Consider the following 72,089-nt stretch of genomic DNA (forward strand, 5'->3'; position numbering starts at 1 on the left):
TGTACTCAGCAAAGTGCAGTGTCCTAAAACAGATATTGAATTAATAAAAATGGAGAACATTCCTTACGCTAATGCAATAGGCTCAACAATGTATGTTATGTTTAGTACCAGACCAAACCTAGCCTTTTCTATTTCTTTACTAAGTAGATACATATCTAATCCTAGAATTGAGCATTGGGTTGCTCTGAAATGGCTTTCAAGATGCCTAAATAGTTTTGTGCATGTTGGTTTGGATTATTGCAAAAGAAATACTATACTTGATCTAGTTGGGTATGTAGATTCTGATTTTGCAGGTGACAAAGATACTAGAAAATCTACAATAGTATACTATTTTACTCTTGGTAGGAATTGTGTGAGCTGGAAGTCACAACTACAACCCTTGGTTGCTTTATCCACAACGGAGCCTGAATATGTGGCTATAACTAATGTGTTTAAGGAAGCAATTTGGCTGCAAGGTATTCTAAAAGAGGCCAACCTATTGGAAGGGTTTGTGACTATATATTCTGAAAGTCAAAACACCATCCACCTATGTAAAAATCTAGTGTATCACATGAGGACTAGACACGTGGATGTGAGGTTCCATTTTATGAGAGATCTCATTTCTAGAGGCCAATTGAACCTGCGAAAGATCCTAATCGAGGAGAATCCAGCTAATAGGGGGACTAAGGTGGTGACTGCCACTAAGTTCAAGCATTGCTTGGACTTACTTCACATCAGGTAAGGTAATGGAGCTAAGAAGGAACATTAAAGATGCTTGCTGCACTAATGGGATACTTATCAAAAGGGGTGTGTTGGCTTCAAGGTGGAGATTGTTAAAGTATGAAACCATTAAATAGTGTTGCATGACTTAATCCCATACATTGCCATTTTAGGTGCTATTCTTTTTAAATCCGAGCCATTTGGTCAACATATAAAGCTGAACATTCTATTGGTTTGTAAACAGATTTTTGCTCTCTTCTTTAGGTAATATTTGCTCTTTGTTGGGGTTTTTATTAAGCACTCAATTTGAGTAATTTTTGGGTGATTTGGTGAATTGTGGTGTTAAGGTTGTGTTTCCTTTTGGTTAAGAGGAGTAGGTTAGATTTCTCTTAGGATTTATAAGGATTACTGTGAGTAGGTGTTTGTCATAGCGATTGAGAGTGATTTGAGAGTTCTTGTGAGTTTGTAATCTGTAAAAACATTCTTGATACATAATGCAGCAGGCCTAAGTGTTCTACAGCTCAACGTGGACGTAACTTATTCAAATATTGGACAAGTGAACCACGGTAATTGTTTGTGTCTTCTATTCTTCTTTGATCTTGTGTTCATGATTGAATTTGTAGTAGATTTACAGTGTGATTTGGTCCCAAATCGCAACAATTACAATCAATAACATAACAATTTTTAAAGTTGCAAAGCATGTTCGTGATAAAATATAAGATCACAAGTGGAATATCCAAAGTTTTGATCTCAATTTTACAACTCCAAGTTCTTGAGAGTCTCTAACCCTCCAAATATATTTTTAACAAAACCACTAAATTTCTAGTGATAAATATGCCTATGAGCAATAAACAAACAAATTATCAAAAAGGATTAAAATTTCATTCAAAATAACTTCATATTTTCATTTTCAAAGCAGTAGAATTCAACTAAAATAAGCTATGTGATTATATCATCCTAAATTAACCAAAGTTTTAACTTAGCTCAAGTACTAACAAATCACAAAAATACCTAATTTCAAAAGCTCCCCCACGAATCAAAAAGCAAAACAAACACTTAAAAAAGAATCCATTTGCCATTAAGCAAAGTTAACAACTAAATCAGTGCGGGAGTCAGATTCTTAGCTACAAGCTGTGTAATAAGCCCAACAATTTCCGCTCTAATTTCACTAGTCGCTGCGAATTTAGTGTTTTTAGGTTTTTTTTTTATAGCCTTTTAGTTAATTTCTCATTTGTTTTCTTTGTTTTGATGTTAGTTTTTGTTAAGTTTAAGATGTGAATGGTCAGCTATTGATTTGAAGAATTTTTATGATTTTTAGGCTTTAATTGAGTAGATTGGAATGAAATTGGGATTCAAAGCTTAAAGAAATTGAGATTAGCTGACAATTTTAAAGGCTATGGCCATGCCTTGGTGGTTCACCACGACCATGGTGGTGGAATGAGGATAAAATATTAAGGACATGAAGCACCATGGCCTAGGCCATGTTGTGTCATTTGAAACAGCTACTGGCAAGTGCACTAGTCTCAAGTAATACAGTGTAACAAAGTACAGGTTATCGTACCCAAGGGATTACATAAACAAGTACTGAAATGTTAATTAGCCTTACCTTTATCTAGATAATCAAAACTTAGAATGTTGATCTTTAAAACTAAAAATATTAAAAGCTAAAATATTAGAAACGAACAATTGCAAGAAAACTAAACTTAAGAATTCAATGAGAGAAAACGGCTAAGACTTCAACCTCATCTATAACTTCTTTGCACCCCTCAATTTACTATGGTCAATGAATTTATTTAATTAATGTGACAACGAGATTTCCTAGGTTAACCAATATTCTTTCTCAAGCAATAATAATTCTACTTCTATCTCACAACCTAGGTATCTTTATGTAGATTTAATGAAACAGACGAGCATTAAACTTTATGAAATCCTCTAGCTTTCAGCACAAGTTAATCTTGCCTATGACTATTTCATGTATCAATTCATATATCTCTATATCCAATTAATCCATGGCCTATATTACTAGAGCATTCATGTAATATCTCCTCTCGGTCTCAATCATACAAAACAATTATATCGGAAATTGATCAGGTTCTTAATAGCATTAAGCACATAATATATGTTATAAAAAAGATATTGTTATAAAATAATCAACTATTATATTAGTAACCACAACTAATGAATCTTTTTAGTATAAAACAATAGAATTAACTGTCAATAAAATAAAAAGACAATACAATAAAATTAAAAATACCAACAAATTGATCACGTGTAGGAAATCCTTCAGAATGATAGGATGAGATCTGGAGAATACAACCTTAGGAAGAATGCCAAGGCCTGTGTAACACACAATTTCCTTAAAACAGATTCACCTCCTTCACTAGGGTGCACAAGGATTTGAGCAGCGTCTGTTTCCCAAGATACAAAGACAGATGAATAGCAAGAGAAGCACCACTCTTCTATTCTAACAAACTGAATAAAGCCTTAACTCCAACAAAAGAAAACCTTAAAAACTAGAAAGAAAATAAGAGATTGAAAGAGCTCTCAAATTTTTTATTTTTTTTTTTTTGGTGTGTTTCAAATGAGAGGAAGAACATCTTTTTATACTACTCAAGGTGGGACAAAACATTAAATTCCACCATTATTTTCCACCTTTTCACTTTCCAATTCTTAAAACTTCCTCCATTAATCCACTAACCTTTCACCTTTCAAATTCTAAACTTACACCACCACTTTCATTCCATTTATTTCATTCAATTTTATAAAATATTCCAACAATCCCCCACATGAATGAAATTTGACAGATCTAGACACAAGTTGCAGTGTTGGAGTTTAAACAGTTGGACTTGCATAGGATAGGTAGGTGTTACCCTTTGAACCTTCCCTTGTGAAAGTATGTTTACTTTACTAACTGATTAGTAGACATGATGTCCTTGAACTAATTTGTCACTTATGTAAATGATGACATAGTTCACACAAGAATTCTCCCTGACATTATTCAGTTCGTTTTGGCCATGAACATACCCCTGGTTCTACGAGAAGTTCTTAAGAATTGAGCCCTATACAATTCCCTTTAGAAGCAGCCCTACTTCTTTCTCACATAGGTGATTTCTTTAAGAGTAACCCACATTACTCTGTTCTGAAACCCAAAGCATAAGAATCATTAAAAGCTTTCACTTAACCTTATTCCTTACAGGCATCACTGTTTCATTTAATCATGGGAATGGACTGGGAGTACCTCTCACAGTGATCTATCTAAGTCTTTATAATTAAGTTGTCTTTTTGAACCTAAATCTTGGGATCCAGTCAATTAGGTTGAGTTTCCATTATATCGACTTATTTCATGGGCTTTAGTCCCATTCCTCTCGATGATTTTTCAACTACCTCTCTATTAACCTTTTGGTTAGTGGATCCGCTAAATTATCTTTTGATTTCACATAATGAATAAAGATAATTCCTGTTGAGAGTAGTTTTCTAATGGTATTATGTCGACGACATATATGTCTAGACTTACCATTATACATATTGCTCTGTGCCCTTCCAATTGCAGATTGATTATCACAATGAATACAGATTGCTGGCACAAGCTTTGGCCACTTTGGAATATCCTCTAAGAATTGGCGTAACCATTCAGCCCCTTCACCACACTTATCCAGAGCAATAAATTCAAATTCCATAGTGGATCTGGCTATAACAGTTTGTTTAGAGGATTTCCATGATATAGCTGCACCTCCTAGTGTGAACACATATCCACTAGTAGATTTTGAGTCTTTCATATTAGATACCCAGTTTGCATCATTGTATCCTTGTAGCACATTTGGATATCTAGTATAGTGCAGCCATAACTACGAGTATACCGTAAATACCTAAGTATTCTTATCATTGCTTTCCAATGATCAGCTCTAGGATTACTCGTGTATCTACTCAGTTTACTAACTATGTAAGCTATGTCTAGTCTAGTACAACTCATTAAGTACATCAAACTTCCTATAATTCTTGAGCACTCTACTTGAGAAATACTTATCCTTTATTTTTCGATAGATGTTGGCTAGTATCTAAAGGTGTTCTAGCCAAGCTAGAATCATCTTTCTTAAATTTTCCAAGATTTTTATCCATATAATGCGATTGACTTAAAATAAGCCCTTCTGAAGTTCTTGAAATTTTAATTCCCAATATTACATCAGCCAAACCCATATCTTTCATGTCAAATCTTGAATTCAACATATCTTTGGTAGATTTGATCATCTTATCATTACTACCAACAATGAGCATGTCATCAATGTAAAGACATAAAATGACATAACCATCATTCGTTTCTTTGACGTAGATGCATTTGTCACATTCATTGATTTTGAAGCCACTAGCCATCATAGCACTATCAAATTTTACATGCCATTGTTTTGGTTCTTACTTTAATCCATATAAAGACTTGACCAGTTTACAAACTTTCTTTTCTTGCACTGAGGCAGAAAAACCCTTGGGTTGTTCCATATAGATTTCTTCTTCCAAATCTCCATTAAGAAAAGCTGTTTTTACATCCATTTGGTGTACTTCTAGATTTTGCAGAGATATAATCGCGAGTATCATCCTAATGGAATTTATTCTCATCATAGGAGAATACGTATCAAAGTAATATAGGCCTTCTTTTTGGTTGTATCCCTTAATTACAAGTCTAGCCTTGTACTTGTCAATTGAACCATCTGCTTTCTTTTTCCTCTTGAAAATCCATTTCGATCTTAGAGGTTTACATCCCAGAGGAAGATCCACTAGTTCCCATGTATGATTTTGCAGGATGGAGGCAATTTCATTCTTAATAGCCTCTTTCCAAAAAGTTCCTTTTGAAGATCTCACAACTTCTTCAAATGTTTGAGGTTCATCTTCTAACAGATAAGTTAGAAAATCTGGACCAAAAGATTTTATTGTCCTTGCTTTTTTGCTATGTCTAGGTCCATTTTCAACCATAGTCTCATATGTTCATTTAGATGAACTTGATCCTTCTTTGGATCTACTTGGAAATACATGTTCTAAGAAAGATGCATTTCTAGATTCCATTATCGTGTTCTCGTGTATGTTTGGGATTTTGGACTCATGCACAAGAAATCAATAAGCACTACTATTATGTGCATAGCCAATGAATATGAAATCAACTGTTTTTGGACCTATTTTCACCTTCTTTGGTGTCAGTACTACTACTTTTGTAAGACACCCACACTCACAAGTATTTATAGGAAGGTTTCCTTCCTTTCCATAATTCATAAGGGGTTTTGTCTTCCTTTTTTTGGGGTATCTTATTTAAAAGATAATTAGCTGACAACACAGCTTCCCCCCACATTTTTTAAGACAACCCAGAACTTATTAGCATTGCATTGATCATTTCTTTCAAAGTACGATTCTTTCACTCAACAATTCCATTTGACTGAGGTGAATAAGGTGTTGTGGTTTCGTGTATAATTTCTTGTTGTGCACATAAATCACGGAACGGTGATTTATACTCACCACCTTGGTCACTTTGTAACACCTTTATATTTTTATTGAGTTGATTCTCAGCTTCATTCTTATAAAGAATAAACTTATCAATAGCTTCGTCCTTGCTTTTTAGCAAATACACATAACAGTATCCTGTGCTATCATCAACAAAAGTAATAAAATACTTATTGCCACCCCTTGTTTGTACAAACTTTAGGTCACAAATATCACTGTGAACTAAATCAAGAGGATTTGTGATTATTTCAATACTATTAAATGACGACCTTGTCAATTTTGCCTCAACACAAGTTTCACACTTATGTTTGGAAAATAGGTATGTGATTTAAGTTAATTAATTTATGCAAAGTATTATAATTAACATGTCCTAGTCTACCATACCACACATAGGAAGACTCAAGCAAATAAGCATAAGAAATTCTCTTATTAATGCTATTAGGTTTTACAACACAAACATTAAACTTAAACAACCTATCACTCACATAACCCTTTCCAACATACATTCTATTCTTTGACAAAACTACTTTGTCTGACTCAAGAACTATACGGAAACCATGCTTGTTCAGCAAAGAACCAGACATCAGGTTCTTACGGATTTCTGGCACATACAAAACATTGTTCAAAGTTAGTTCTTTCCTAGATGTCATCTTTAAGACCACCCTTCCTTGGCCTTCAATCTCTAAAGTAACTGAATTTCCCATGTACAACTTTTCCCTATTCTCATTTGGTTCAAAGGAATTAAATAGTCCTTTGTCTGAGCAGATATGCCGAGTAGCTCGAGTGTCAAGCCACCATTCTCTTGTATTAAACCCAACCAGATTCACTTCTAAAACCACTACAGAGAGACTTATGTCAGCGACATCCTGAGTAATATTCTCTATAACATTTGCCTCTTTGATTCGGTTTCTTCTTGGCAATCTACAATCGGAAGCTTTGTGACCAATCTTGTCACAATTAAAACACTTACCTTGTAACTTTTTTGGCTTCTTAGAGATGCCTCCTTTTGGCCCCAACTTGGCCTTTTTCCCTATGTTCTTGGAATTAGAACTCTAACAATGCTCCATAACATTCGCTTTTGTTGCTGCAGGAGTAAACCCTCTATTTTCAGAACTTTTGTTGTCTTCTTCAATCCAAAGTCTAACAATGAGTTCTTCAAGGTTCATCTCCTTTCGCTTGTGCTTAAGATAGTTCTTGAAATCTTTCCATGCGGGAGGTAGCTTCTCAATAATGGTAGCTACTTGGAAAGTTTTACTTAGCACCATCCCTTTAAAATGAATTTTGTGTAAAATCAACTGGATCTCTTGCACTTGACTGATAACAGCTCTTGAGTCCACCATTTTATAATCGAGGAATGGTCCTACCACAAACTTTTTGGACTCAGCATCCTCAGTTTTATATTTACGGTCTAAAGACTCCCATAATTCTTTGGCCGCTTTCTTCGAAGCGTACACATTGTACAATGAATCTGTCAGATAATTCATGACATAATTTCGGCACAAAAATTCAAAATGTTTCCAAGCATCAATAGCACTGATAACTTGAACATCGTGCTCATCTTCTTTGAGCGTAGGAGCATCCTCAGTCATGAATCTCACAAGATTCAAGGTGATCAAATAGAAAAACATCTTTTGTTGCCACCTCTTGAAATGCATTCCATCGAATTTTTCTTGTTTTTTCGCATGGTTGGAATAGAGGCTGGTGCCATATGAGTTGGTGTGGGAGCCACAACTTGGTTCGACACATTATCAGGGTTTGATTCAGATGTCATTTTCTTAAAAATCCAAACCAAAAAATTATATGTGAATTTTTGAACAGTAGTCAAAAGATAATTCTCAGGAAACACTGGAGCGGTCACAAATGGTCTCTCTTAAAATCAAGTCTCCTTAGACAAAATTTTTCTAAATCGTACTGTTCAAATTTCACCACGACACTTTTACTGCACAAGGACTGCAACCTTTGGGAATATCAAAACACAATGTTTTTAACAAAATAAACTACGATTACTAATAAAGTCAAATATGTTTTAAGATTGTTATAAAAAAAATATTTTTATAAAATAATCAACCATTATTTTAGTAACCGCCAATAATGAATCTTTTTAATATAAAACAATAGAATTAACTGTCAATAAAATAAAAAGACAATACAATAAAATTAACAATACCAACAACTTGATCATGTGTAGGAAATCCTTCAGAATGATAGGATGAGATCTGGAGAACACAACCTTAGGAAGAATGCCGAGGCCTGTGTAACACATAGTTTCCTTAAAACAGATTCACCTTCTTCACTGGAGTGCACAAGGATTTGAGCAGCGTCTGTTTCCCAGGATACAAAGACAGATGAATAGCAAGAGAAGCACCACTCTTCCACTCTTCTATTCTAACGAACTAAATAAAGCCTTAACTCCAACAAAAGAAAACCTTAAAAACTAGAAAGAAAATAAGAGATTGAAAGAGCTCTCAAATTTTTTTTTTTTTTTTTTTTTTTGGTGTGTTTCAAATGAGAGGAAGAACACCTTTTTATACTACTCATGGTGGGACAAAACATTGAATTCCACCATTATTTTCCACCTTTTCACTTTCTAGTTCTTAAAACTTCCTCCATTAATCCACTAACCTTTCACCTTTCAAATTCTCAACTTATACCATTGCTTTCATTCCATTTATTTCATTCAATTTAATAAAATATTCCAACAATATAAGCTCATCATTAGAAAAATAATTCAATAACCATAGAGCAAAAGATTGATCACAGATCCATAAATAGACTAACCTTAGTATTAGCCTGAGAAAATTAGTTCATAATAAAATAAATAAGAGCAAAATTAAAGAAATAAATCATATTGAAAAAGTAAAAACAAACTATGTGATGAATTTTGTTTTTGATTCTCCTTTTTTCTCTATCACACAATAATCTCTCTCCAAAAATAGGCAAAATTTGGCATCCAACAAATAATCTCAATCACACTTAAATACCTAAAAGAGTCCTAAGCAAACAAGAAAGAAAAACTAAAAAAAAAAAAAAAACCCTAAAAGTGTCCGACACGGCCCTGGCCATGTCAAATGTACATCACCACGGCCTAAGCCATGGTGCTTCCTATGCTCGATATTTTATCCTCATTCCACCACCATGGCCATGGTGAACCACCAAGGCATGGCCATTGCCTTCAAAATTGCCAGCTAATCTCAATTTTTTTAAGTTTTGAATCTCAATTTCATTCCAATGCTCCAATCTACTCAATTAAAGCCTGAAAATTAAAAAAATTCTCCAAATCAATAGCTGACCATTCACATCCTAAACTTAACAAAAACTAACATCAAAACAAAGAAAACAAATGAGAAATTAACTAAAAGGCTATAAAAAAAAAAAAAACAAAACAAAACAAAACAAACCTAAAAACACTAAATTTATGCAACTTATCATCGTCAACCCACGATCGGTCCCGTAGAACGAATCTTCTAAAGCCTTCTTCAAGTTATCAATCTTCGTCACTTCTTTGGGATTCTCTCCTCTACCACAACCATGGCAACACCTTCTTCCTCCTTATCGGGACCCCACTCATCATCATCCACGGCCCTAGTTGCCAGTCGCCAACCCTAACCGTTTAAGCTTCAGTTATAGAGAACAATGAGAAAAGACAAATGTCTTTTCCTTCTCCCTTTTTTCCAAGTCAACTTTAGTGGAACACTTGGCAACCATTCAGGTGAAGTTACACTGATCGAGATTTCAATTTTCAAATTTTGATTTTTGCGGCTTTATTTAAGTTGACCATACTACCCTTCTCCAGAATTGATTTCTCTAATGGAACATAATGGTGGACGGGAAAGTATCGTTTTAAAAACTTGACGTGTGAAAAAGTGTTGTTCCACCAAACCTTAGGTGGGAAAATGTCCTCCCAATAAATAATTAAAATATTCATCTTGTTTAGTATGTTTTTTATGTATTTAATTACTGAAAATATATATAATTATTTAGTCAAACCATTTTCAAGATTAAATTTTGAGCACCGCCCGTTTTGAAATTGGATACTAGCCGGTTTACTCATTAATGATCCGAAGTAATAAAACTTGAGTTAAAAACACTATTAACACGTTAATAGGTGATGTACAAATTTGCCAGGTAAAATTCTAAATTCCATTAACAATAAGTGACATCTATTTCTAAATTTTGTATTAATACAAATAAAAGACGGCTATATAGCATTACTCTCTTAAGAATAGAATCTAGAATATAAAAAAGGTATATATTAATCATATTACTAGTCAGTATTCTTATCTCATTTCTAAATTATTTCTTTCTTATTAATTTATATTATTTATAATTATTAAATTGAATATATTTTTTAATACAAGAAATTAAAGATTTCACAATCTCATCCGTCATAATTTTGTTTGTGTTTTCTCGAATGTAATCTTTAAGTTTAATTTTTCTTAATTAATCTTTAGCATGATCCTTTATATAATTAATTGGAAAAACATCGCTATTAACCCATAATTAGCCTCTCATAATTCAGTTGATAAGTCACCTAGAAATTGATATTAATTTGAATTCAAATATCAGTAAGAATCAATGCATTTTGAATTAAAATTTTGAAACTTTCAAGTGATTGAGTTCAAGAGTCAAACTATAATCTAATTTGGATTAAAAATGTTGTATGTGGTTTTTCTGCCAAGCTCGGGTCAACGCGAGGATATATCTCGACCCAAAATGAGCTCGGCAACAATGATTGATCGACCCAACATAAGCTCGTCGAGCCGAAGCTCGACTCAGCACAAGCTAGTCGCGGATAGTTCAAGAAATCATTCAATCAACTTCTAGATTATTTCAGAGCCCAGATATTACAGGAATGACTAGATCAACCGCGATCATTGCACAATCACAGCGCCTAATCGCGAAAATATTTGAATTGCGATTTAGACCAATTGTAATCTCCTTAATTTCGCTATTTTCTTTATGCAAATCTTGTTTATAAACCCCCTCAAACGATGAGGAAAGGGTTACAAATTTCACATAGGAACTGTATTGTAAGCTTTCATAATAAATACAAAAACAGTGGATATAAGCTTCAGAGTTAACCTCGCTGAACCACTTTGAAACTCTCATTGTCTTTACTTTATTGCATTCTTTTTACATACATTGCTGATTATTCTTAATCACACACACATCAGTTCTGATCCTAGTAAGGTCGATCAGATCTCACTAGTTGGTACAGATTTCTGTATCAACAAAAAAAAAAAAAAAAAATTAAAAATAGCTATAGCAATAATCTAATTAAAAATTACCAATAAATTGAATTCGAATATCAGAAAGAATCCATGCATTTGAATTAAAAAGATGAAAGTATCATAATTTAATTTGAATTTAAAATAAATAAAATAAAAAATTAACAGCTATAGCAATAATCTAATTAATCTAGTAAGAGTCACCAATTTAATATTTTAGTTATTTGAATCCAAAATTTTTTATTCAAACTAAATATATTACAAGATCTCGTTCTAAATAATAAACTCCATTAAATATTTAGAAAAAAAATATATTTAAACTTCTAAGGGCATCTCCAACCCACGCCAAAATGGTGCAAAAAACACCAAATTGGCGTGGGTTGGTAATCCAACCCACGCCAAACACTGCACCATTTTGGCGTAGTGCTACAGTGCTGCGCCAAATTACTGCGCCAAATTTGGCGCAGCACTGTAGCACAAATAAAAAATATATTTTTTTTTTAATTTTGATTTTTTTTTTTTAATTTTGTTAAGTTAATATGAGTATTAAATTTTACACCAAAAATCACACCAAATTTAAGTATTTGTATTTAATTTAATTTGATTATTATTTATAATAATGATATAATTTAAAAAATGATGAAAAATTAAAAATAGAACTTTATTTAATGCAAATATTAAACTACAATAACTCAAAATAAAAATTAACACTAATTTAAAAACACTAAAATTAAAAGAAAATACAACATAAACTAAAATAACAATTTTTTTTGTATCATTTTATATTAGATGTAATGTTTTTCTATAATGTTTTTCTATATTAAATGTAATGTTTATTTGATTAAATAAATGCTTAATTCTATTAAATTAGTATAATTTTCAAAATAATTATTATTTAATAAAAATATCATTCCCAATATTTAATTAATATATACAAAAATAATGAGTGAAATAGATTAATTGTTGATTATTACAATAAAAGAAAAAAAAGAATATTCTAAAGAATATTCTAAGGAATATTCTTTTTGATGCAATATTTGGTGTTGTGGGTTGGAGATAGAATAGTGTTTTACACCAAATTTTGCACCAATTTGGTGCAATTTTGCACCAAATTTTGCACCAATTTGGTGCAATTTTGCACCAAATTAGTGCAATGGGTTGGAGATGGTCTAAATGTACTTTGATTGTTGTCGTTGTACTTTTCTAATACTCTAGCCTTTACAATAAAGCACTCCTCCTTAGTTCAATACTTCTGCACAAGAGTTTTAAGAAAGTGTATCATAAGATTATTAATTTATTCTTTTTGGTTGAAGTTATTAGAATTTGATTTGCTTCTTGTTTTTTGTTGTGCGAGAATGTGCAGACAGCTTGGAGCAAGCAATAGTTTGGAGTAACTGTAGCTCGAAGTGACTTGTAAGACGACGATCAGATGGAAGCAAGTTGCAATCAGAAGTAAAGTGAGCTACTCAGTAGTTGTCTTTTGAGCTGTGGATGGGCCTCATCCCCTTAGCCAAGCATTATCCCTTAAAATCAAGGAGAAGATCACGGGATTAACTCCCCACAATCAGCATTATCACTACACAAAAAATCATGGGCAAAACATAAGCCATTATCCAAAAAATTACTCTTGTAACAATGATCAACCTAATAGTATTCAAACCCCCTCAAAATCATTGTAAAAGGGTTAGCAATTTTAGAGTTAGAACTTATTATTGTAATGGCAAATACAAGCAAAAAATTCTAAGGGTCTGCTCGGGAGTTTTTTTTTCACTGGTTTTGGGGGGTTTTTAATTAAACTGGTTTTGAGGTGTTTAAAAACCTCTACTTGCTAGATTTTTAATAGGCTGGTTTTGAAGGGTTTAAAAACCCCCCAAAACCAGTGTAGTGTATTTTGGAGGGGTTTATAATACACCCCAAATCGGGGTGTTTTCACTGGTTTAAAACTTTTATCCCCAAAAAACCCCTTTCCACTCCCTTTTACAAATCTGTCGCTACTGTAGATTCTCTCTAGCACACAAATCTCTCAAATCTGTCATTGTTGTTCACTTCTCTCTAGCACACAATTCTCTTGTTGCTGCACACGAATGGTTTTAATTTGCTGCACACAAAGCCCTTTGCTGCACACAAAGCCCTTTGCTGCACACAACTCGTTTGGGTTTGTATTAGATTATCCCCACTTTCAGCAAATTAGGCGTCAACCAAGAGAATAATTACACGAGATAAGGTGATTTCCCATCTAGGTTCTTGCTTATTTTATGGATTTGTCAATGTATTTGCATGATTGATCATTCGTCACTTTTGCTTCTGTTGGTATTTTCTTGTATGAATTACTGCTTGGTAGGAAGAAATCCCAAAACCTGTTGATCTGTCATTCTTAAATCAAACAACCCAAAAGCGTATAATAGATATTCTCAGACTCAGATGTTAGGCCTATACTGTTGTTAGTCTTACATGTATGAAGGGCTGTGTCCTGACCTACATTGATTAAGATTATGAGTTTGATATTACTTCATATACTTTCTGGGCAGTGCAGTTTTAATTAACGTTTGCGTGAAGCTTGAAAACAAATTAATTCAGGTATGTTACTGTTGTTCTAAACTTCTCTCAACTGTTTCCTCATTTGTTCCACCCAATAAAGATGATAATTTGATGAGGGGTTAGCAGAGTAGGTGGGTGACATGAGATGGCTTCAATGGAAGATGTATGGAAATAGTCAATGGAAGGGAGACAGGTGTTGGATCAAAAAGGGCTATCTGGGGTAGTAAGTTTAACCAAGACTGGACATTTGTGGAGCTATCAATTGAGTTTAACCAAGACTAAGACATTTGTGGAGATATCAATTATTGTTTCTACAGTGATTATGTAGTATCTTATAGTTTGCACTTTGCTGTACAAATAAAAGGATTGCAACACATTGGCAATATATCAGTACCTGGGATCTGAATATAGGCGTTNTGGCAAAAACATTTAAGTTTTTAGTTACATATTAATCTCATTTATAGCAAAAAATATAAATTGTTAGCTACGTAAGCAAAAAGTTACATGGCTAAATCTTAGCTACGCCACTTCTAGCTACGATAAGCTAAAAAAAATTGCATTTGTAGCTAAACCATTTAGCTACGTAAATTCATACTTTTAGCTACAATGAACGCCATGGCTAGACATATATAATGTTGTAGTGCCAACAAATGCAACTCAACACACCAACAGCACAAAAACAACCAAAACAACAATCAAAATGCTTCAAAAAAGTTCCAAAACAATCAAATCGCAAAACACAACTGCAGTGGAAGGTGGCGGTTCACAGCTGACAAACAACGAGTAACCAGGTCCCAAGGTTTGAGAGGTTTTGTAGAGTAGAGGTCGAAGGTTGTAGTGGTGGTGGAAGATTGGGTTTTGTCCATCGGAATCAGACAAAAATTGGCTTAGAAACAGTGAAACCTAACTTGCGGTGGCCGACAAACGGTGGGTTGAAAGATGCGAGGATCAAAGGGGTTTTGGTCAAAAAAGATCGGAGAAGCTTGTGGTGGTGACTGGGAAAGCCATCGACGACGAATTCCGACCAAATCAGCCAGAGACGGTGGGGTGGGGAAGAAAGTAAAACTTGGCGGTTGGCCAATTCTTTTTTTTTTTTTAAAAAAAAAAAGGTCTGCTTAGGAGTTTTTTTCCACTGGTTTTGGGGGGTTTCTAATTAGACTGGTTTTGAGGTGTTCTAAAACCATTACTTGCCAAGTTTTTTAATTTTATCCCCAAAAAAACCCCTTTCCACTATTATTCCATGATATACAATTATCACTTTGCTGATAAAAAAAGGCACAAAATAGAGGGCCAAAGAAAAAGACTGACCTCTCTTCATTTGATTCTTTGTTCTCCAGCTTCTGCAATTCTCTCAACAAGGTTTGTTTCTCTCTTTCTCTCTCATTTTTTGTTTGGGTTTAAAGGCATATTTGCCATGCTTAAATGAGGGAAGGATCTTTTGTTCTTCTTAATTGATTTGCCCTAGATTTGCAAAAGGTTATTCTTTTTTATTAGGTTTTCAATTAGTGGTAAAATTAATCACATTTGAGAAATTGTGACTTCTTTGAGATTGAAAACTAACATTTGAACATTATTTTACAGACTTTAATTTCCATTTCAGTATAAATATTGGCTAAATGTGTACGGATTTTATTATAAATTTTGGGGTTCTGCTAATTGATATATATAAGTGTAGGAATAACACCTTTCTTCCTTAAATACATTTGATAATAGTAAGAAAATGGATTTGAAGTTGTTACAGTTATTTAGTTCTTCAGTTAAGATAAAGCTACTTCGGAGCTTCTCATCACTAAATCTCCTCTTACTATTCTTATTATTGAGGGAAGTTGTTGTGAAAATTAAATCTTCCTGTAGTCAAGTATTTTAATAGTTAGATTCTTCGTCAAGAATCCTTCAATCAAACTCATTTTAAATATAGACATTCATGCTGAGAAATGCAGTAAATGGTACAAATTATTATTTTAGTTTTGCTTTCAATGTATATAGACATTCAAGATGCATTAATTATAATATATATGAGTAAGATAAATAAATAAAATATTTGAAATGGAGTTGTTCATATATATTATTTCCCATCTATCTACACCTAACATTACAAATGGTAAAAAATCTGTTCAAAATTCAGAGCTTTAATTAAGAAAGATTTTTTATTTGGGTGAAATTATGGATATAAAGAAGACTTTTTTTTTTTTTTTTTTATTAGAATGATGATTTGATCATGTACACTATCATTTGTATACATCATATTCATATGATGTTTCCACTGCTAGTTGGATGTGTTTTAGCACAACAACCCACAGCATGAACTACTTCACGTTTGAATAGAATTAATCCTGCAATATGCTTGCAAAGTGAGCGAATTCAGGATGAAATAATGCAATGTATTGCTGGACCAAGTGGTAGACATTTGATTCGAATGGATTCCACAATATTTGTAGAGTTTTGTGAAATTTTAGCAATGGAAGGGGGGCTTCGTTCAACTCAACGAGCTACAGTTGAAGAACAAGTTGCTAAATTCCTTTGGGTTATAGGTCAAGACACTAGGCATAGTGCATGTTCATTACTTTTCCATCGCTCCGGTGAGACGGTTAGTCGCCACTTTCATCAAGTGCTGGAAGCAATCATAGAGTTAGAGGATAAATACCTCTTACAACTAAATGGACTCCAAGTATTGACATACAAAACCACAATAGATTCTATCCATACTTTAAGGTATACAACGCAAACATAACACTTTAAATACTTATACTGTTACCTTTGCCTAATTAGATAAATAATGTTAGGATTGTGTTGGGGTAATAGATGGCATGCATATTTGTGTTAAAGTACCAATTGTACATGGTAGAAAGGAATATCCAACTATGAATATTTCGGCTGCTTGCACATTTGACTTGAAATTCACGTATGTGTTGACTGGGTGGGAAGGAACTACTTTTGACTCTAGGATAATGAAAAATGCCCTAACACGATATTATCCACTCCATATTCCAATAGGTATTAGTTTGAAATTTGGTTTGTTTTGCATTTGAAATTATTATGTTGACAATAAACGTGGTAATGTAGGAAAATTTTATCTTGTTGATCCGGGTTTCAGGCTTCGAAGTGGTCTCATCACACCTTATAAAGGAGAGCATTATCACATTAAAGAGTACTCACAACAAAACCCTCCTAGAAATGCTCATGAGCTACTCAATCATTGACACTCTTCCTTGTGCAATGCAATAGAGAGGGCATTAGGTGTACTCAAGAAACGCTTCCCCATCATTGGAAGTGGGACTAAACCGATGTACAACATTCAAACACTAAAACTAATTGTGTCTGCTTGTTGCATAGTTCATAATTTTCTAATGCGAATGGATCCGGAAGAAGGTCTCATTGCCGAGGTTGATGCGGAAATTGCTAGGGAACCTATAGAGCATACAAACCATAAGCATAATTTAAATAATCACGAAGATGCAAGAAAAGGAGAGTTAATTCGAAACTCGATAGCAAATGCAATGTGGGAAGCATATCATTTGAACCAGCATTGAATGCCAATTACATTTGTGTTGTACTTTTTCAATGTACTTTTTTTTTTGTTAACATTAAGTGGTGTGATGTGGTGTAGTGACTTGATATTATTACTTTATAATAAGTTGGATCATTTGTATTGTATTCGTAATCCTAATATAAATTATGTTTGTTTGTAAACTTTTTCTTTTTTGGATAACTATTCCTTATAGGAAAGTGATGCCTCACTAGGTGAAGAAAGAATCAAATATGTGCTGGACCCAATCAATGGATGATATTCTCATTGATGCCTATTTGCATGAGCATGTGCAAGGAAACAGGTGGGAGGGACCTTCACATCACAAGCCCATGACCAAATATTGCAAACAATGAAGAAAGAGTTTCCAAATATCGTATGGGAGAAAGAAAAGATCCAAAATCACATGAAATTTATCAAGAAATCATGGGCATCTTGTCATGATATTTTTAAGGATGGATTGAGTGGTTTTGCATATGATCAAACTACTTCGACATGGCATATTGAACCAGAAGTGTGGGACAAACTTATCGAGGTGGGCTCATGTTTAATTGTTTACATACACTTTAAATATGCTTGTTGGAGAAATTATATTGTTACTTACCATGTGTGTATTTTTATATAGTCAAATCCTAGTGCTGTTGAATGGAGGAGCAAACATGTATATAACTACGACAAGTTATATGAGCTCTTTGCAAAAGATAGGGCGAATGGGGAAGATGGTGACACCATTAGGGAGATGAAGAGAAAAAGAGCTCATTTATCTCAAAACAATGTAGAATGTCCTACTTTAGTTGAGGACATCGACAACATGGTAGCACAAAATCAAGCTTCATTGAATGTCGTCAATATTGAAAGAAGTGGGAATGACTTGACTTCTCCAGGTTGCCAATTCGAAGTTACATCACGCAAGTTGAAGAATAGATGGAGAGTTAAAGAGGACAACAATCCTATAAAGGAGGCTATTAGTGCAGTGGATAGGGAAACACATAACCTAGGTGATCTGTTACTGTTGTGTGCTAATAAGTCTTCTTCGAAGGACAATAAATTGTTGGAGCATTTAGTTGAGATTGGGATAGAAGATGATGATGATGATGAGTTGCTACGTGCTCAGACTTTCCTTCTTGAAAATCCCACGAAGCTGCATGTATTTTACTCATTTCCAACACATCGCCGCAAGAGTATTTTAATGAAAATGCTTGAAAATGCAGCAACTTAATTCCTTTACCAAGGTAAATCCCACAATAGCTGCTAGTTGTTTTAACTATTTGGCTTGAAGAAACTTAAGAAGTGGTTTTTTGATTTAGTTAATGCACATCCTAATTAATTTTGTTTTTATCTAGTGCAAAATGCTCATTTGGTAATGGACTTATGAGTAAATAAGGATTTGATGTTGTGAAACAACATTGAGCTGTCTTCTATTCCACCAATGTAGCCTATAATTCAACTAGCATACTTTACTACTAGGTGGTGTGTTTTGATATGTCTTAAGTTGATAAATGGTCGTTGTCTAGATCTGTGTGGAGTAATGGAGTCCAAGAGTTTTTGTGCTTTCAACAGTTCATGCCACAGATAGATTCTTTATTTCTTTATCACTTGGTCATTAGCTTCATTACCTGCCTCATTTAGACTGAAGTCCAATTAATTGAATTTTAGATGAAAAATTAAATGATCAATTACAGGAGGCTTATCTGTAGAGTTTTTGTGATTTCAACAGTTCACTTGCAGATTTATTGCAAAGATTATAGTTAATGGTACTATTGCCTCCATGGTTGTGTTGAAATGGTTTTACCTTTCTAAGTTTAAATCCTCTCATTCCTTAGAGCTAAATGAATGATCTTGGTTGTGTATTGTTTCCCCTACACTCTCGTACATCACAGATTGGCAAGTTTAATTACACAAAGGAAGAAGTCATATGATTTGATCTTAGTTCTAGGAGGAGCATAGTTTTTATAACAATTACTTTATGTGAACTCGGCTTCTTTTGCATATATTGTCAGCAAATCTAGTCGTTGAGTGGAAGTCTAATTACCAAGTATGCTAATAGTGCCAGCATAACGAATGTCATCAACTAAATTACATATTTTAGTCAGAACTTACAAATAAATTAAATAACATACAATGAAAGAACTTACAAATAAATGAAATATCGTTCAATGAACCCTGGACATAGATAAATACACAGAACATATAGTATAATTAACACACAAACTGCAACGACCCTTTTGTAAAGGAGGTTGTTGTAGACAGCACAGAAAGTAGAATGGAAGGAACCAATGCGACCGCGGACGCGCTTCTTACTTGTCGACAGAACTTTCCCTAAACAGAGCAATCGATAATGGTACCACAAAATATTTGCACAAAGACATATGAAATTGAAGTTAAACTTCCATAATCGAGAATCATTCTAGTCATCGATAAATAAGGCAAAAGATAAATGCATTTGAATTAATTACATGAAGGCTAGAGAGTAAGTAAACTTGGAAGGAACTTTGATACTAAGTACTAATAATTGAAAAAAAAAAACTCTCAAGTATTGGTTGAAGTTGGGGTATTTTTATAGGCATATATGTAAATTTATCATCTTAAAAAACTATCAGAACCGTTGGAAAATAAACTTCCAAGCACAAGTTTGGTGTTTTAAAAACCGCTACTAAAAACCTCTCAAAATTGCTACGGTGGTTTACCCTCAAAACCGCTATGATGGTTTACCCTTATAACCGCTACCATAAACCTCCCAAGCAGACCCTTAAGTTAACATATAAGGGATAAAATAATGTAATTACCTTTGACTTCTTTTCGAATTTACTATTATGTCCTTCAGTTAAACTTAATGAATGGATTTTAGTATGGGTGGTAAAGTTGTAGTTTGAAATTTTTTAGGTGGGAAAGTGTCATTAGGCCAAACCTTGGGTGGGAAAAAGTCGTTTACTCTTAAAAATATATATATTTAGGACTTTTTTTTAAATTAAAAAAGTTACATTTGATTACTTTGAAATAAGGCCTATATAACATCATTTGTTTGCTCATTATATATCAGTGATGATCAAATTTTTTTTTTTTTAACCAAAGTGTTCGAACCAATTTATGCGCATCTCGATTAATCCTCAAAGGAACGATGATCAAATTTCTTTATTCATATTCTTCCTTTTATAACAAATCTGATCATTTAAAGATTATTTTCTAATTAAATGTAAATTAAATTTTGTTTAAACCCTTTCCATGGTACAATTTTAATTTTTTAATCTCTTTTATGAAGAATAAGAGAAGAAAAAAACAATACATTATCTTCTTTTTAGTTTTTTCTTAATAGTATCTTTTCAATACTATACACAAAATTAATATAATCATTTTCTAGTGCGAATGTTAAAAATTTCAGACCATCCATACCTAACAATTTTCATCCATATACATTATTACATGTTAGTATCAAAATCTAAAAATATTAGAAATATAACAAACTAATAGACATTCATTAGCCTACAAGTTAATCAAATTTTAATGGATATTATTATCTTAGTAATAAATGCTAGCATATTTTATAAATTTGCATATAAAAGTTGAATGAATTTATTTTTATTAAGCCTGCGAAGACTTAAGACAGAATTTTTGCCTTAGGCCACTGCTTTCCTTGAGACGGCCCTACTCATAACCTGTTGCTTTTTACTCCAGAAATTATTTCCTTCAAAGCTCCAGAAATATTATTTGCTGTTCATTATATCCACAGTCCACACAAGTTTCACACAAACTGTGTCCAAAATACCACCATTGCACAACTCCTATCTACCAATCGGACATCGAATTCTTCAGTGAAAACTTCTTGGAGCCCTTGAAGCAGCATTCCAGCAGACATTTTCTCACGAAATCCACACAAGGGAAATATTTGCAGATATAGTAGATGGTGACATCAAACACACTTGAGAGAATGCCGAGCCCAAGACATAAATTACCCACATTAGGATGTAAGGGACCTTGAGATTGCTCTGAGAACAAATCCTACTACCAGCAGCCTAAGAAAATGCTGATAAATTGTTCTCCATTGTTCTTCATTGGCTAACATTTTATCAGATATCAACAACATCGACCCTGAACGGCAAATGGTGCTCCATCAACCTTTAGAGGATTTTGCAATACCATATCAGCAACCATTTCTGCAGTTCCCAAAGCCTGAAAAGTGGACCAAAATGGTGAATGATTTCTCCATTACCTTTAGTTTATCATAGTCAACCAGACATTGTGGTAAAAACTGCTAACTAAAAAAGAAAATTAAAAAGAAAAATAGTAAAATAGTAAAATAGTAAAAACGTAAAAACGTAAGAAATTAAGTGATAGCACCTAACTGTACATCTTGGTTTCAAACTGTAAAAAAATGGATAATAACCACACTAGCTTAAATACTCAGCAGTAAATCAATATATTCTTCAGAGAAAGAAAACAAATCTTACCAGAGAAAGTCCTTCTCCTTCATGACCAGTTGCAAGAAACACATTTGATAAACTGGGGACAGGCCCAATAACTGGTTTTCCATCAGGCACTGAGACCAGGAAATTGTTATATCACAGTTTATTAATTTTATAGATGACAACTTCACTACCATAAACTTTGGGTAGTTAAAATCTAAGAATCTACCAAAAAAAAAAAAAAAAAAATTCACAAGTCAAAGAAGGTATAGACTTACTGTAAGGGCGCAATCCTATCCTCACTTTTCTGCTCCTTAAATTTGTGAGAGAAAAGTCTCTTAATTTGGGAAAGAACTCCGCAGCCCGCATCCATATACCATCAATTATTGACTCATCCACTTCTGTGTCGAACCCTGCAAACTGGCGGCTGCTCCCTGTAAAGTCAGATGATAAACTTAAGGGCAAGCATGTGTGCCAACTTTCAAAATGACCAACTGCAAATCACTGTACTAGAAAAAAGACAAAATATAAGCCTTAACAGTAACATACATCAAAAACCATCTTATCTTATTTATAAACTTAAAAAAAAAAAAAAAAAAACAAGCTTATACATAAAACAAGCAAAACAATATCCTTTTTGAGCATGAGGACATGTACAAGAAAGAGACATTGCAATAATTGGGCTTAGAAGATGTTCCAGATATATTAGATGCTATAACCAATGGACAGAGCCGGGAAGTTCCTTCGGTAATGCTAAAGAACAAAAGCAAAATAATAAGCATTCAAGCTAAAATGGATATGCAAAATCAATGCCTTTAAGAAAAAGTAGAAAATATCATAATTGCTAAAACAAAATATGCTAATGCTAAAGTTATTTTTGACCATTATTTAGAAAAAGGTCAAAGCAGCAGCTCTAGAGTATTCAGGTTACCGAGAACAAGGTTTCCTGTCATGTCTGTAGTGGCTCCCATCGAAATAGACAACATCTGCCCATTCTCTTGCTGTCCTGGATCCATAGTCAGATTATGATGATAAGTATAACCCACCTCCATCGTACCATGATTCAATTTAAGAGGATTAAAATTCTCAAGCACAAGCAAGTGACCCTGTAAGAAGATCCAATAATAGAAATCATCATGCTTAAAAATTATAACTGATTTCCATTTCAAGATCCCAAGACTGAAATAATTCATCATGATAACTGGTGGGAATGATGGCTTGAAAATTTGGCAAATGAAGTGACTTGTAAAGTCAGCATCTCAAGAATTATACAATTAATAAAATTCATCTTATCGCTTTTAACCAATAATTTAAGAAGTTTGGAACCATGCCTAGAAGAGAAGCAAGAGATCCATTAATGATACACAGATCCAATATGAAAGGAGTTTTGGAAAACTTCAATACAACAAGCCAATGGCAAAATAATATATGGACAGTTAATTAACATCCTGGATTCAAACCTTTCGAGGCTTTACAGGAACATCCAATACAATATCTGTTTCCCTAAATAGGTCATGCATCAAAGATCCGCTCCAACAACCAGCTGCAACTACGACAGCTTTCTTGCAGTATAAGGTGTTCTTGGAAGTCTGAACTGCTTCAACCTCACCAGTGCTATGAGATCTGAGTATAGTATAAGAACTATTAGAGTTGCTCAACACAGTATATCACCTCTGAGTAGGAAAATGTACTATAGACCTTCAGTGTCAGCAAAAAAATTTTGTTGCAGCACAAAGAGAATAACAACATACCTTAACAAACATTTAACAGGGTCATGGAAGAACTCTGCATATCTTCCTTTTGATGCAAAATCTCTGTTAACCTACATATCAGTCATAACGACATTGATATACTAAACATGGATCAGAGGCAACTAAAATACGATACAAAGATCAACCAAAATATTCTAAATTATAAGAGACCTTTTCAATATACGCAGCGGTATGCCTAGCATCCAACTGGCAGTCATCTGGTAGAAAGGCAGCTCCACTATGTTCTCCAATCATTAGTTCAGGTTCCTTTTGAAGCAAATCACTACCAGGCAAGTATTCTGCTCTCAAACCAGCTTCACACAGCTGCTTAACCATCTCTTGTAACAAAACCAACTCTTCAGGATTCCTACCAATTAACAAACTTCCTGTAAACCAGATCACAATACTGTTACTATCACCGTATCCATAATAACAACACATTTTCAACTATATAATTGGGTTGACTACTGAATTAAGAAACCCACAAGCCCATTAACAGATTACTAACACATTAATTACACATTTCTGTTCAGGAAGAAAACTAGTAAACTATAATAATGAATCATAAACCAAAACTCAAAATGAAATTTACATACCCGTCTTTTTCCATCCCAGTACTTGAAGAGGGTCCAAGCATTGATCACTTACACTCTCCGCAAACTTCTTCCACAATTTATGGCTTCTCATTGTTAAGTCCCATTTTTCACTCCCAGGTGTCTTGTGTATCATCCATATGTAGCCCTGCCCTAAAAGTAAATACAAACTCAATAAATCCTCCACACTGAATAATGTTACATATCCCCAATAATTTCCCAAAATTCTTGTTCCACAAAAGAAAAAACAAAAACTTAAAATTACCCTCTCAAATATTATCCCAAAACTTTCATCCTAAACAATGCTCTTGAAACTAGCATATAAGTAATATACTGATATGATATTAATGCTCTACATTCAGTATCATTTCACAAAATAAATTCCCAATTTTGATACTACTTTAAAAAGAAAGCTGCGTATTTTTTTTTTTTTTAGTTTTTACCGGCACCGGTGGCACCAGAACACGGGAGGGCTTTGTCAACAACAGCAACGGATAGATCCGACCCGAAAAGAAACTGACGGGCGATGGTCAACCCGATAATGCCAGCACCGATTATCACAACGTCGAATGTGTGACATGAAGCAGAGGTTGAATTCGCGGCAGAAAAGTGAACGGGTCCGGGTCGAAATCGGGTTTTCTCCCGTGAAAGCGTTTTGTTGCCGAACAAGGTTGATTTGAATGGCAAAGTAGTAGTCGTACTAGCAGTAGTTCGTCTGGTAGAGAATGAAACGGCGCCGTTCTGGTGTACAAGAGTAGAATTTGGAGAGTAACGCAGTAAGATTGAATCCATTTCTGGTTAGGACAATTTTCTGATTTTTTATTTTTAATTTTCTGTGTGTTTAATAAGGGAAAAAAAAATCAAGAACTACCCCTATTATTACGTTAACTAGGCGAGTGCCAGCTTCTGAGAATTTGTTCACTATAACCCAAGATTTTAAAAACTCATCAATGACACCCCTTTTTGCTAACTTTGTCTAAGTTTTGTTTAGCAAAACTACTTAAAAAGTAGTTGAATAATCATTTGCAAAAACATTTTGATATGTGTAGCGTTGACAAACAATTTCATGGTATGAGAAAACCAGCCTTTTATGCTTATTTATATACATTGTGAATTTATCACTCTTCCACTAAAAATTATCTCTTTGATAACTAAAACCCATCATACTCTCTTTTAAGTATTATCTATCTCAGAACATATTAACTTGCCATAACTTGAAATTAAATGCATGATTCTTGATACTTCACAATAATATTTTAGCAACATCTAACTGAAACTATCATAAAACAATAATTAGACACAACATATATATGTAATACAAAATTCTTCATTCCTCAAACCTATAATTGTACATTTCATAATTCTATATGAAAAACAAATTATAAAATGGGATACAAAAACAGTCCAATATAAAGCTTCATTACTACAAATAACAATCTGAAGTATACAAAGGAAAAATGTTCTGTAACCTAAGAGTCAGAGATCATCCAAGTTAATTTTTAAATCGTTGGACCAATAAATTTCTGATGTATTTGTTTCATAATCATCTTCCAAATTGGAGTCAGGAAGAGCTAAAGCTTTGTCCAAGGCGTCAGCTAATTCTAACTCCCATAAACCTGAGCTGCAAACCCGTTTATAGGTCTCATAACCTGTTGCTTTTAGTCCTTCAGAAACCATTTCCTTTAAAGCTCCGGAAATTTTTTCGCTGTTCATTATATCCACAAAAGTTTCACGCAAACTGGGTTGCCAAAATACCACCATGGCACAACTCCTATCCACCAATCTGACATCAAATTCTTTGGCAAAAACTTCATTGGACCCTCGGAGAAGGGTTTTCAGCGTTCCAGCAGACATCCTCTTGCGAAATCCCCACAAGAAAGCCACATCCTCACACCTTACTTTCCGTGTGTTGTTGGTCCAAACTCTGATGTCTTCATCAGTTGGTTCTTGACAACTGTCAGAGCTAAGATTGAAGATGTTTGCATATCCATCAAAAGCTGAAGCCAGATGATGGTTGCTGGATCGACTAGAAGTAGGAGTGAGATTCAGTACGGAACATAGCTTCCCAAACAAATGACAAATTTTCACCACATTATGCCCATGAATGTTGCTTTCATTTTCAGTAGCTGGTGAATTTAAATACAATGCAGAGAAATCAGGTCATAAAGTAGCAAATAACCTTTTTATGTGTTCACTGGCAATTCTCACAACATTACTCCTGAGACTCAAGTGGTGCAACTAGTAATTCAATAAAGTTCACGTTTATCAACTACATAATTTTTTAAAAGCTGCACAATAAAGTCCCAAGTTTCCTTGATACATTTCTCACAAGTGAAATCCACAAGACACAAGCATGGTTTTATGTGCAAGTGTGAGTATGCTGCTTCAAGAAGTCGAGACCAACTGACCTTTGTGTGGAATTTCCATATCTATGGGAGCAAAGAACCTATTCTTTAGATAAGACATATTTGCAGACATACTGGTTCTTGCAGGACCAATATCTGTCATCAGATGGTTGACATCAAGTACTTGAGGGAAAGCCATGCGTAAGGAAGACATAAATTCAACCACATTAGGTGGTAAAGGAGCTAGAAATTTTGAATGAATAAATGCAAAATCTGCAAGGAGTGAGAAAGTGAATAAATCTCCAATCTAAACAGAAAGAAAATCAATGGTATTATAATCTAAATTGATAAATATTTCTTTTATAAAGAGATAACCATTAAGGGAATTGTGGGAGACAACAGGTTTCTGCGAAGCACAAATCAAATCGATCACCTCTCGGAATCCACGGACCCTCTTATCTTGTTCTACTTCAAGATCTTGAAGCTCCCTCTGTCAATCAAAACCAATTAAACATTATGGACAACACTTGACCGGTCATTATCACCAAGATTTATTTTGTTACCTTTAAAAGATCCCTGTCCTCTTCAGAACTTGTCAAAACAACACGAACTGCCTGGGTTCCTCCACTCTTTGCAGGGATTAATAGAGGAACAAGGTCTGAGAACTCTTCCAACATCTATAGCCAACCCAGAAAAGTTTCAAGATATCGTTGCACAGAGGAAAGTTGCATAGAACTCTTCATTTAGTTATCCAAGCATGATGGAAACAAATACTGTTTGCATCATCAAAAATTGAAGGATCAAAAAGTTCGTTAGACCAATCTACCTTTAGTACTAGCTGGACTTGGCGTTCACTACAAACATCAATAGTCATGCATGGTCTAGATCCGTGCTGTTCACTCCCTAAGACAAGTTTTCTCAGGGAGATCACTAAAGCCTCTGCAGCTGAAAAGTCAACACTAAAATAGAATTCAAGGAAATTCATAAAATGACTTAAACTTGTCAACAAATTATGTTTTACCATCTGTCTTTGCACTCGAGTCTGTACATGCATTTTTCCAATGTTTAACACGTGATCTAATCCTTTCAACAAAAACGGTATCAGCAACAGTTGGGACAGGTATAGGAGCAAAAGAAGATTTCTCATGATCAACAATTATAGGATTCCCCATCCGAACTTTCGCTGAAGACTCTTGTGCTCTTGATAAGTATGATATCCCTATTTACAAATAAAAGGAAAAACATAAAAAAGAAATAAAGCACCATAGTACCCAAAACCAGCATAAACACTGAAACAGTAAATCACCAATCATCAATCACGCGCAATAAGATGATGCAAATGCTACGTCTCATCGCCGATTATACATTAAGATGTCTATAAGCAATTCATCATAAATGAACTATCTAGTAGCAGAAGATATTTATAGGGGAGGAATGAAATTGATAAAAGAATGCTACACGGAGATATAATTCTACGAATACACTCCAAAACCTGATCTTCTCTATGTTAATGATTAAAGATACTGCATTTAATTTCAAACTTTCTTGTCCCGATTGAACTGGAATTGGCTAAAGACCAGAGACAGACTTTCAGCCAAAAAAAAAAATGTTTCTCTAAAACCTAACAGAAACGTGCACATAACAAAAATTTCACTTACAATGGCAACATTCACAAGAATCACTTCTTGGGGAAAAAAAAAAATGTTAACCGTGTCACAGTCTTAATGATCAATAAAGCTTAAATGATAAGAAGAACTAACTTAACATCATATATCAAGTATTAAAAAGCGAAAAAAAAGTTTCTCTCAAAAAACCTACTAGCTATATTCACAAGCTTCAAACAATAAAAAGCTTCACAAAGCAACATTAAAAAAAAAAAAAAAAAAAAATCACTTCTTAACAAAAATGCTCAGCTGGCTATCTCTAAAAAATGAAAATTTTAAACTTACCATCATATTTATGCGAGCTATGTTCACAAGCTTCTAAAATAAGCACTGAACCAAACAACATCAACAAAAATCCCTTCTAAACAAAAATGCTCAACTGGGCATCTCTCAAATGAAAATTTTAAACTCGCCATCACATATGCAAGGATTAAAAGCAAAAGTTTTATTTTCTAAGACCCGCTAGCTTTATTCACAAGCTTCTAGTAGAAAGCACTTAACCAAACAACATCAACAAAAATCACTTCTACACAAAAATGCTCAAGGGCATCTCTCGATGAAAATTTTAAACTCACCATGACATATGAAAGTATTAAAAACAAAAATTTTCTTTCTAAAAGCCACTTGCTTTATTCACAAGCTTCTAACAATAAAGCACTTAGAAAAAGTGCAACATCGTAAAGGATCATTTTTTAGAATTAAAAATGATCAACCGGGTATCTCTCAAAATGAAAACTTTAACCTTACCATCATATATACAAGCATTAAAATCAAAACCCTCTTTCGCCATGGAATTTAGAGACGATGTTTGACATGTGAAACTATAAGAAGGCATTCCGAGCTTGAGTTCATCTCTGGGGAACAAATGAAAGTTGTACGGAAAGGCAACGACTTTGCGAGCTTCAATCTTGAAGGGGCAGACGGCGAACTGAAGTATTTGAAAGCGTTCGGCGGCGAACTTGGCTTTGGAGTAAGCCGTGTGGGGCGTGTCGAAGGCAGAGAGGCGGTGCCACGGCGTGGAAAAGGAGCCGGTGTTCTGTAAGGAGAGGGCTATGAAATGGGAGTTGGCAATGTGATGTTTGATTTCTGGAAGAGAGTCGTTGAAGTTTGACTTCGTGACTTGTTTTATGGGCCATTGAAGGTGGTTTCTGTGGAGGGTCTTGGTGGAGAAGAAGCGTTTTTGTGAGAGAAGCCGAGCGTTGGGCACCATTGTTGTGTTAGTGTTACAGAGGCGAGTATTTCTGATATGGAGTATTTAAATGGGCCACTGGATCATGGACCGGATGGCCCATTTTAACTGGCCTTTTAGCTTTCTTTTGAAATAGTTGGATTTGCAATATACATACAAGTGAATTTTTATTTAAAATTTTTAAGTTTATAAAGGGGTTTATAACAATGATCCCCCTGATGTATAATAATAGAAATTCTCGGTTGTTAAGTTTTTAGTATTATTGTTAAAATAAATGGTAGAAGAATAATATAGTAAGTATCTATTAATTTATCATCTTATAAAATTTTAACAGTCAACTAAATAGTAGAAGGATTTTTGTTATTTTTTAAATCTCATAGGAAACTTTGTTATTTGATTAAACTTCAGGGGTTGAAAAATTAGTTATAAAATATAGGGATATTAAAAAAATTAACTACATTTTGGGGGTTAATAAAAAATGGCTTCTTTCAACCCTAAATAAAATTAATTAATCGTATATTTTGAAATAAATACCTTTTTATTATTATTGTCTTTTCTGTTATCATTTGTCAAGTCTCTGACATTTTATAGGTTGTGGGAGGTGTTTGAATCATATAATGTTTTATTACAGAGAATATTATATTAATGGAAAGAAAGATCGCCTTGAAGATTACTACGAATGTTTAGAAAATATGTTTGGTTGGTTCGAATAAATTGGTAAATAATATGTTTAGTTGGGATGATAAATAGGTGAGTATATTATATAGATTACTAAATTGCCCTGCTTTTTAAATGTTAAAATAATAGTATTTTTTATTATTATTTTTTAAATCATTTTTTTTAACCCCCTACATATGAAATTTTGTTAAAACACCTCAGTCATATAAAACTTTAATTTATAGCAAAATCACCCCCACCTACCCCAAGCCACTGCCAACAGCCAACCACCACCACCAGCAAAGTCGAAAATGGCCATGGATCACAAATCCATGGCCAAAAAAGGCCAAATCTATGGCCATTTCACAGCCAAAGATGTGGCCGTGAAAATGCTAGATCTGTGGCCGTTTTTCGGCCATGGATCTATGATCCATGACTGAAAAAGGTCTTACCAGCGCATAACCCGCTAGATCCCACCGATTGGGCACCATTACGGCAACTGACACCGGGGGTCAACTGTGGTCAATCACGGCTGGCGGTGATCTTAGGTGGCTGGGGGTATTTTGTTAACTTTTAAACTTTTTTATAGCTAGGGTGTTTTAGCCAATTTCTCAAATGTAAAGGGGTTAGGTAATTGTTATTTGATAGACATTTGAGAGTAATTATGTTCGAAATGGTTTTTAATTAAGGGAAAAATGGGTAGAAAATCAGATTACCTCAATAATGTTTTAATAACACCCCTAGTAAAGTAATAAAATTACCCCCCATATTACCAACGATAAATACTATTTGAAATAAAAGATTGTTATAATATTTTATTATTTGCAAACTAAACATCGGAATCTTACAAAATAAATGAAGATTACTCCCGTTATCTTATATACCCGCAATCCAAACAACCCCTATATGATAACCCATGGAATAACTATTTAAAGAATCATTTTTTTTTAATGTGCAATTTAAATCTAACCTCGGCTTAGTAGATACAACTATTTACCCAATTATTTTTTATTTTTACGCTCTTCATTCTAGTAGTTAGAGAAAACCATTCTAATGCTAGAGTAAAAAAAATAGTAATATATTTTTACAAAGTTAAAGTAACTCTTATATACATTTAATATCTTTTTTAAAATTAAAAAATATTTTATTTTATTTCTTTGTTTATATGTTAGTTAATTTATTCTTTTTCAAAAGCATTTTGATTTATTTCTTATGTTTTTATAAAATATACGGTAAGAGAACAATTTGGTAATATTTACTAACTCATAACGGTATAAATTTTAAGAGTATAGTAAGAGTTGATTAACAATATAAATTTTTTTATTATTTTAAAAACCTCAAAAAGAGATTTTTGTTATTATATTGTATCATTTCATTGAGAAATTTTCTGTCTTTTTAACTCTTATGAGAATTCTGAATCTATATAAACTAGGGGCCAAATCTTGTTAGAGGTCGTACGGATGATAAAATTGTTATTCATCAAAGATTTTCCTTCACTTAAATGGATCAAAAACCTCTTCAAACTTTATTAAAAATGGATAGAGTTATGAAAAATCAAGCAAAATCACTTACATTTATTTTCCTACACCATTATAAACTTGAGAAGTTGTTTAATTCTTTTTTCACTTCTTGATATTCATCCCATAAATATTTATACCTATGACTTCAAGGCAACTTTTCAGAAGCAATGAACAAGTATTGCATATGCAAACACATATATTCTGCAACTAATTTAATTCATTCAATCTTTCTATTTGGATATGATTTATTGATATATCTTTCATATTCTTTCAGCCATAAACACTGATGACCAAAAAGAATCAGTGAAAACAACATTGATATCTTTCCCAATCAAGCAATATGTATGCACACAAAACCATAGCTCAATACATCTCTTTCATATAGGTTTTCCGGCCAAGAATCGGCTGTAAAAGTCCAATGCCTCTCGCGGTTTGTATTCTGGAACGGTATGTCCTGCTCCCTGCACAACGCAATCGAAAAACAAAGGCAAAGATTGATTGTGAAAGTTACAGTTTAGACATGATCTGTAATAGAAGCTTAGCATTTAAAAAGCATACCTTTATGGTTAAAAAGGTGAGGTTTTTCTCATATCCTTGAGTATATCTGTAATTTATAAGACCAGTCAAAATGAATGTTTCCTGAAGTAGAAAGAAAGAAAGACAATTACTTTCATCACGAACGAAATGTTGCAAATATGTTAGTAGAAGTACCCAGCAACTTGTCCACCGGAGGTCCAAGGCCTCCATTTATCGACAACTTTATATCCGACAGATCTTGTCCAGGCTTCACTGCCAGTGTACGGAACACACATATCATGATCCCCACTGCCACAAGAGTATATAGAAATAGCTATCATTACAAAACAATGCAACAGAAGATAGGTCTTTAAGCAAGCACCAACGCAGTATGCAACGCAGACGTTTGGAGATATACCTGAATATAAGGGCTCGATATCCCCTGGCAGTGAGGTTCTTGTGGTATTTGATCATGCTCCCGGCGTCATGGTAAAATTGAATTTTGTTTGTACATAATTGCCAATCACCAACAAGGCTTCCCTGTTGTATGACAAGGATCATAAAAAACCGTTTCAAAATTTTGCACGGACAAATGAAAAAGAGATCACTAACCTCTTCGGCATGAATTGCTTTCCTAACTGCTGGATTGTTGAGCCATGAAGTTGCAATTTCGTCATCCTACAGAATTAATATTAAATTTGAAAATGAGCTTCTACATGATTCTCAAAAGTGAACCAAGATAAAGTCTGACTACAAACAAACCGAGCTACCACAATATTGACAATGAAGGAAAGATGTAGCTAGTGTTATGACTTGGAAAACCAACTGAGCATAAGTGTAGAAAGCAGTCTCTGAAATGATTATATAATGACCATGAGAAACCAAGAATTTCGTATCCTTTCAGTTGCATTGTTAATCAAACACAAAAGGGAATTTATAAGATTTTCTTCATGTTGAAATCATCACCAGCAGAGGAAGTAGAGAAAGAAGTCTAAGGATTGTTTCCAAGTGACTTACCATGCATGGAACAGAGATGCTATTGAGGAGTTGTGGCCAAGTTGGAACAATTCCATCTCTCACAGGAGCCCTAAAAGGCCAGGCACGACCAAATATCCTTTTTCTCACAGGAAGGTACCTATCAGTCTCACCCAACTTCCGGAAGCTGGAAGGTAACCTTAGGTTAACAGCCATATTCTCTGATGCCTCAGTGCCATGATAGCATGGTTCTAAAATGTCGTATATGTTTAAACCATCTATATCCTGAAATTTATAAAATTCTTATGAATAAATGGAACGCATGAATCATATTTCCTGGCCTTATCTTAAATCATTATAGCCAGTTAACAATGCAGTTAAATCACCTCGTCAACCTCAGCGAGCTTGCTGTTACAAGTCTCATTCATTGGGTTATAGTAATTTCCGTTGCACTCCTTTTGCGCCTCCTGCCACATAGAGCAACGGATACACATTATGATATTTTGTGTTGGGAAAGCAAGATTTCATGCTCAGACTCGATATCTTATTTCAATTTGATGGTATCTAATAAGAAAACTAAAAGTTCCAGAAATAGAAAACCGAAACCATCAATCAACTAGAACTTTTCCAAGGATAAAGTACATCTAGTGGCACAAGGGTCAGCTAGCATAACTACATTGATGCGGTTAATTCTCTTAATGTTGGAAATGGAAATTATTTCAAGCAAATACTTAAAGTCTATTCTTTTGTTACTTTCCAGCAGACCGAGGTCACCTTTAAAACCTCATTACTGCCATTTTTATGTTTCTGTATAAAAGTGAAAAAGCTTTTCCACTGGAAGAAACAACTTCAGGAAAAGGATCAAACTTTTTGGTAAATAGATAGAGATTTTAAACTGTAGCAACATTACTTCCACAAACAAGAATATAGGGACAATCTATTTAGCATTAAGGATTCAGAAGAAACTAGCATGCAAATGCCCTATACCATGATAAGTCGGTCCACCCACCTCAAATAGCTCATCTGAGATCAGGCCCATCCCATGTGCAAACGGAACAAGAGCGTTTCCATCAAACTCAGGATCTGTAACTCCATTTCCGACCAAATATCCCTGTATAAAATGAATAGAGGTTGCAGCCATGAAATTTAACTTCACTCAAAAGAACTTTTTAAAGATGCATACCTTGAAGTTGAGAACAGGCTTTACACCAGCATCAATTCCTGTGTGAAATCCGCACTAGCACCTTAGGATTAACCCGAAACAACAATACAGAAATAAGAAGAACTACCTTTTACAACTTCAGAAGCCAGAGTCGGCACATATACTCCAGCATATGACTCTCCCGCAATAAAAAATGGGTTGGAAAGGAACTCGGGATATAGCTCAAACCACTGATTGCACAAGCACAAATTGTTGAAACGTAAATTTCTTAGGAATAAAAAAAATATATATACTTATGACATAGTCAGTACGCCAAATTAGTCACCCCTCCCTTTCAATACCTTGAGAAGGAATGAGTGTGTATCAGAGGCAGTCTTTAGGTCACCAGTAGTGTAGTCAGTTTCATTTTTTGAGTAAGAAAGTCCAACACCAGCAGGGGAATCTAAATATATAACGCTGGAAACCTGAAATCGAAAAATAATCATGAATGAGATGATTTTACACATGGGAAAATGAAAATATGACTAAATTTATGAGTAATATTCATTCATACATTAATGGTGCGAAACAGTCAAATGTTTTATAATCAAACAAAATCAACTAATCACCTTGGACCAGCTGTTTGGATTAAGATGCAATTTGAGCACAGTTTCTTTCGTCGTCGCGGCTTCAAAATTGAAAGGCCCTGCAATATACAAAGAGGACAAAAAGAAGAAGGGATGACTACAAAGAGAAACAATAAAGAATAAGGGAGCAAAAAATAAAGTATCACTAGTAAAACAATAAAAGATTACATAATTTGAAGGGCACAGAAAAGATCATATATGCTTGAGCAACAAACATTAGATTTGTGTTTTTGGTTAGAATTAATTAAAAGATGGAATGACATGATTCACAACAAGGCAATCCAAACAAATAAGACCTTTTGTGATAAAACAGAAAGAATATACACACAACAATTCAAACATATAATAACACATAACATATAAGCTATTATAAAGCAAAATAATTGAATTGATTACCATGCTCATATACAAAGCCATCAAAGCTGGAGCATCCTGGTCCACCATTGAGCCACAGAACCACAGGATCTTTTGTTGGATTCCCTTCAGATTCAACAAAATAGTAAAAAAGATTCTTGCCATGACTTTCATCAACAGTCACATACCTTCAAAATCCCACCACAATTAAAATCATTAATACAACCATGAACAGGGAAATTAAAAAAAATGTTTGATACCCTTTGACCAATAACAAAAAAAACTGTTGAAATAGCCAAAAAGAAATAAAAACATAAAAAGATAAAAATACCCAGAATAATGTTTGGAAGGAAAAGAGCCAGAAAAGCTAGGAAGCTGAGTGATGAGAGCAGATTGAGGAGCAGAATGTGTGAGGAAAACATAGCTGAAGAAGGAGTAAAAAACCAGTAGATTGTAGAAGATAAGACTAGTCTTAGCCATGAACAATAAAAAAGAAATCTTTCCAAGAATATACAAAGATAAAAAAAAAGGACACTCTTTGATTGATTGATCGTTGAAGGATTTATATAGATGGATGGAGATGGAGATGGAGATGGAGCCAGCGGAAGTAGTTAAAATACTATTGCTTACAAGGCAAGAACGAAGATTAAGACAAAAGGACAAAAATAAATAAATAAATAAACCTTGGCCTAGTGGCAATAATTTGGGAAACAGAACAAATGATCACGTGACACGTGGATCGAAACCAAACTGAACTTCTCATGTCTTGCAACACCAGGATCCTACAAAAAGGCTGCAAAACGGATAAACATAATTTGTAGGCTCCCAATGTTTTAAGAGAATCCCATCAGTCCATTAGAATAAAAAACTACCACTCTGATCCCTGCACAAGACAGTTAAATCATAAATGTGTTACTTTCTGATTTTACAAGGATTAAAGTGCTCATTTTTAGATACCAAAGTGTTGGTCAGCCTACCCTGCAATAACCTAAAGATTAAAAAAAAAAATAATAAATAAATCATATTATAGTGTACTGTGTACATATAATGTTACCATTACATCTTTATATATTTTTGTAAGATATTTGACTGTTGAGATGAGTCATACTAAGGTACTAGGGTAATGTTACTATTTGGATTGGGTTAATATAATGATAAATACTTGACCAGACACTCCAGTTATAAAAAAATAAAATAAAAAAATAAAAGTGGTAACAACAACATAAATATCAAGTCTTGAACTTAAAAGTTAATGTGATATATAAAATGTTTTAGAACGATGTCAGTACCGATATATTAATGTATTTAGTTTAGTTTTGTTATGTTATGTTATATAATGTACAATGATTCTTTTTCTTTAATTGAATTTAGGATGAGTTTTTGGTACTACATTCCTTATCCTAAGTTTCCTTATCTTTAAAATATGTTTTTTGTTCATGTTTGATGAGAAAAACTTGTATACATTTGTTATGTAAAGAAGCATGTATATTATATTTAAATTCTTGATAAAAAGGATGATAACCTTTTGTCACCATAAAAGAGAAACGTTTTTTTTTTCTGTTGCCAAAAACTACAAATTTGTACTAGTTCAAACCAAAATGCTTTGCCCACATACATACAAAGGCTTTCTTCTAACCCACATTTATTGAAATCTATTATTATATAAGTGAGTAACCTTTTAAGTTACTTGGTTTATGTTGCACCTCCCAGTCCCACCATTAAAAAGTGGTAACTTTATGTCTTTACCACATTTCCATCTAAAACAGCTTTGGCGTTTAAGCTAAGCTGCAATAAGTATCCAATTCAAATTTGCTATTCAATCCAACTGAACAAAAGTGATAGTAAGTATACAGTTTTTTTGTCTTAATCAATCTATTTATCCAATGGGCTGACTTTCATACCTTATTCAGGACGTTTGAACCTCATAACTACCAACAATCTTTTCTAATCTTTACATAGACAGAACCCAGAATGTGATTGATCACAATTGACAACAATCTATAGGATAACTAAGATGGCTTGAAACAGAATCAAACGGACACTTAAACTAACACGCTAACATGAAACTTATTCAAACTTATCCCCTGTTGCTAGATATTTCTAAGTTAAGAAAACATTCTTCAAATGTAGCGACTGTTTTGGGGGATTTTTTATCATTGAAAATATAAGATTACCATGAGATAGACTACCTCGAAGATTAATGGAAGAATGTTATACTAATATATTTTGTTAGATTGGTGATAAATAATTAATATGTTTGGTTAAGAGGAATAAAATATTATCAGAGAGTTGTTTATCCTTGTTAATATTATTATTATTTAGAACATTTTAACCCCTTATATTTGAGAATTTAGCTAAAACACCCCAACAACAAAAGTTTAAAATTTAACAAAATATACCTAACCATCCAAGACGACTGCCAACCATCACCATCAGCCGCCGAAACAATGCATGACCAATTAGATTTGGCCAATGGTGTGCCAATCTGGCCGTTTTCAATTAGATTGAAGGTTGGAAACGACCAAATGGCTATGGATATGGTAGGAAAGCCATATCCATTCTGGCCATTAACGACCAAATCTTTGGTCGTTAACGGTCGTGGATTTGGTTTCCTGCTAGATTCACGGTTTTGGCCTTTTTGGCGTTCGATTTGGTCGAAAACGATTAGATTAACGCACAACCGACAAGATCTGACCAGTCACGCGCTGTTTTGATGACTGCTAACGATGGTGGCCGACAATTGTCTTGGGTGGCTAAGGGTATTTTCCATGTAAATAGTTAAGGTATTTTAGTCCAAAAAATTAATATACGAGATTAAAGAAGTCATTTTGCATATTTCGACTATTGTTATTTAGCAAACATACGAGAACATTTGTGTCCAAAATGCTTATTAATTAAGGGTAAAATTGGTATGAACAATTGATTACCCTGATAATGAAAAAATAACACTCTTCCAGACGATAATCGAATTACCCCCGCTTTTACCTATAACAACCCTTATTGGCATTAAAAGTTTACCGTAATCTTTCATTACTTAACATCCAAACGTAGTGATCGTCGAAAAATAAGATAGATTATCGGTGTTATCTTTTATGCTTTCGAAACAAACGTACAGAAAGTATTATACTTGTTGAACTAATAACCGATATGTCCTGTGGGTGCTACAAGAAAAGAAAACTAAGTCATACACATGTCAAAATGATGATCCATTTCCTAGCACATACAAGAAAATCTGCACACAGACAGAACAAACACAGCACCACAAGTACCATATCGATAGTTTTTCAGCAACAAAAATATAAATTGATTACATTGCCAAGTCCACCATCTCAATTGGGTATAAACTAAATTAATCTACAGGCCCAAGGAAATGTCACAAATTCTATGTCCCAACGCATTCAACATTTATATGCAATTACTTCAAAAATTTATATTGTTAATGATACATGCTGTAAGTGCGATGGTACAAGGCTTTTATCCAACAAAATTGTACACTACCTTCAGTAAATGGATTCCTGCACTGTGGAAACAAATTGAATTCCTTGAACGGCCCAAGTATATTCCAGGTTTAAAGAATATGATCATACTGCTCACTAATAGGTGATGCAAAACTCTGTTACATCGTAAAATAACTAAAGAGGGCTATGACAAATGCAAGTAAAACTGTTCTATCTGCGCTGGAAATCGATGGTGCGCTCGAAAACTTAACTCTTTGAGCTTGGTCTCTGCAAAAGTAAGTAATAGTCCATAAAAGTTAGCAAAGGAGTTTAGAATAAGGGAACTAAATTGGCACACAACTGTATAGCTTCAAACAAAATACAAACATTTGTATGGCTTTCACCAAAATTTTTTGTGCAAATGATATATATCTTTAAAAGACATCCGTAAGATCTCCCTAACAATAAAAGAATGTCCAATGATCAATTTTCAATCTAGATCAATTTCGAAGCAAATTCAATCTGAAAAAATATTTTTAGAGTTAACTTTCCATGCAAGGAACATAGTAAATTGACTTAAATGAGAAAGTAGTTGTGTTTCTAACAACTTACTTCTGTAAGGGTGAAAGCAGACCACAATATATGGCGTTGTCAGGCAATAGAGGCTCAGATTTGTCAATCTCGGGATTTACAACATTCATATAAACTTCTTGGCCCAAATACCATGAGTTGAGATTCTCAGTACGGAGGTTCCATATCCCGGGGTTGTCAAGATAAACTAAAATAGCTGTCCAAGCTCCGGGAAAGACCTGCAATCATGTGATGAATAAGAAGTTATAACTAATGATTCCATAAACATACAGCAAAGAATATAAACTAAAATGAAAAAAAGTAGTAGTTGTCTTTGCAACTACTTAAATAAACACTAATAAATCCTCTCCACAAAATGCATTAAAGTATAAATAAAACCCTGGTAGTAAAGGACTATTTGTAGCAACAGAGATGACATTGATACTAAGGTTGAGACTGAAATACAGAAAATCACAAAGGTATTTGGAGCTAATTTTCAGAATTCAAATAAAACAGGTTATTCGTTTGTGAATTCGTTTTGGAAGAATATTGAAAATATTGAAAAAAGATTAATTCAAATTAAGGCTATTATCCCTCGCCTCTCCTTACATTTCAAAAATTGTCAAATACTTTCCCTAGTAGTTCTTTATTGACCAGGGCTAAAGGGCTAAATCAGAAATCTTAAGCCATAATGTAACTCATGACACACAGCCACCATCATCACTGTTGCCTCTTCCACCATTCATCACACTGCGATTACAAATTGATGACCACACGCTGCACAGTCAACCAATGCAATTGTCAGTGACAATAGTGCCCGGAAAATGGCCAACACACCTCTTAGAAGTTGACATTATGTGAAAACTTCATTGGAAAATGGCAGCGAGTAAAATTACTAGCGGTGGGTGGGTCCGGGTACCTGCCCAAATCCCCTAGAACCGGAACCGGAATCGACCGGTTCTTAGGATTTGGACCCAAAACCAGAACCAGTCAGTTCCGGTTCCTAAAAGCTTGGAACCTGAACCTGAAACACAGGTTCTGGTTTCGGTTCCAGGTATTCGGGAAAACTATTAGCCCCTACTATTCACAAAAATTACAAATACACCCACCAAAAATTAAAATACACCCCAAAACTAAAATACACCCCAAAACTTTACAAAAATTACAGTTCAGTCCCGATTCTTACCCTAGTACCCAGGTCTCGATTCCGGTTCCCAGTTCGAATTCCGGTTCCTCCAGTGGTGGAACCAGAACCGGAACCACACAGTACTGGTTCCAATTTTTTAGAACCAAAACAGATCCTGTGAGGGTCGGTTTCAGTTCTACCCTATTTTTTGCCCACCCCTAGATATTACATTGACACAAGTTTGGAACTCGCCACCTTCCTATCAATTGAACCGTACCACTTTCAGAGTGTAAAAATTATCGACCGCCACCACAAGGTCGAACAACAACGGAACTTCGCCGAAAAAGTCAGTGACTGATGGCACACCACCAGCAGCTTTGAACTTGCCTCCTTCAAATCTATTAAACCGTACCACTTTCACCATCTAGGAAATTGCAGATCATGTTCACGGATTAATGTAAATGAACAGGTTCTAGAGGGCCGAATTTTAATTTATACCTTTTGGAGGTTAATAAAGGCACATATGTAAAAGCTTAAATGCAATTCAACAATCGACTCCATGGGGACAAAGACTATAACAGAAGATTACCTGTGTAGTGCTGCGTGCAACACCATCCCATTTGTTGTATGTGCCTCTGCTATTTTCTGTCCACACTCCAAAATCCATACTACAGTTCAAATAGGAAAATTTTAAATTTATAATACCAGTTTTCATCCACAAATTAGGAACAAAGAAAGGAAACAATATCAAAACCAAAAGCTTACCCCACAACAAAGAATGCATAGCCATCCATATGGTAGCTCTGTACATTGGTATCATTATTCTGAAAGATGATCTCCATGAAAGCTTTGAAAGAACCATTAATAACAGAAGTATCAAGTTTCGCAGGTCTGTTCATCAATCTGTACGGGAAATCAAGCTTGTAGACCCCTGAAATGTTGAATTGCTGAGCAAGCTTTAGGGGTGTTGAAGGTGGCAAGTATGAAATACCGTTGAGGGTCGTACGCCACTTCCCATCTATAAGCTCAGCAGGTCTATTGAGAATTACATATACTTCTGTCACGGTAATCTCACCATACTTGAAAGATCCCTGTGGATTGGGACGAGCAGCACTAGCAGAGACATTCCACCTATAAATCACCACCAGGCCAAAGATATTAAAATAGTCAGCACAAATCTACTAGAATCAAAAGAACCATAAAGAATATAAGCAAAAATTTAAAAATTTTAAGCATATTTTAATTTTAAAAAAAAAATAGTGGATATACATTCCAGGGATATTTCTCCGTGTCTAAATGTTCATCAATTTTCAAGCAGCTGAAATATTCAGACAGAGGGTTTTTTGAAGAAAACACCTTCTTGTAAAGGTCAACAGCATATTTCAGGATATATCTATGTCAATCCAGAAAAAGGATATGCTTAAACTACAACCTTATGGATCGAGCTTGATTCATTGAGAAATACGTGTCGAGTACAGTAGGAGGATCAGGAAGAGGACCTGAAGCAGGTCCCAGAGAGTTTGAGTAGTGCAAGATAGCCACTCCCTTAGCTTTGTCCCAATCAGACGAATTAACAAACCGAGGACTGGCAACGATGTAGTAATCGCTGCTGGCATTTTGATCCATCGTAACCAAAAATGAGTACGATTGACCAACATGAATATCCATATTTGTGTAGTTTTGTTGAACTGTGTATGATCCTTCAGTCTCAACAAGTACTAAGTTATGATTTTGTATCCTGAAATTTAAGCTGGTTGAGGTTCCAACATTGTGAACCCGGAGGCGGTACGTTTTTCCTGTTTCAAATAACATATGAAATACTTAGCTATCATTGAAAGCACATAATGAAATTGCAAAAGATATAATGTTTAGAAAATTTTGACCACAATTAGAAGTACCATTGACTCTTGAGAGAAAAATCACTAATAGCTTGTTAAGTGTAACTCCCCAAAGAAGAAACTGAGAATTGGAGTCATATTGCCATAGATGTAACTAACTAGAAAGAAATTGTTCCATGAAATTTAGGACACACCATCACCTGACCCTCCCTCCCTACCCTTTCCTCCAAAAAAGGAAAAATAAAAATAAAATAAAAAATTAAAGAGAAAACTTCCCTAACAAAAAAATGTAACCTTTTTCGAATAATACTAAGATAAAAAATAGAATGCTTATAATCTAATGAGCATCTAAGCCCGCAATTAGCAAACCACACAGCTGCACTTGGATGTTTCACTGGCCAATAATAAAATGAGAGGATTTAACTCTTGACTGTCTGTCACTCTATGAGAGAAGGCCACCATATCCTGTATGGCACATCATATATTAAAGCATTTAGACTGCTATATCTTAGAGGCTATAAAACCCACAGCGGTTTCACTCAATCCACTTGGGACAGCGAAAAACCCAAGTTTAAAAGATTGCTTTAGTTAATTACTTTAAGCAAGGTTTTGCTCCAACAGCAGAAATTCAAGCATCACATACACAAACTTACCTGGTTCAACATTTATTGTCTGGTAAGCAATGCCCTCTGGAACAACTGCTGCATCATAGCGATAGGGACCAAATCCATTAATGAGGATACCATCAGGAACTCCAAGGTCTTTATTATTCTCAACGTCTTTCCTTTGCTTCTGTTTACCAATTAGCATTGGTTACTACTCCTGAAGATAACAAAAATGGCTAATATACACCAAAAACAGCAAGCCATACAAACATTTTACTGACCTTATGACTCTTTGTATACCAGTCACCAATAAAGAGTATAATATCACCATCAGGCATCAAAAAGGGTAACGGAATAACATCTCTGTTGTTAATGATGATTCCCCCATATCCACCTGCAGCCCTCTGATAGTTTTGGGAAGGGAAGTAAAAAAAACTTCCTATTTGATCTTTGACCTGAAACTGATATGTCCAGTTCCAACCAGCAGGAATTGGACAATTTGTCCCTGAAACACCATCTTGCCAAGAATTCTTCCTATGCTGTAAGCCATTCCTACATTTGAAGTGAAATAATATCAACAATAATGCCATCTTTACCAGCTATTTCTAACGATAACAACATATTATACCAAGTGAGAAGCAATGGCTCATCAAGATCATTCTTAACATTAATATCAACATTCCAATTGGTAGTGACGTTGAGAATTGGCCCTGGAAACTGCCCATTAATCCCTATTACCTGGAAAAAAACAATATTGAAACAATTTGAAAAATAAAAAATAAAAAAGTGTCAGCACCTCCCATTATCTTAGCAATTGAAATTATCACTCGACATGGATGAGCAATATTTAGCTGACCCACAAGTCAAAATCCTAAACTGGGTTGTATAGGCAAATATTTTGATTAAAAAGTGTCAAAAGTTTTCATATATTCATGCAATATTAATATATCCTTTAACAAGTTCTGTTCTTTAACAATTATTTAAGTTACTTTAGTAAAATAATTCATTAAATTGACAATGAACTATCAAATAAAAATGAATAATTGAAAATCTGAAAAGAAATAAAAGCACCTGTTGTTTACTTCCAAGGGGAGAAGCCGTGATGTAAGAGACAGTCCATTCAAAGAACGCGTAAGGGTCACCTCCCAAACAAAAATTTGGGAACCACCCGACAAGTAGAAAGAAGAAGAAAGGAACACAACAACACAGTGCACCTCCAGGCATTGGATCCCCTCCCTTCTCTCTCTCTTAGAACTCAATATCTTATCTTTAGCGAGAGTGTTAAACTGTTAATACAGAACAGAAGATGGGTTTGAAAGTGGGAACAGTCAGCAGTGAGTGAGTGAGTACCGAGTAGTGCGAGAGCCAGCTTGAAGCTCCAGAGAATGGGGCCCATAAGAAGGCGCTCTGTCTTTAACTGGTGTGGGGCCAATCATTATTGATAAAGTGTCTGGAAATTTGTTTAATCAAAAGGGAAAGCTTAGGGGATTAGAGAAGGCTTAAATAATCTTTTGACCGACACCTTTGGCTATAAATTGAATCCCTTTCTTCTTTCTTCTTCCGTTTACACTACACAACTGGAATCCGGGACGGACCACTAGGGGCTGATTGGGGGCTCATGCCCCACTGACATTGGAAGATTATACAAATCCCCTCCTACTTTGTATTTATAACAAAGCCCCCTTTCTCCTATGAAAGAAGTTAAAGCTCAAAATATATATATATATATATATATAATGTTATGACTAAATTCTTCGTTTATTCAAAATAAAAGCATTAATTAGACCTCAAATTTTAATTTTGTGGTAAACTTCTCGTATTTTTAATCTTTATTTGTTTAATATTTCAAAATTTTCTTTTAATTTGCCATCATTAAATCAAAATTCTGGCTGTGTCACTGTCAAAATCAACTTATGCAAGCTAAAGATTGGGTTTATTACTTGGTACTTATTCTCTGATCAACTTTGCATAAGATTTTAGTCAAATGTGGGTGGGATTTTGTATGTATAGATATATCATATATGTAAAGTTATTCTTTTTAATTTTCTAGATTTAACTATTTTTATTTCTTTATTAATATTTTTAACTTAAATATTATTTAAGAGAAGATTATTATGGGCACTTTGGTCTCTTCGTCAAGATTTTGTGTCAGCCAACAGATTCTTTTTAACTTCCGTCAGTTTTGAGGAGTGATTTGCCAGTAAAAAAAATTAAAAATTAAAAGAAAAACCATCTCATCAACTCCAGAAAACCACCAATCCTCCTTTTGGAAGGTTTGGCAACAATTGTCCGTCTTTGGATCAAGCATCAGTAAGAAATAATACAGAACCTTATTGTATCAGGTGGCTTCTCAAAATGTACAGCTTCTTATCATCTGTTTTAATATCAACAACACTTATAAATAACCGAGGCTTCGTTTGGTTCAAAATTAGAAATATTGGCTTTCGTTTAGTTCTCAATTGGAAATACTACTTTTAGTATTTCCAAAAAAGTTAAACAGTAAAATACCCAAAAACTCTTATTTTTGGGAATACTACTCTGAATATTATTCAACTTTTTTTAAACCCTTTAAATTTAATAATTTAATTAAATACCCCTAAATATTTTTTTAAAAAATTATAAAAACACCCCAATAATCCACATTTACCAGATTCTGACCATCCCTACCGAAAAATGGCTGGAATCTGTTAGGATGGCACACTACTGGCTGAATCTGGCCAGTAGTGCGCCGATCTGCCGGAAAAGGCCAGATCTAAGGCCAAAGATCTGGCCGTTGACGGCCAGATCTTTGGCCGTCGTTGACGAGCAAATACGGCAAAAGGCCATATCGGTGCACGACCGCCAAGATCCAGTCGGTCATGCGCCAATACGACGAATCCAGCCACCCTCCAATGGTGGTGGCCGACTGTCCGTATTTGAGATTGGGTTGGGAGTGTTTTTGTTAACTTTTAATGTTTTATTATAGGGAGTGTTTTGTAAATAAACAAACATAGAAGGTATTTTAATAATTTATAAATCCTACATCGTAATACCTGTCCAATTCAACTTTTTTTAACTTTTTTCAAAGAACTTTTACCAAAAACACCCAATTATGAACCAAACGAAGCCACTACTTTTAGTATTCCCAAAAAAGTTAAACAGTAAAATACCCAAAAACTCTCAGCTTCGTTTGGTCCAAAATTTGGGGGGTTTGGGAAAAGTTTTTTGAAAAAAGTTAAAAAAAAGTTGAATTGGGCGGATATTACGATATAGGATTTATAAATTAATAAAATGCCCTTTACGTTTGTTTTTTTACAAAATACCCCCTATAATAAAACATTAAAAGTTAACAAAAACACCCCTAACCCACCCTCAAACACCCCCAGCCGGCCACCACCACCGGAGTTGGCCAGAGTAGCCTTATCAGTGCATGACTGGCTGGATCTTGCCGGTCATGCGCCGATATGACCTTTTTCGGCCAGATCCAGTGTGGATCTGGCCGGCAAAGGCCAGATCTACGGGCAGATCTGGCCGTATTTGCTCTCAACGACGGCCAACAAACGGTCGTCGTTGACGGTCAACGAAGACCGTTTGTTGGCCGTCGTGACAGACTGTTACAGCCAAAGATCTCGCAGTCAACGGCCTGATCTTTGGCCTTAGATCTAGCCTTTTTCGGCCAGATCCACCGTGGATCTGGCCGAAAAAGGCTAGATCGACGTACTACCGACCAGATTCAGCCGGTAGTGCGCCATCCTACCAGATTCCGGCCATTTTCCGACAGTGGTGGCCGGAATCTAGTAAATGTGGATTGTTGGGGTGTTTTTGTAATTTAAAAAAAAAAAATTTAGGAGTATTTAATTAAATTAACAAATTTAGAGGGTTTAAAAACAATTGAATAATATTGAAAATAGTATTCCCAAAAATGAGGGCTTCGTTTGTTTCAATGTTCAGAATACTACTTTTAGTATTCCCAAAAAAGTTAAACAGTAAAATACCAAAAAACTTTAATTTTTGGGAATACTACTCTCAATATTATTAAACTTTTTTTAAACCCCTTAAATTTGATAATTTAATTAAATACCCCTAAATATTTTTTTTAAAATTACAAAAACACCCCAGTAATTTATATTTACCAGATTCCGGCCACCACTGCCGGAAAATGGCCGGAATCTATTAGAATGGCACACTACCGGCTGAATCTGGTCTGTAGTGCGCCGATCTAGCCTTTTCCGGTCAGATCCACGGTGGATCTGGCTGGAAAAGGCCAGATCTAAGGCTAAAGATCTGGCCGTTGACGGCCAGATCTTTGGTCGTAACAGTTTATAACGACGGCCAACGAACGGTCGTCGTTGACCATCAACGACGACCGTTTATTGGTCGTCGTTGACGAGCAAATACGGCCAGATCTGGCCGTAGATCTGGCCTTTGTCGGCCAGATCCACGGCAAAGGCCATATTGGCGCACGACCGACAAGATACAGCCGGTCATGCACCAATACGGTGAACCCGGCCACCCTCCGGCAGTGGTGGCCGGCTGTCCGTATTTGACATTGGGTTAGGGGTGTTTTTGTTAACTTTTAAGATTTTATTATAGGGGTTGTTTTGTAAATAAATAAATATAGGGGGTATTTTATTAATTTATAAATCTTACATCATAATACCCGTCCAATTCAACTTTTTTTTAACTTTTTTCAGAAAACTTTTCCTAAAACACCCAATTGTGAACCAAACAAAGCCGAAAGTTTTTGGGTATTTTACTGTTTAACTTTTTTGGGAATACTACTCTTAGTATTCCCAATCTTGAACCAAACGAAGCCCTCGGCTCCGTTTGGTTCAAAATTTTGAGTTTTTGGGAAAAGTTTTTTGAAAAAAGTTAAAAAAAAAGTTAAATTGGGCAAGTATTACGATGTAAGAATTATAAATTAATAAAATACTCTCTATGTTTATTTATTTGTAAAAACACCCCTATAATAAAACATTAAAAGTTAACAAAAACACTCCCAACCAACCCTCAAATACGGACAGCCGACCACCACCGCCGGAGGGTGGCCGGAGTCACCGTATCGACGCATGACCGGCTAGATCTTGCCGGTCGTGACCGATATGGCCTTTCCGGCCAGATCCATGGTGGATCTGACCGGCAAAGGCTAGATCTATGGCTAGATCGGCTCACTACCGGCTAGATTCAGCCGGTAGTGTGCCATCCTAATAGATTCCGGCCATTTTCCGACAATGATGGCCGGAATCTGGTAAACATGGATTACTGGGGTATTTTTGTAATTTTTAAAAAAATATTTAGGGGTATTTAATTAAATTATCAAATTTAAGAGGTTTAAAAAAAGTTGAATAATATTGGGAGTAGTATTCCCAAAAATCTGAGTTTTTTGGGTATTTTACTGTTTAACTTTTTTGGGAATACTAAAAGTAGTATTCCCAAAACTGAAACAAACGAAGTCCTCATTTTTGGGAATACTACTTTCAATATTATTTAATTTTTTTAAAACTCTCTAAATTTGTTAATTTAATTAAATACCCCTAAACATTTTTTTAAAAATTACAAAAACACCCCCAACAATCCATATTTACCAGATTCTGGTCATCATCGTCGGAAAATGGCCGGAATCTGGTAGGATGGCGCACTACTGGCTGAATCTGACCGGTAGTGCGCCGATCTAGCCTTTTCTGGCCAGATTCATGGTAGATCTGGCCGGAAAAGGCTAGATCTAAGGCCAAAGATCTGGCCGTTGACGGCCAGATCTTTGCCCATAACAGTCGGTCACGACGGCCAACAAACGGTCGTCGTTGACCATCAACAGACGACCGTTTGTTGGCCGTCGTTGAGAGCAAATACGGCCAGACGGCCAGATCTGGCCGTAGATCTGGCCGTAGCCGGCCAGATCCACCGTGGATCTGGCTGGAAAAGGCCATATCGACGCATGACCGACAAGATCTAGCCGGTCATACGCCGATAAGGCAACTCCGGCCACCTCCGGTGGTGGTGGCCAGCTGGGGGTATTTGAGGGTGTTTTTGTTAACTTTTAATGTTTTATTATGGGGAGTATTTTGTAAAAAAACAAACATAGGGGACATTTTATTAATTTATAAATCGTACATCGTAATACCCGCCTAATTCAATTTTTTTTAACTTTTTTTCAAAAAAACTTTTCCCAAAACCCCTAAATTTTGAACGAAACAAAACCCTAAATGTCTTCATAGAAACCGAAGCAGGGAAACAACAATAAATTTCATAAAATTCTCTCTATACGTTCACAATGTTCTTCATTACTTGCCAATCTCATTTAGTTTGAGCTACCTGTTTTCTGGAGAGGTGAGACATAATTTTATCAATGATAAAAGCAGGTAGATCTGAGATCTGATCATCATCCATATTTGTTTCTATCCATTACAAAAGGTTCCATAATTCAGTATATATTTCAACCAATTTCCTAAACTTTTACAAAACTCCAGTATAAAAAAGAAGACTAGAAAAAAAACCAGCCAAGAAAGTTCTTCTTGGAATTCGAAAATTCTGATACTAAATTTCATGCTTAGCCATAAGATTTTACAAGCATTTACAATACATGTAAAGGTACCAAATTATTTCGAATAATGATACCATCAAGAACCTAAATCAAACAACAAAATGATGAACTTCGACCAAGAGAAATTAAAAACCCCAAAAAAAAAAAAATATATATATATATATATATTCTGTAAGATTTAAAGATCTCTTACAAAGAGAAGAGTGATTACTTAAAAAGAAAATACAGAAAAATATATGCAAAAGAAAAGGAATCGTATAAGCTAAGAAAACAATGAAGTAAAGTGAAGAGGAAAGATAAGAGAGGGAAGTAGAAAGAAGGCGTCTTACCAGTAAATCCGTTGACTACATAATCTTTCTCTCCACAAATCACAGAATTTGCGCTTAAAACCTTTATTCAAAATCTCCCCAAAAACGGTAAAACCCTGAGAAACAATTTTAATATCTACACAAGCAATTATCAAAATGTTCAACTGGGTTGTCTCCAGATTTTATGTCTTTACATTTTGATTAATTGCTTGTGTAATATTAAAAGTGTATTCCAAATGATATTAAAAGTTGGTTGAGAGAAATATTTATTGATCGATGATTCCAAATGAGAAAAATTAATAATAAACTGAAGAAATTAAAAAAAAAAAAAAATTGAAGCTTTATTGTGAGCCAACCACCAGATCTGAGCCGTGGTGGCCAACCATCGGATCTGGGCAGGGGTGGCAACATTCAGCCACTGCCCAGGCGCAATTGGAGGAAGATGGAGAAAGAGAATGAGAAGGAGGAGACGGAGAAGAAAGGGAGAAGAGAGGACAGAAAGAGACGGGGAAGAAAGGAGGAGGAGAGGAGAAGCAAAGAAGAAGAATGAGAAGATGGAGGAGATAAAACTTGTTTAGGGTTTTGTAAAATTACAAAGGGTCCGTTCGTTCTTTATTTCATGCCCTATTCCCAATCCTATTCTTAAAATAATTATTTATTTTATTATTTAGAAAATACTATTATATTTTATTTAATTATTTTTAAATTTCTTAAGTTTATTAATTTAATTAAATACTCTAAAAAAAGTTTAAAAATTAACAAAAATACTCTCACCTACCCATAGTTACCAGATTCTAGTAACCACTATCGGTGATAGCCGAAATCTATTACAATAGCATACAAATGACCAGAACTGACCGGTAATTCGTTGATCTAGCCTTTTGCAACTGTCGACAGTCAGATCTGATCGAAAAAGCCCAGATCGACGCACGACCGGCTAGATCTAACCGGTCTGCGTCGTAACGCTAGATTTCAACCAGATTCCAACGGTGGTGGCCAGAATCTAGCACTGTGGGTGGGTGGGGATGTTTTTGTCATTTTACAAAATTTTTAGATATTGTGGTGTTTAGTTAAATTAGCAAACCTATAATGTTTTTTTGTTAAATTTTAAATTTTATCTCATAATAATCACCGTACTCAACTACCTAGTATTATTTTCAAAATCCTTTCCAAAATAACAAACCAAACGGACAAAATAGTTTTCTTTATAAAATTAGCAAACGACATAATCCCACCCGAGATTTACCGAAATTCCAAGTTCAAACATTTGGTTTCATTTATTCCAGATATCCACCATTAATCTAACATCGTTTCTTTTGTTTTAAAAGTTGAAGGGTAAAAGCGTTAAAACTCCATTTCTCCAACTCACCACCATTGACTGCCTTTCCATCTTCTTCTTCTTCGTCTCTCCTCCATTCTAACACAAGAACTCCATTTTACACTTTTTTTTTAACCCATTCTTCCTCTTCTTCTTCTTCTTCTCCTCTTTTTCTTATCTTTTTCTTCTTCTCTACTCTCCACCAGTTGCTTCCCCTCACCATCCCCACCAAAACCCCAACCACAAATCATTTTCGCCAATCCTAAACCCTAAACCCAAAGATACAACCACAAACAATCACCAAACATACAATTACAACAAATTAACCCAAAAAAAAAAAAAAAAAACCAAATCAAAGCCAAATCAACCGATAAAAGCAACTCAATCGCGACAGCAGACGATGAGTCTCAACTGTATTCAGCAAGTTAACAAGAGCTAAGGTAAGAGGGTTTTGTAAAGTGGAGGCTAGTGGATCGAATGATGATGATCAATTGAATATTCATTGTCAGAATCAACCATAAATCAGCTAAGAACATGGAACCCTAGCTTTGTAGTGGTCGACAATCGGTGAGAAATCAGGTGCTAGAGTGAGAGAGGTTTTGTAGAGAGGAGATAGGAGATTCAAATGCTGGTGATGGAGAGAATTTTCACCACCGAAATCAGCTTAGAATAGCAAGACTAAAGCTTTGATATCACGTAAAGAAGTAGTGGTAGTCGGCCGGTGAATGGAAGGTGCAATGGGTGAGTGTCATTGTGGGTATTGGAGAGGGCAGTGAGAGGATTCTGAAGGAAGTGTCGAGGAGGTTCAGTGGTGTCAGAATTTGGCCAAAATGGCCAAAATTGATGGTCACAAGAAACGGAACACAAAATGTTAGCGACTACAAAAGGAGAAAAACGAAATTAATGTTAATTGACCACCCTACCCTTCTTCACAAAGAAATTTACTAACGGAAATGTGCTTTGGGTAGTAAAGTTGTAACATTTCAAAGCTTGGGTGGGAAAAAGTCGTTTACTCAAATTAAAATCCAAGTATGAAGTACAAAAGCTAAAAATATTACCCAATGTATTGTTTGTAACATCATTTGGCTATCACTATGTATTACGGAGTCCACACTGCTCTTTTTTTGAAAACATAAGACCAAAAATTTCTTGCTACCATTATTATTATTATGATTATGAGCAAACGACTTTTTCCCACCCAAACAATGGCATGATGACATTTTCCCACCCAAGCTTTGAAACAATACAACTTTACTACCCAAAACATAGTTTCATTCATAAATTTTGTTGCGAAGAAGAGTAGAATGGTCAAAAGTCCGTTATAAATAAGGGCATGATGGTTGATTAACATTAATTTCGTTTTTCTCCTTTTTCACCTTGCCCTAACCGCGCATTTTCTTTCTTCGATCGATTTGGCCGTTTTAAGAAACAGTCAGCCTTCCTCGTCACCACCACAAGAATCCCGACGTCCCACTATCAGAACCACACCCTTTTTCCCCCTCATCACACCCGCAATTCGCCGTCCACAATCGTTGATTTGTGTGACTATCCTTTGCCAATTTCTGGCTGATTTGGGCGACGATAACCCCTTCCACCACCACCACTCAATTCAATGGCACCTCCCTTTTCAAAACCCCCATCCTCTCCAACCATGCAACCCACTGTTTACCATCCATCGCTCAACCTAGGGTTTTTTTGTGTTTTGTTGAAATTAGTTGTTGTGGGTTGGTTGTTTGTCGAAATTGAAGCTTGGGGTTTGTTTGTTTGGTTAATTAGAGTGTTTTTTTTTTTTTTTTTTTTTACTGAAATCCCATCCAATCACCGCCGATCACCTTTCCCCTTTAGCCTACCCAATATTTGTTTGTTGTTTTTCCCCAACCAATCTAGTTGCCCTTCCCTAAGCACACACCTGCATGCCCATCTAGCACGCGCGTGCCTGCAACCTATTAGAATAGGTGCCCTAGAACCAATCAAATATTGTAAATTGACTATAAAAGGCTTATTTATATTATGTAAATCGTATCTTATAATGTAGGTAATAATATATGTCCTTAGAGTGGTGAAATTGTGATAAGGGAATCAAGCAGTTATAAGTCTTGATTGTGAGATCCCTATTAGCACATATGGTGACCATTCTAGAAACGTTCATAACCTCAATATTATGCTGACCAAGGGCACAAATAATATGGTAAGACTATCATAGCGTTGAACAATCCTACCAAAAGGTAGTGACATATCTCACATGTTAAAATTGTTTGGTGACAACTTGGTGTGACACATGGGTGCTTGTTATTCATGAGTTCACTAGACTGGTTCATATAAAGGATTCCATATAAATGTTAACCCTAGTGTCAAAAAATGTATCCTCTAACAGATGGTGGTGCATGTGATCCAAAGACTTGAGATCACTCAAGTGTCTTGTGTAAATATTGGTGTAATTTGACACTAGCCAAACATAATCCTATTTAGGGTTATTAGTATGGTAGTGATTAGCTACATTGAGAAGTATGTTATGGCTATGGTGAGTCGACAAATGATTCATTACTCTTGGGTATAGGAGAAAGTATCTTAGTGAGATATTCGGTAAAAGGCAACGACCTTAAATTGGTGGCCACAGTAGAATTGAGTTCAAATCCAATTTCATTTGGTCGTTGGTCCGATAACCGAATACGGATATGTCAAGGAATTTCATAGTTGAAGTTGGCACTATTTCTATGCTTCAAACCTTCGTGAGATAATAGATGATGAAGAAATTGAATTGTATGGTAACCATACCATTGATAAGTAGTTGTTATGTTGAATCTGCATTCATCGGGTGGCTATGATGTCTTGCTAGAGACTAATCTTGGTCTGTGTATAGTGAGACGATTAATAGCGTGTTAATCGCAATACTGCTTATTACCGACATGATGAGGAACCTACGGGTCGCACACTTAAAAGACAATTTAAAAAAGATAATGGATAAGGGCAATTTCATCTTTTCAAGACGAACAGGTATTTTGGTAAATCTTACGGAGCAATTAAATTTATTGGAAGGTTGTCGCGTATGTCCAATTTTATATTGGGATTTATTTTGTAAAATTACATATTTATTTAAATATATGTATTAGTGTACATATATTTTAAATAATAGATTATTATATATGCACACATGTGTATTTATATATGTATTAAATAATTAACAATAATAATAATGAAATACCAACTCTTACTTGGGAAATATTACTAGGAATATTTTAAGAATATTCCAAAGCATGTTAGGGTTTTGGTTGCCCTATAAAAAGGGCAACTAAAATAATTTTACCTTAATCTTTTAGTCTTACCACCCAAGCTAAAGTGAGAGAGCAAATTCCTTTTTGAAATTTTCATCCCCTTTCTTCTTTGAACCACCATCTTCATTCTAGCAAAATGATCTTGTATGGATTCTTGTCCTTGTTTGGATTTTTGTCTTTGTATGAATTACCGTTTGTTCACCTCTATTCTTGAAGTGGTAGTGTTTTTCTTTAATCAATCCAAGAAGCCACCAACTTTTGGTATGAAATCGAAACTTTAAATGGTTTATTATACTTTCATGGCATGTAAATAACGTTTAATTCTTTATAAGGATCGTGGGCTTTAGGTTTTAATTAAAAAAAATTAATTTCTACTATGTTTTGCCTTGATTAAATCCTAACACAACATGCCTGTAGGCTGTTCATAGGCTACTCGTAAACTACCTCCCAACCTCTACCACTCTTTCCACCAACCACAAATGTCTCACCAACAGCCTCTAATCCTACATCATCCTTCTAAACGCCCTTCAATTTGCCTAAAAAGCAACCCAAACACGCGCCATCCCACTCCATTCCCTAGCCAGTACACACTGTTGATTTGCGCGAGAAGGTTGGTGGCGACAGGGAAGGCCAATGATGTCAAATTCCAACCAAATCAACTAGAAAGGTGACGTGATCGGCTGGCCAATTGGAGGGGTGGAGGATTTGGGGCCACTGGGGGGGGGAAGAGAGAAAAGAAGAAGAAGAAGAAGAAGAGAGAAGAGTATTTTCATCTTCACAATGAATATCATTGTATTTAACAGGAATTATTAACAGAATATAACGTTTGGTAATAAAGTTGTATTGTTTCAAAGCTTGGATAGAAAAGTGTCATTAGGCCGTTATTTGGGTAGGAAAATAATCGTTTACTCTTATTATTATTGCAAGTTGGTAGTGCCAAGACGACTGCAGTCACATGCCAAATTCTCCAAGTTTTCCCGTGGACCTTTACGAAATTTATATTATGAGATATTTCCTTGCACCATATCAGTAATTTTAGAATAATTTTTTTTCTTTCCACTGCATCTCATCCTGTTTTTTGTTACATTAAAATTCTTCTTGGTAAGTTAAAGACAACATATAATGTTAGAGAATAAGATTCTTATGACATTATTTCTAAGTTTTGGCACTTGTGATAACCTTTAATTTCTACCTTTTTTTCCTTTCAATCCATTGACTATCACTCTTTATTCCATTGTCCATTTCTTCGCTATGCTTCATTTTATTGATATGAACTATCACACAATAACATTTGAGTTTATGTTGTTATTAAAACCTCTAAGTCTAATAAACTTTACAATAAACCGTTTACAAAGTAGTAAATAATTATATACATTTTTTTTATTGAAATTACAATTTCAATATCAAGGATAAAATATGTCGACTTAGAAAACACTAACCATGTTTACTTGTTGGACTTCTATTGAAAGGGAAAGGGAAATGGATAAGCTAAGAGATTCAAATCGTTAATAAATAATAGAATTGAATATGATTCCATTTGTTGATGCTTGATTTTGACACCAACGACTTCACACGTGTAAAGTGCTAAGAAGTCACACGTGAGCAGATTATAGTAAATGGGTGAGGTATTATTTACTCAGTAGCTTGCAAAGACGTAAGAAATAAAGGAGACAGTAAGATTTTTATAGTGGTTCAGATGCTTACAGTGAATCCTACATTCACTGTGTTCTTTTATATAAGTATGTTTCTAGTCGTTAGCCAAGATTACAAGAGGTCGCGAACTGTGATCTAGTATTACAAGTGCTTGGTATTCTAAATATTCTTAGAGAATGTCAAGCTAGTCTCTTTCCAGTAGTGTGTCTTTTTTATTTTCTTTGTTGAATTCAAGAGTGTTTGACCCCGATTTTATGAAGGGGAGCTGCCTATTTATACCTGCTGTGTTCAAAGTAATGATTACACTTTTGCAGGTGGCTTGGTGCCGTGCAGATCTCTCTTGTCATTCCATTAGTTGAGACTCAAAAAATATCCTTAAATTAAATAAGGTTTGGACAAGTATGCGAACTAAATTCATTAATAAACATATGTTTGAGTCAGTTGGGTTGTTGACAACTATATTCCTTTTGCCTTTGGAGACGTGACCAGCTCCGAACGGTGAAAAGTCTTCCTAAACTCTGATTGGTGCTCTATGACGTCAACATGGGTAAGCCCTTATTTTAGGCATAACACCGTTCTTTACTTGTCAACAAAAGAATCAAAACCATAGCTGTAAAATTATTAGAAAATAAGTCAACAACATCCAACCAATAGGGTCAAAAAGTAATTTTTTTTGGATTTCTTACCCATAGAATCAGGATTCCTTTTGCGAAATTGGGTTTCCATGGAATCCTAGTTCTTTACTTAACTCCACCGAGTAAAAAAGGGAATTCCATTATGGTTTCAATTCCAATATGTAAGGCTCCATTTGGTACATAGTTTGGGAATACTATTCTAGTATTCCCAATAAAGTTAAACACAAAATTTGTGTTTGGTTCACTATTATCAAAATATTATTCTAAATTAATCAATTTCTTTTAAACCCCATAAATTTCTTAATCTAACTAAATAACCCTGATTTAAAAAAAAAATTGACAAAAATACCCCAACAACCCACATTTACCAGATTCTGGCCACCACTGCTGGAAGCTGGCCGGAATCTGGTGTAATGGCTCACTACCGGCTGAATCTGACCGGTAGTGCGTCGATCGAGCCTTTTCGGATTGATCCACGGGCCAGATCTACTGCCAAAGATCTGGCTATCAATGGCCAGATCTTTGGCCATAGATCTGGCTATCAATGGCCAGATCTTTGGCCGTAGATAGTCGTCAACGACGACCAAGATATGGTCGTCATTGACCATCAACGACAGCCGTAACAGCCAAATCTTTGGTCGTAGTCAGTCATCAACGACAACCAAGATATGGTCATTGTTGACCATCAACGATGGTCGTATCTTTGACCCTCGTTGACGACCAAATACAGTCAGAAAAGGCCATATTGGCGCATGACCAGCAAGATCCAACTGGTCATACATCGATATGGCGACTCTGACCACCCTCTGACGGTGGTGGCTGGTTGTCCGTATTTAATGAGTGGGTTAGGAGTGTTTTTGTTAACTTTGAATATTTTATTATAGGGGTGTTTAGTAAATAAACAAACATAGTGGGTATTTTGTTAATTTTTAAAATTCTACATCGTAATTCCCACCCAATTTAACTTTTTTTCAAAATATTATTCTAAAAACTATCAAATAATGAACCAAACGAACCCTAAAACTTCTTTAATAGTTTTTGGTAATTTTGAAGGCCCACTGAAATGTGGGGCTTTAGGCCGGGATGGAGGGAGGGGGGTCAAGGAGGGCTTGTTGACCCTTTTTAAGTTTTAAATTTTTTTGATCAGTTTTACAAATTTGCCCCTAAATAAAAAGTAAATTACAAAAAAACTTTAATCCATCAACTAAATTAAACTTTCATTTTTCTTTTTGGCTATCAAAACTAAACCCGTTTCTCTACTTCTCTTACTCATGCTTTCTCTATTGCCCATAGCTGATTCAACAACCCAAGTTTCAAATTTTTTCCTAAATTTCTAATTTTTTATCCACACAAATGCATTTTTCTCCCACCTATCAAGCCGATAAGTCTTTTTTTTCCTTCACTTTGTCAGGTAATATTAATACACTTTATATTTGTACTATTTCATTTTGAAAGTTTATGGTTAAATTATAGATTAAGATTTAGGAAGATGAAATTTCCATTGGGACCACAAATTGTATCAATTTTTTTTTTTTTTTTTATTTGTGATGATATATTGAAGTTAGAGGAAGCAAGAAGATATTTTTTAAAATTATTTTGGAGTTGGTTTTGGGATCACTAACATGTATGGGCCGATTTTGTGTTGTTTTTTTGACAGAGAAGTTAGGTTCTTGGGACCATATTGTTTTACCCATTTTTACATTTGTTATAAAAAAGTGTTTGATTCAAATAAGAGTTAACATTAATGGTTTTACAAGTGTTATGAAAAAAGTATATTTAATTGTACACGTGTTTAGTTATTTGAATAGATTTTTAACACATATCAATTCAATTTTAGCTAATTTATATAATATAGGATCTATTTCAATTCAATTTCTATTATTTTATAAAGTATAAATATATTAATTAATGAAAATTTTATAAATATATAATTTATATTTATTTTAATTCAAACTTGTATTGATTTTTTAATTTTGCCCGCGTCATCCCTCCCTAACTTTAGGTGTAGGACATGATAAGCTTGAAAATGTATGCTAAACTTGTAGCCTAGCCTTGTGACAAAAGACAACAGATGTTAATAAATGTAAAACCAAAATTATTAATGGAAATATATTGAATGATTGCATATGAACATAATGAGTATAAAAATTGAACGAAAAAGAATGTTGACACTATTGTCGCAAAATTACAACTATTGCAATAAAACAATTCCTATTTTACTACAAATTTAATTAATTAAAATGAAGACAAAATCATAACAATAATCACGCCACCAACATTTCCCTTGCTTCACATGCCTTGTCCCTTCTACACAATTATTTTGAGGAGGAGATAAATTCATTTTTAGTCCTTGTGGTTTCATTTTACTACATTTTAATCCAGTCATTTCAAATATTATTTTTGTAGATCAAGCTTTCGTACGTATTATCTATAACACCTCATTCTTTCTGGATCCATCTATGCTATAGTATAGACTATATAGATCTGATCACCACTTTCCCATCAAGCATCATAGTTTGGTCTGAAAATACGTTTTATTTATTTTTTATTTTTTAATTTCACTTTTTTGTGTTATTTTCCGGTATATCTGTGTCCTCAAATATAATAATTTAATAATAAAGATAAACATAGAAAGTCTAGTTAAATTTTGACCCACGTGACAAAAACTCACATAAAATTACCATAGCACCCATACCAATTCCACGTGCCCATCTGTATTTAGATCAGCCCACTGGAACGAAGTTGTGGCAAACACATCTGACCCAAACCCAGCAAGAAAGCGGACCCCACAGTCTCCACCAATAATTGATAATTCGCCTAATCCTCTCTGTACTAAAGCTGGCGCCACTGTCTCCTTCTTCTACCCTAAATCCTTAAACCCTAACAGACATTCACGCATTTTTCATTTCAATTCATTTCTTATTCTTCATTCTTTTATTTCAATAACCAACTTTTTTATTTTTTTTTCAATTACTCCCTTCCCCGCCCCCAAATTATGTTTCTCCCCCTTCTCCTACTCTCCTTTCTCACTCTCTCAATGGCCACTGCCACTGCTGCCGACGACGAATCAATCTACCAGATCCTCAAGGCCCACGGGCTCCCCATGGGCCTGCTCCCCAAAGGGATCAGCCAATTCAGCTTCGACAATAGGGGGCGTTTCGAGGTCTTCTTGGATCAAGCGTGCAATGCCAAATTCGAAAGCGAATTGCACTATGATAGGAACGTTTCCGGCACTTTAAGCTACGGTCAGATCGGGTCGTTGTCGGGTATTTCCGCCCAGGAGTTGTTCTTGTGGTTCCCCGTTAAGGCGATTCGGGTCGATATCCCGAGTTCGGGTCTTATTTACTTTGACGTTGGTGTTGTTTTTAAGCAATTCTCGTTGTCTTTGTTTGAAACGCCCAGAGATTGTATGGCTGTACGGTCGGATAATGATGGTTTTGTTCGGGATGGGAAGCTTATTGCTCAAGCTCTGTTAAAGGTTTAAATTTGTTTAGTTTGTTTGTTTGAATATTTTTGAAAACAAAAACACAAAAACCAATAACGAAATGTCACCAAAAGGTGCCCTTAATATCTAAAGTATTAAACTTTTGGTCTGCAGCTTGATCAAGGAACTGTTGCAAGGGATGTTATTTAGATGATGGTGGAGAGAGTGATTGACATTTTGCACCGTAGCTCAATCAGCTAGCCATGGGTTCTCCGTTTCCCATTGTAAAAAAGAAAGCGGTTAGAGGCTGCTTTAGCAGATTCTATGCTTCAATTTTGTGTGGTTGCTTGCATTTTCTTATCCATAGATCCGAAGTTGCAGACTAGTTAAGCCAGCTCTTGTCTATGCGAGGAGGCCAGTGAATTTGAGAGAGAAAATTGAAATGAGGCTTATTCTTTGGATGATTAAGAGAGGCAGAACATAATTCAGTTGAAGTGATTTCAGGTGATAACTCTGCAAGATATAATTTTTTTCTTTTCAATTTTGTATGTTGAATTTATTGTATTATCAATACAAGGATGGATGGTATATTGAGTCTCTTTTTCTAGTATAAGTTTTAGGTCGAACGAGAGACACAAACGTATATGAATTGTGATATAAGAATTCAAATANTTGTATAACTCATAAGTCCTTAATTCTTCATATAAGGGCATTTTGGTCATTTCACACTAGACATAATTATTACTTAATTAATGCCATTAAATGCAATGAAGCCTACTCATCCTTGACTTTTTCAATGCTTATCCATAGGTAAAATAACCATTTTGCCCCTAAGCCTCTTTATGGATAGTTGATTCATACCATTCCAAATGAATTGACTATTTTGCCCTTAGTTAGATTTTATGCTTTTTAACATAAAATAAACATTTAAAGGACTATTTTGAGTTAGGAACATACCTTTGACATCTTGGGTATTACAGACTGGTTGCCAAAGGTGTCAAACAAATTCATGGCATTGACTATGAAGAAACCTTTTCGCCGGTTGCCATGATTAAATCCATCCGGATTATGCTTGCGATTGCTGCATATCATGACTATGAGATTTGGCAAATGGGTGTCAAAAAAGCTTTCCTCAATGGAAACCTTGAGGAGGATGTGTATATGACACAACTTGATAGTTTCGTTCTTGATGGGCAAGCTAATAAGGTATGCAAGTTGCAGAGATCCATTTATGGACTCAAGCAAGCCTCAAGGAGTTGGAACATTCATTTTGATGAAGCCGTAAAAGAATTCGGTTTTATCAAGAACGAAGATTAACCCTGTGTTTACAAGAAAGTGAGTGGAAGCGCAGTAGTATTCCTAGTGTTATATGTCGATGACATACTTCTGATCAGGAATGATATACCGAACTTGTTGTCGGTAAAGGATTGGTTATCCAAGTGCTTCTCCATGAAGGACTTAGGGGAAGCAACCTTGATCCTTGGAATATAGATCTATCATGATAGATCGCGTAGGTTGCTTGGTCTAAGTCAGAGTGCATATATTGACAAAGTATTGAAAAGATTCAATATGAAAGAATCCAAGAAGGGATTTCTTTCGATGTCACATGGTGTTTATCTCTCTAAGGAATTGTGTCCTAGAACACAAGATGAGAGAGATGGGATGAAGAGGATTCCATATGCATCAACAATTGGATCCATCATGTATACCATGCTATGTACTCAGATTGATGTCTCATGTGCTTTGAGCACTTGTAGTAGATATCAATCAGATCCAGGTGAGCGTCACTAGATGGCTGTCAAGATAAGTACCTAAAGAGGACTAAGGATATGTTCTTGGTTTATGGAGGGGAAGATGAGCTCACTGTAAGAGAATACAGTGATGCTATTTCCAAACAGGAAAAAGATGATTATAGTTCGCAATTTGGGATTACACATTTTGTCTCAATGTAACTGCAGTGAGCTGGAAGAGCTCGAATAAGTGTACTGCAGTGAATTCTACAATTGATGCTACGTATATTGCATTTTTGTTGTCGTGTAGGCGGTTTGGATAAAGAAGTTCATTACAGAACTTTATGTGGTTTCAAGCATTACTGATCCAGTATAGTTTTACTGTGATAAATATCGTGCCATTGTTGTGGCTGAGGAATCACGGTCTCACCAGTAATCCAAACACTTACTTAGTTGATTCAATCTGATCTGAGAGATCGATTGGAAAGGGAATGTGTAGACTTGCAAAATACCTACTAACCCACTATTGAAGTTTCTGTTATAGCAGAAGCATGATGGGCACTTGGGTCATTCAATGTTGAGTGCATGAATGATTAGCTATAATGTAAATGGGAGATTGTTAGAGTACGTGCCCTAGAGCCAATCAATTATTGTAGAATTGACTCTTTGTAATAATGTTCATTGATCAATAAAAGGCATTTTATACTATATCGCGTAAATCATCATTGTATGTATTGATATATGTCCTTAGAATGGTAGAACCGTGACGAGGGTATCAAGTGTTTCAAATCTTGATAGTGAGAACCCTATGAGCACATATGATGGCCATTCTAGAAATGTCCGTAGCCCAAGTATTGTTTTGAAGTAAGGGCACAGATAATACGGTAAGGCTATCATAGTGTTGAACAACCCTGTCAAAAGGCAGTGAATGATCTCACTTGTCAAGGTTGTTTGGTGAAAACCTGGTGCAACACATGGATGCTTGCTGTAGGTAAGTTCACTAGACGGACCCACCAAAGGATTCTATATGGATGGTAATCACAGTGTCTATGGAACAAATCCTCTAACGAATGGTGGTGCATGTGATCCTTAGACTTGAGATCACCGGAGTACCTTGTGCACCGATTGGTGTAGTTTGACACTAGCCTAACACAATTCTTTTCAGAGCTGTCAATACGGTAGTGATTGGCTACATCAAGGAGTGTATCAAGACTATGGTGGATAGACAGAGGATTCATCACTCCTGGGTACAGAAGAAGTTATCTCACAGTGCAATTTAGTAAATGGTAATGACACTAAAACTGTGGCCACAATGGGATTGAGTTGTTGCTCTATCCAGTTTACAATACAAGTCATTGATCCAGTAACTGAATACACAATATCGAGAGTAACCGAAGGTTGACACTATTTCTATGCCTTGGTCTCGTCAAGATAACAGATGATGAAAGGATCGTATTGTACGGTAACCATATCGTTGACAGGTAGCTACTTTGCTGAATCCGAATCTATCGGCTAGCCATGATGCCTTACTAAGGGCCAATCTTGGTCTGTGTATTACTGAGACGATTAATTGGTGTTAATCGCGATACTATACACTACCGGTATGATAAGGAGCCTATGGGTCACACACATAGAAGATAATTTAAGACTCAGGAAGAAAGAAGGGTGTTTTTGTCTTTTTAGGTGAAAGGGTATTTTGGTAATTTCACAGTGCAATAAAATTTCATGAACTTTATTTAATTTGTTAAACAAAAAAATTAAATAAGTGAGATTACGTTTAGATATGTGTTTGCATATATTTAAATAGGTTATCATTATTGTTAAATGTTAATATATTAAATATATATATTAATTGATTTTAATTGAGATAGTGATAAACTAAAGTTAAAATATCTAATTGGGAGTGTTTGGAAACAAGGGGTGTTTGGATTGCTGCCCAAGCCTATTCCATAAGGGAATAGGGCAATTAAACTTGCACTATAAAAGAAATTGAGAGAAAATGATTCATTCATTTTTCAAAGAAAAACTACAGCCCCTTATCTCACTCTCTCACGCCAGACTTTGTTTTTGATTGAAAACCAAATACATTTCATTTCTTCTTTGTTCTTAAGACTAAAGAGGATCTAGCAAATCCGTCTTTACTTCCTTGCGATTATCTTCGTGTGGACTACATTGGCTCGATCCTACACTTGGGTCGGTAGCAAAATACGTTTAGAGACAAAGTTGAAGGAGCCTCCAAACGTGCATATGATTTCTTAAACTCTAAACTAATTTCTGCAGATTCTTATTTTGATATAAACTGTAAATTTTTACCCTGATCTTGGTTCTATGGAACGATCCGTGTTGTTATTAATCTTTTTTTTTCCGCTGCGTAACTGGATCGTTTCCTAACAGCTCTTTGTATAAACTCAGTATTGATTATACATAAAAGAAAATAGTCAACAACTGGTCCTTGATTCACTCATAATTGAGATCCATTATCGGTGGCTAAAAAATTGAGTAAAACAGGGTATTGGGCCTATACGGCTTTCTGCTCGTTTTGTCATAAGGTTTTCGATGAGATCAACCCTACCATTTTCCAAAACTCAGTATTGATTATACAGAATAGAAAATGCTCAGAAACTAGTGCTCAATTCACCCACAATCAAGATCCATTATCGGTTGCTGAAAAACTAATTAAAACAATGTGTTGGGCCTATACGGCTTTTGGCTCGTTTTGTCATCAGGTTTTTGAAAAGATCGACCCTGCTGTTTGCCTAACTTCGTATTGAATACATGGAAAAGAAAACATTCAAAAACTAGTCCTCGATTCACCCACAATCGAGATCCATTGTCTACAGCTAAAAAGCTTAGTAAAACGGGGTATCGGGCCTATGCGGCTTTCTGTTACTTTTGTCATCAGGTTTTTGATGAGGTCAACCCTGTTGTTCTCCTAAAGTTAGTATTGATTAGACGAAAAATAAAATGCTCAAAAACTAGTGTTCGACTCACCCACAATCGAGATCCATTATCAATTGCCGAAAAACTAAGTAAAGCGGGGTATCGGGCCTATGCAGCTTTCTGCTCATTCTGCCATTAAGTTATTAATGAGATTGACCCTACTATTTGAAAAAAACTTAGTATTGATTATGCAGAAAAGAAAACACTCAAAAACTTGCCCTCGATTCACCCACAATCGACATCTATTGTCGGTGGGTGAAAAATTGAGTAAAACGACGTATCGGGCCTATGCGGCTTTCTGCTCGTTTTGTGATCAGGTTTTCAATGAGATTGACCCTGCATTTTGCATAAACTTAGTATTGATTATAAAAAATAGAAAATTCTCAAAAAACAACTGCTCGATTCACCTGCAATCGACATCCATTACCGATGGCCGAAAAAAATTAGTAAAATGGGGTATCAGGCCTATGCGGCTTTCTGCTCGTTCTGTCATCAAGTATTTTAAGAGATTGACCCTTATATTTTCCTAAAATCAGTATTGATTATATGGAAAAAAAATGCTTAAACACGAGTGCTCGATTCACCCACAATAGAGATCCATTGTAAGTGGCTGAAAAACTAAGTAAAATGTGGTATCAGGCCCATGCAACGTTTTGCTCGTTTTGTCATCAAGTTTCGAACAAGATCAACCCTGCTTGTTGTATAAACTCAGTATTGATTATTTGGAAAAGAAACCACTAAAAAACTAGTGTTCGATTTACCCACAATCGAGATCCATTATCGGTGGCTGAAAAACTAAGTAAAATGAGGTATTGGGCCTATTCGACTTTCTGCTCGTTTTGTCATCATGTTTTTGGTGAGATCAACACTTCTATTTTCCCAAACTCAGTATTGATTATACGAAAAAGAAAACGCTAAAAAAAACAGTGCTTGATTCACCCACAATCCAGATCCATTGTTGGCGGCTGAAAAACTAAGTGAAACGGGGTATCGAGCCTATGCGGCTTTTTGCTTGTTTTTTCATTAGGTTTCCAATGAGATCAACCCTTCTCTTTGTATAAACTGTGTATTGATTATATGGAAAGGAAAATGCTCAAAAACTAGAGCTCGATTCACCCACTATCGATGGCCGAAAAAAATTAGTAAAACAGGGTATCAAGCCTATGCGGCTTTCTACTCGTTCTGTCATCAGGTTTTCGATGAGATCAACCCTACTGTTTGCCTAAACTTAGTATTAGCTACATAGAAAATAAAACAGTCAAAAACTAGTGCTCGATTCACCCGCAATCGACATCCATTGTCACTGGCTGAAAAACACAATAAAACGGGGTATTTGGCCTATGTGGCTTTCTGCTCATTTTGTCAATAGGTTTTTGATGAGATCAACCCTGCTCTTGGCATAAAATCAATATTGATTATACATAAAAGAAAACACTTAAAAACTAGTGCTCAATTCACCCGCAATCAAGATCCATTATCAATGTCCGAAAAACTGAGTAAAACAGGGTATTGGGCCTAAGCAGCTTTTTGCTCGTTTTGTCATCAGGTTTCGATGAGATTGACCCTACTCTTTGCATAAACTTATTATTAATTATACAAAAAAGAGAATTCTCAAAACTAGTGCTCGATTCACCTGCAATCAAATCCATTATCGATGACCGAAAAACTGAGTAAAACAGGGTATCGAGCCTGTGCGGCTTTCTGCTCGTTTTGTCATTAGGTTTTTGATGAGATCAACCCTTCTGTTACTCTAAATTTAGTATTGATTATACAAAAAAAAAAAAAAAGTCTTAAAAACCTGTGCCTAATTCACCCACAAACGAGATTCATTGTCGGTGGCTAAAAAACTGAGCAAAATGGGGTATCGGGCATATGCAACTTTTCGCTCGTTTTTTCATCAAGTTTCCAACGAGATCAACCCTGATCTTTGTATAAACTTAGTATTGGTTATACAGAAAGGGAAACGCTCAAAAACTAGTGCTCGATTCACCCATAATTGAGATCCATTATTGGTCACTGAAAAACTGAGAAAAAAGTGGTATTGGGCCTACACGGCTTTCTGCTCATTTTGTCCTCAGGGGTTCAATGAGATTGACCATGCTTTTCTCCTAAACTTAGTATTGATTATAAAGAGAAGAAACCGCTCAAATACTAGTGCTCGATTCACCCAAAATGGAAATCCATTATCTGTGGTTGAAAAATTGAGTAAAACAAGGTATCAGGCCTACGCGCCTTTTTGCTCGTTTTGTCATCTGGTTTTCAACGAGATCGACCCCACTGTTTGCCTAAAATTAGTATGCATTGTTCCAAAAAAATTGTAAAAAACTAGTGCTCGATTCACCCACAATCGAGATCCATTATTGGTGGCTGAAAAACTGAGTAAAACGGGGTATCGGGCCTATACGGCTTTCTGCTCCTTTTGTCATCAAGTCTCCAAGGAGATCAACCCTACTCTTTGTATAAACTTAGTATTGATTATATGGCAAATAAAACACTCAAAAACTAGTGGTCGATTCACCCACAATTGAGATCCGTTATCGGTGGCTGAAAAACTGAGTAAAACAGGGTATCAGGCCTATGCAACATTCTGCTCATTTTGCTATCATGTTTTCGATGAGATCGGCCCTTCTATTTTCCTACACTTAGTATTGATTATACAGAAAATAAAACACTCAAAAACAAGTGGTCGATTCACCCACAATCAAGATCCATTATCGGTGGCTGAAAAACTTAGTAAAATAGGGTATCGGCCCTAGCAGCTTTTTGCTCATCTTGTCATCAAGTTTCCCACGAGATTGACCCTGCTCCTTGAATGAACTCAGTATGTATTATATGGAAAATAAAACACTAAAAAACCAGTGCTTGATTCACCCGAAATGGAAATCCATTATCAGTGGCTGAAAAACTGAGTTAAACGAAGTATGGGGCCTACGCGACTTTTTGCTCCTTTTGCCATCAGGCTTTCGATGAGGTCAACCCTACTATTTGTCTGAACTTAGTATTGATTATACAAAAAATAAATTTCTCAAAAACTAGTGCTCGATTCACCCACAATCAAGATCCATTTTCAATGGCCGAAAAACTAAGTAAAATGGGGTATCGGGCCTATGCGGCTTTCTGCTCGTTCTGTCATTAGGTTTTTGATGAGATCAACCCTGCTTTGCCTAAACTCAGTATCAATTATATGGAAAAGAAAACACTAAAAAACTAGTGCCCGATTCACCCACAATCGACATCCATTATCAGCGGCTAAAAAACCAAAGTAAAACAGGGTATCGAGCCTATGCAGCTTTCTGCTCATTTTGTCATCAGCTTTTAGACGAGATTGACCCTGCTCTTTGTATTAAATCTATATTGATTACAGGAAGATAAAATGCTCAAAAACTATTGCTCAATTCACTTGCAATCAATATCCATTATCAATGGCCGAAAAACTAAGTAAAACGGGGTATCGGGCCAATGTGGCTTTCTTCTCATTCTGTCATTAGGTTTTTGATGAGATGAACCCTACCGTTTGCCTAAACTTAGTAATAATTATATGGAAAAGATAATGCTCAAAAACTAGTGGTTGATTCACCCACAATCGAGATCCATTGTCGATGGCTAAAAAACTAAATAAACCAGGGTATCAGGCCTATGCGGCTTTCTACACGTTCTATCATCAGGTTTTTGATGAGATCAACCCTGCTATTTGCCTAAACTCAGTATTGATTATATGGAAATAAAACACAAAAAAACTAGTGCTCAATTCACCCACAATCAACATCCATTGTCAATGGATGAAAAACTAAGTAATACGGGGTATCAGGCCTATGCAGCTTTTTGCTCGTTTTGTCATCATCTTTTCAACGAGATCAACCCTGATCTTTGTGTAAACTCAGCATTGATTATATAGAAAAGAAAACACTCAAAAACTAGTGCTCCATTGACCCATAATCGAGATCCACTGTCAATGGCTGAAAAAACTAAGTAAAACGAGGTATCGGGCATGTGCGGCTTTCTTCTCGTTTTGTCATCAAGATTCCAACGAGATCAGCCCTTGTCATTGCACAAACTCAATACTGATTATACGAAAAAAAAAAAGGCTCAAAAACTAGTGCTTGATTCACCCACAATCGAGATCCATTATCGGTGGCTGAAAAACTGAGTAAAACAGGGTATCGGGCCTATGTGTCTTTCTACTTGTTTTATCATCAAGTTTCCAATGAGATCAACCCTTCTCTTTGCATAAACTCAGTATCGATTATATGGAAAAGAAAATAGTTGAAAACAAGTGCTCGATTCACCCACAATCGAGATCCATTAACGGCGACTGAAAAACCAAGTAAAACGAGGTATTGGGCCTATACGGCTTTCTGCTCGTTTTGTCATAAGGTTTTTGACATGATCAAGCCAACTATTTTCCAAAACTTAGAATTTATTATACAGAAAAGAATAAGCTCAAAAACTAGTGCTCGATTTACCCACAATAGAGATCCATTGTCTGCGGCTAAAAATCTGAGTAAAACATGGTATTGGGCCTATGTGACTTTCTGCTCCTTTTGTCATCAGGTTTTTGATGAGGTCAACCCTACAATTTTCCTAAACTCAGTATTGATTATACAAAAAAGAAAACACTCAAAAACTAGTGCTCAATTCACTTGCGATCGACATCCATTGTCAGTGGATGAAAAACTAAGTAAAACAGGGTATCAGTCTTATGCAGCTTTCTGCTCGTTTTGTCATCGACTTTTTTGACGAGATCGACCCTTCTCTATGCATAAACTCAGTATTGATTATACAAAAAAGAAAATTCTTAGAAACTAGTGCTCGATTCACCCATAATCAAGATCCATTGTTGGTGGCTAAAAAACTGAGTAAAACGGGGTATTGGGCCTATGTGGGTATCTTCTGGTTTTGTCATCAAGATTCCAACGAGATCAACCCTGCTCTTTGCATAAACTCAGTATCAATTATATAGAAAAGAAAACACTCAAAAACTAGTGCCCGATTCACCCACAATCGAGATCCATTTTCGATGGCCAAAAAACTGAGTAAAACAGGGTATCGAGCCTATGCGGCTTTCTGCTCATTTTGTCATCAGGTTTTTGACGAGATCAACCCTGCTATTTTCCTAAACTCAGTATTGATTATATGAAAAATAAAACACTCAAAAACAAGTGCTTGATTCACCCACAATCGAGATCCATTGTCGGCAGCTTAAAAACTGAGTAAAATGAGGTATCGGGCCTATGCGACTTTCTGCTCGTTTTGTCATCAGGTTTCCAATGGGACCAACCCTGCTCTTTGTATAAACTCAGTATTGATTATACAAAAATTAAAACACTCAAAAACAAGTGCTTGATTTACCACAATCGAGATCCATTATCGATGGTCAAAAAACTGAGTAAAACGGGGTATCGGGCCTATGCAGCTTTCTGCTCGTTTTGTCACCAGGTTTTTGATGAGATCAACCTTGCTGTTTGCCTAAACTTAGTATTGATTAATGGAAATGAAAATTCTCAAAAACTAGTGCTTGATTCACCCACAATCAAGATCCGTTGTCGGCGGCTAAAACACTTAGTAAAATGGGGTAATAGGCCTATACAACTTTCTGCTCGTTTTATCATTAGGTTTTCGATGAGATCAACCCATCTCTTTGCATAAAATTAGTATATATTATATGGAGAAGAAAACACTCAAAAACTAGTGTTCGATTCACCCTCAATCGAGATCCATTATCAGTGGCTGAAAAACTGAATGAACCGGGGTATCGCGCCTATGCGGCTTTCTGCTCTTTTTGTCATCTGGTTTTCAACAAGATCGACCCTGCTCTTTACCTAAACTTAGTATTGAATATACGAAAGAGAAAACACTACAAAATAGTGCTTGATTCACCCACAATCGAGATCCATTAACGATGGCTGAAAAACTGAGTAAAATAGGGTATTGAGCCTCTGCAGCTTTCTGCTCGTTTTGATATCAGCTTTTTGACAAGATCGGCCATGATCTTTGTATAAACTCAGGATTGATTACACAAAAAAGAAATGACTCAAAAACAGGTGCTCGATTCACCCACAATCGAGATCCATTTTCGATGGCTGAAAAACTATGTAAAACCGGGTATCAGGCCTATGCAGCTTTTTGCTCATTCTGTCAACAGGGTTTTGACGAGATAAACCCTGCTATTTTTCTAAACTCAGTATTGATTTTACAAAAAATAAAATGCTCAAAAACAAGTGCTCGATTCACCCACAATCGAGATCCATTGTTGGCGGATGAAAAACTAAGTAAACGGGTTATCAGGCCTTTGCGGCTTTCTGCTCGTTTTGTCATCAAGTTTCCAATGAGCTCAACCCTTCTCTTTCTATAAACTCAGTATTGATTATATAGAAATTAAAACACTAAAAAACAAGTGCTTGATTCACCCGCAATCGAGATACATTATCGATGGCCGAAAAACTGAGTAAAATGGGGTATCGGCCTATGCGGGTTTCTACTTGTTCTGTCATCGGGTTTTCGATGAGATTGACCCTGCTATTTGCATAAACTCAGTATTTATTATATGGAAAATAAAATTCTCAAAAACTAGAGCTTGATTCACCCACAATCAAGATCCATTGTCAGCGGCTAAAAAATTGAGTAAAACGGGGTATCAGGACTGTGCGACTTTCTGCTCGTTTTGTTATTAGGTTTTCGATGAGATCAACCCGACTCTTTGCATAAAATTTGTATATATTTTATGGAAAAGAGAACACTTAGAAACTAGTGCTCGATTCACCTACAATTGAGATCCATTATCGATGGTTGAAAAACTGAGGAAAATGGGGTATCAGGCCTATGCGGCTTTCTGCTCATTTTGTCAATAGGTTTTTGACAAGATTGAACCTACTCTTTGAATAAACTCAGTATTGATTATACAAAAAATAAAATTCTCAAAAACTAGTGCTCAATTCACCTGCAATTGAGATCCATTATCGATGGCCGAAAAACTGAGTAAAACGGGGTATCAGGCCTATGCAACTTTCTGCTCGTTTTGTCATTAGGTTTTCAACGAAATTGACCCTGCTCTTTGAATAAAATCAGTATTGATTATACAAAAAATAAAACACTCAAAAACTAGCGCTCGATTCACCCGCAATCAAGATACATTATCGATGGTCAAAAAACTGAGTAAAACGGGTATCGGGCCTATGCAGCTTTCTGTTCATTTTGTCAATAGTTTTTTGATGAGATGGATCCTGTTGTTTTCCTTAACTTCGTATTGATTATATTGAAAAGAAAACACTCAAAAACTAGTGCCTGATTCACCCACAATCGAGATCCATTGTTGGTGACTGAAAAACTAAGTAAAACGGGGTATCAGGCCTATGCAACTTTCTGCTCGTTTTGTCATCAAGTATCCAACGAGATCAACCCTGCTCTTTGCATAAAATCAGTATTGATTATACAAAAAATAAAAGGCTCAAAAACTAGTGCTTGATTCACCCACAATTGAGATCCCTTATCG

General features: G+C 35.2%; 5 protein-coding genes across 6 annotated transcripts; 1 reads left to right on the top strand and 4 right to left on the bottom strand.

The window, feature by feature from the left end:
- Positions 1-21,155: 21,155 nt before the first annotated feature.
- Positions 21,156-25,013, bottom strand: LOC116126382 (glycine oxidase-like). 2 transcript variants are annotated; one of them, XM_031412087.1, is made up of 9 exons: positions 24,660-25,013; positions 24,220-24,369; positions 23,795-24,009; positions 23,624-23,694; positions 23,333-23,495; positions 22,804-22,978; positions 22,151-22,306; positions 21,918-22,006; positions 21,156-21,639 (listed from the first exon to the last, which is right to left on the bottom strand). In XM_031412087.1, the coding sequence occupies exons 1-9, from the start codon at positions 25,006-25,008 to the stop codon at positions 21,544-21,546; spliced, it is 1,464 nt and encodes a 487-aa protein (XP_031267947.1). In that variant the 5' UTR covers positions 25,009-25,013; the 3' UTR covers positions 21,156-21,543. The 2 variants fall into 2 exon arrangements, with proteins under 2 accessions (XP_031267947.1, XP_031267948.1); XM_031412088.1 differs by having other exon boundaries at positions 24,220-24,364; positions 24,660-24,778.
- Positions 25,014-25,554: 541 nt separating this feature from the next.
- Positions 25,555-29,435, bottom strand: LOC116126359 (poly(A)-specific ribonuclease PARN-like). Its single transcript, XM_031412055.1, has 7 exons — positions 28,973-29,435; positions 27,583-27,780; positions 27,388-27,506; positions 27,125-27,238; positions 26,937-27,051; positions 26,625-26,834; positions 25,555-26,342 (listed from the first exon to the last, which is right to left on the bottom strand). The coding sequence occupies exons 1-7, from the start codon at positions 29,433-29,435 to the stop codon at positions 25,693-25,695; spliced, it is 1,869 nt and encodes a 622-aa protein (XP_031267915.1). The 3' UTR covers positions 25,555-25,692.
- A 2,275-nt stretch (positions 29,436-31,710) lies between these two features.
- Positions 31,711-35,856, bottom strand: LOC116126351 (serine carboxypeptidase-like 20). Its single transcript, XM_031412040.1, has 14 exons — positions 35,556-35,856; positions 35,267-35,412; positions 34,853-34,929; positions 34,586-34,708; positions 34,372-34,474; positions 34,266-34,303; positions 34,092-34,193; positions 33,469-33,549; positions 33,125-33,367; positions 32,720-32,785; positions 32,526-32,647; positions 32,303-32,416; positions 32,150-32,195; positions 31,711-32,052 (listed from the first exon to the last, which is right to left on the bottom strand). Exons 1-14 carry the CDS (start codon positions 35,702-35,704, stop codon positions 31,969-31,971), a joined length of 1,494 nt encoding a protein of 497 aa, XP_031267900.1. The 5' UTR covers positions 35,705-35,856; the 3' UTR covers positions 31,711-31,968.
- Positions 35,857-38,479: 2,623 nt separating this feature from the next.
- Positions 38,480-44,078, bottom strand: LOC116126350 (monocopper oxidase-like protein SKU5). Its single transcript, XM_031412039.1, has 9 exons — positions 43,872-44,078; positions 43,429-43,538; positions 43,082-43,352; positions 42,849-42,987; positions 41,790-42,153; positions 41,123-41,488; positions 40,947-41,025; positions 39,274-39,470; positions 38,480-38,949 (listed from the first exon to the last, which is right to left on the bottom strand). Exons 1-9 carry the CDS (start codon positions 44,022-44,024, stop codon positions 38,841-38,843), a joined length of 1,788 nt encoding a protein of 595 aa, XP_031267899.1. The 5' UTR covers positions 44,025-44,078; the 3' UTR covers positions 38,480-38,840.
- A 15,277-nt stretch (positions 44,079-59,355) lies between these two features.
- LOC116126394 lies at positions 59,356-60,587 on the top strand. The gene is made up of 2 exons (XM_031412098.1): positions 59,356-59,984; positions 60,105-60,587. Exons 1-2 carry the CDS (start codon positions 59,502-59,504, stop codon positions 60,138-60,140), a joined length of 519 nt encoding a protein of 172 aa, XP_031267958.1. The 5' UTR covers positions 59,356-59,501; the 3' UTR covers positions 60,141-60,587.
- The last annotated feature ends 11,502 nt before the right edge of the window (positions 60,588-72,089 follow it).

This window comes from Pistacia vera, unplaced genomic scaffold, assembly GCF_008641045.1.
Source record: "Pistacia vera cultivar Batoury unplaced genomic scaffold, PisVer_v2 Contig179, whole genome shotgun sequence".
Taxonomy (NCBI): Eukaryota; Viridiplantae; Streptophyta; class Magnoliopsida; order Sapindales; family Anacardiaceae; genus Pistacia; species Pistacia vera.

What these genes read in the sequence shown, in the direction of transcription:
- LOC116126382 (XM_031412087.1), bottom strand. Translation starts at nt 25,008, where the DNA reads ATGGATTCAATCTTACTGCGTTACTCTCCAAATTCTACTCTTGTACAC. An exon ending in GACAGGAAACCTTGTTCTCG is followed by an intron (nt 22,307 to 22,803) that starts GTAACCTGAATA and finishes CTGACTTTACAG; the next exon opens with GGAGCAGCCGCCAGTTTGCA. An exon ending in GATAGGATTGCGCCCTTACA is followed by an intron (nt 22,007 to 22,150) that starts GTAAGTCTATAC and finishes TCCTGGTCTCAG; the next exon opens with TGCCTGATGGAAAACCAGTT.
- LOC116126359 (XM_031412055.1), bottom strand. Translation starts at nt 29,435, where the DNA reads ATGGTGCCCAACGCTCGGCTTCTCTCACAAAAACGCTTCTTCTCCACC. An exon ending in TAATGCTTGTATATATGATG is followed by an intron (nt 27,781 to 28,972) that starts GTAAGGTTAAAG and finishes ATTTGTAAATAG; the next exon opens with GGATATCATACTTATCAAGA. An exon ending in TATGGAAATTCCACACAAAG is followed by an intron (nt 26,343 to 26,624) that starts GTCAGTTGGTCT and finishes TAAATTCACCAG; the next exon opens with CTACTGAAAATGAAAGCAAC.
- LOC116126351 (XM_031412040.1), bottom strand. Translation starts at nt 35,704, where the DNA reads ATGGCTAAGACTAGTCTTATCTTCTACAATCTACTGGTTTTTTACTCC. An exon ending in ATCCAAACAGCTGGTCCAAG is followed by an intron (nt 34,709 to 34,852) that starts GTGATTAGTTGA and finishes TTTCGATTTCAG; the next exon opens with GTTTCCAGCGTTATATATTT. An exon ending in CACACTCATTCCTTCTCAAG is followed by an intron (nt 34,475 to 34,585) that starts GTATTGAAAGGG and finishes TTGTGCAATCAG; the next exon opens with TGGTTTGAGCTATATCCCGA.
- LOC116126350 (XM_031412039.1), bottom strand. Translation starts at nt 44,024, where the DNA reads ATGCCTGGAGGTGCACTGTGTTGTTGTGTTCCTTTCTTCTTCTTTCTA. An exon ending in CCCTTGGAAGTAAACAACAG is followed by an intron (nt 43,539 to 43,871) that starts GTGCTTTTATTT and finishes GTTTTTTTCCAG; the next exon opens with GTAATAGGGATTAATGGGCA. An exon ending in TATGCATTCTTTGTTGTGGG is followed by an intron (nt 41,026 to 41,122) that starts GTAAGCTTTTGG and finishes TTTGAACTGTAG; the next exon opens with TATGGATTTTGGAGTGTGGA.
- LOC116126394 (XM_031412098.1), top strand. Translation starts at nt 59,502, where the DNA reads ATGTTTCTCCCCCTTCTCCTACTCTCCTTTCTCACTCTCTCAATGGCC. An exon ending in TTGCTCAAGCTCTGTTAAAG is followed by an intron (nt 59,985 to 60,104) that starts GTTTAAATTTGT and finishes TTTGGTCTGCAG; the next exon opens with CTTGATCAAGGAACTGTTGC.